The sequence below is a fragment of the Nanorana parkeri genome, unplaced genomic scaffold (genome assembly GCF_000935625.1).
Source record: "Nanorana parkeri isolate BGI_ZX_2015 unplaced genomic scaffold, ASM93562v1 scaffold227, whole genome shotgun sequence".
Lineage (NCBI taxonomy): Eukaryota > Metazoa > Chordata > Amphibia > Anura > Dicroglossidae > Nanorana > Nanorana parkeri.
This window is the reverse complement of record NW_017306495.1, coordinates 1,517,760-1,589,848: the sequence shown is the minus strand read 5'-3', so window position 1 is coordinate 1,589,848 and position 72,089 is coordinate 1,517,760. Positions and strand designations below refer to the sequence as shown.

Genomic DNA, 72,089 nt, shown 5'->3' with positions numbered 1-72,089 from the left:
AAGTGTAAAACTCTACTGGTTTCTTGAATTAAAGCCCAATTGAAGTACCAGAAATAGGTATTCAGTCAGAAATTGTACTAACATTCATTCTCTCAGTTCTACCTTCATGTTCCTGCTACATGTTCCTGCTACATCAAGTTGTACAGGATGTCAATATGACCATCATCTGACAGATGCCAGAGTTGGACCTAATGCTCTCAGTAGAAGAACTGATCAAACCCTCTTATGCTACCGGAAATTTCAGTATAAGGACACTTGTGTCTGACAGGTGTGCCTGTTACTGAACTCTGCCATTATAGAGCACTGCAGTGTGAGGCTATGAACATAACTTTGACTTGGAGAAAGGGGAATTTCTAAGGTATTTCCTGGAATCCTAACTTTCAGGGGTGCAGAATTATAGAAATTTCATTTAGAGATCAAACACGTGTGAGGCATCATTTGTGCATTAATGGATGCTTGCATGGGGGCAAATGGTTTTATGCAGGTAACAATTAAGGAACGAAATTGGTTGTGTAAATTTGCTGACTTATGTTCCAAAAAACATTTGTGGCAATTTAATTTTTTGTGGCAATTTAAGTTGATGGTGGCAGCCTGAAAATAAGCACAGAGTATGTATCAAAAATAGAACAAATGCAGAGGCCTTCAGGTGCTGCTGGAATTGTATTCCTGAGTTTGAGTTGATTTAACTGGAATAGACCTTTTTAAAGAGACTGTCACCTTGCCAGTTTAGAGCAAATTGGCAGCCTCTTGCCCACAATTGCTTGCCACTCTGTTGCTTGGTGAGTCAAACCCTGTGTAGGCTTTATCTGGTGTGGAAGCTTACATGGGGTTGATGGCACAGTCATCCTCATTTGACTGTATTTGGGCCTGGTTATTGGTTTCCTTGATGCTGCAACATTGGAGGAGGTTACATGTTCCCACATACCCAAAGACTGTTTGGGATTGATCCAAAGAAAATGGGAGGATACTGATGTGACTAAGTGGGTTGTAAGGATGGACTCTAGACCATCTAGAGCAGGGGTGGCAAACTCTGGCCCTCCAGCTGTGGTGAAACTACAACTCCCATGATGCATCTGCCTCTGCAAGTCGTGCCCGTGGCTGTGAGAATCTTGCAAAGCCTCAAGGGACTTGTAGTTCCACAACAGCTGGGGGGCCGGAGTTTGCCACCCCTGATCTAGAGCAAAGTGACCATTCCCTTAATGATTTTTGCAATGTATGATGAAAACCCAAACTGTATTATCTTTTGCTGAGGATTTCTATAACTGATCATCTTTATGTACTGTGCCTACAGAACATGCGGGTCCGTACCTTAACGGGCAACAACTATTATACCAGATCTGGTGCCAAGATCGTTGGGAAGGCTCATGAGAAGTTCCTGCTTGTGGATGGCTTGAAGGCTGCCACAGGAAGTTACAGGTGTGGTTTTTGGCACGTGTTCCTCGGCCAGACAATGTTGTGATATCTGTTCCTTTAGAATGTCAAATGTTTAATTCGTAGAAAACATAATGCCCAATTTGCAGCTGTAGAAGAATATCATTCACACAACTTCACTGTCAGAAAAAAAAACAAATATTGATGACTATGTTCAGTATATGGAAATCTATGCTTCTTTACAGCAATTAACTTGCTTTTATCATCTCTCCACAGCTTCACCTGGATGGATGGCAAGCTCAACAGCAGTAATACTGTAGTATTATCGGGACAAATAGTGGAGAAATTTGACCTCCAGTTCCGAATTCTCTATGCTCAGTCCAAACCAGTTAGTACCAAGCTTCTAATGAGCATCCGGAATCGTGCTATTCCCACAGATAAATTGCCTTATGGTCTGCCAGCCGAGAGGAAGCCATTACTGTCAAGCCTCCTACAGCTAGAGATTGCAAAGTTGTCTAGCACACCTAAGAGAGCAGCTGTGGAAACCAAGACAGCATTGGGGAAGGATGTTGGCACTCCTAAGATTAAAGCTTCTGAAGATGACTGGTTGCAGAACTGTGATATAATATCTGGCCTTAAGGAAACTGAAAGTGTGGCCACCCAGACTGAGCCTTCCGACGGCTGGTGGAATCGTAAAGGAACAGATGCAGCCACTCAGACAAACGTGTTCACTTCAACTGCTGGGACTCAAACTGCTGTCATGGCCAGAGTGGCTTCTACCCAAACTGTGTTGTTTTCAAGGTCTGCAACTACCCAGACTACTACCCAGACGAGTCAAGTACAAGAACCTTCAACAGGATTGAGCAGAAGCACATCTCTTTCCTCTACAACAACGGTGTCGTTATCGTCTACATCCTCCTCGTCTTCGTCTTCCTCTGCTTCCACCACTAGCACAGGATCTAATACCTCCATTCGCTCAAGCAGTGGTTTGAATCACTCTAATTATATCATGCAAGATTCCTTCAAGAAACTTGGCAAAGACCGTCAATTACACTATACCTCTATCCGGTCTAAGCTCGATCACATGGTATCCATCCTTTCCAGGAGGAATAGATTTACCAGCTCTTACTTTAACTGTGAGCCACCTGCGTATGGCTTAGCGAGAAGAGATGTAATGCATGGCAGTCTTCTTAATCTCAGAGATGGTGTCCGCTTTGCTCCTCATATGTAGTACAGAGCTGTGGTTTTTCTAAAATATGGTACGCCTTCTCCTTGAAGCTAACAACTAGATCTGTTTTTTTTCAAGTGAGCTAGAACACTATTCTCCTAGAGGTTTTTCCTTGGCTTCCCAACTTTTAAATATTTGTTGTAAATTTTGCACTTTATTTCTGCTGCATTGACTTTACTAAGACTGTACGAAGCCTGTTATTCATGTTCTCAAAAAATGTAACACTATTTTTGTTTTTTCTCTTGTACCTGTAAGATAGCTTTTTAAGAAGTGCATATGTTTCTAGATCTTTCCCAAGTGCCCTTGACTAAATACACATTAATAGCAAAATGAGAATAGCTTTATACACCACAGCTAAGACTGAGAGAGTCAGGTTGTTGCATAACTTTCTAGATAGTTTTCCAGTCTTGCCTGAAGCAATAGCTGGTCGAGGCTTGGTCTTCCAACTGAAGCTAAAGTGATGAGTATACCTTTAACCATGAGACATTCAGTGTCCCTCAAGGTGTTTTAGGAGACATGTTTGAACTTCTTACTAATTCCATTATGCAGTTCTTTTAAAAAAAATTGTTATTTTTCACCTGCTGCCTTTAACCGTTCATGGTGACCATTAACCATCTGCCACATGTTTTTATCCTATGTGTGTGTTTGTTTATATGATTTACTGCAGATGCCTTAAGGTCTTTGTTACTGCATTTTAGTATTGATTTGCTACTTCACTATGTTCAGCACAAAAGCCCATGAGGCTGTACTAGTTTAATCTAATGCTTCCTAAGGAAGTTTGTGAAAGCTCTGTAAGGGCGAGCTACCGTGGGAATGATCACTTTTATGACTTCTTGAATTATTCATAATAGAGGCAACATGTGTGATTTACATCTTTATGATATTTGGGGAATATAAAAGAATGGGCTTGACCGTATTGGAGTGATATCCCAAACCTGGGCTTGACCGTATTGGAGTAATATCCCAAACCTTGGCGTATCTGAAGTTAGACGAACCTTTACATTATCTTTTGGTATGATGTAGTAAGGACCAGGTGGTTCCTGTACACCTCTTAATCTCTGCTAATGAGTACCCAGGTTGGTTTGCCATTAAACTATTAACCAGTTTTCCTGATGAGTATGGCACTTCTTCTCATCTCTTATGACTTGCTATTGATCAGTGATGCTGCCCATGGTAATAGGCCAATCGTGGTACACAGAAGGTGATGTGGACAGGTTCTTGACTAGAGTAGCTGGTTCATATTTGTATATCCCTCATGGATATGAGACTTCCAGTGTGCTGTATGTTAAAGATGAGAAAGTTTATTTTTTTAAGTTAGAAAGGTGTATCAGTGAAGACTTGGAAGGGATAGCCTGGCTGCCGGTTTGCTAAAAAAGTAGCAGATTACTCGATAAAGGAATAGTAACCCAATGTGCCAAGACATGGATATGGTGAGCGGGTACACCTCCCCCCAAAAAAACCTGTCCAGTCTTTCTCCTACAATTGATAGCAAATCAACCTTTTGTAAAACTCTGCACTACTAGACTTGACTTACAATTTCAAAATATTACAATGCTGTGGAAAGTTAGAATGTTGGCAGTCACTATGCTGTGGGTCATCTGTGCCAATGTATGTTATTTTAGCCGTTTTGGTCACTGACCTCCAACAGCTCAATCTTTAGAGAGAGAGAGAGAGATTTCCCTCCATGGCTTTGACCACTTATTAGTAAAGCATTTTAAGGTTGGCCATTAATAGAACATTCATTTTTTACCTGATAATATGAAGATTCAATGAATTAGTGCAAAAATTGGTAATGACCAATAAACCGGCACATACTGGAAATAGCTTTTCTAACAAATCATTCTTGCCAGACAAAACTTTTCTGGATTTCTTTTATAAGTAGCTCTATGTATTCTGTCCTGCTGTTATGTGAATTGAACCTGATCCTTCAGCTAAAGTGCTAATGGCTCATGAAGCACTAAAAGTGTGAGTCACCCTGTGAGACCTTGTAAAGTCTTTTACCACTAGAACAATTCTACGCCAGACTCCACTACCTTACCAACCTCTCTCTGCCAATCCCTCAACTGGCTTCTCTCCTCTGAAGACCTCCCATGCTCACCTCCAGGACTTCTGCAGAGCCTCTTCCATCCTCTGGAACCCCATACCCCAACCTGTCTGGTTATCTCTTCAGGGAAGCCTATCCCACCTCTACTGAGCAACTAAAATGTTACTTTCTGAAACAACTCATCCTTACTCCACTACCATGTTTTATATTGTTTGACCAACACTTTTATATTGCAAGTGCTCTCAAGCAGGGCCCTCCTTAACGTCTTGTCTTGAATGCACTGCAACAGCTGGACCCTGGCATGTATACATTCCCTATTTCCAGCAAGCAAAGTCCCAACACACTACTTACTAAATGTACTATTTCTGTAAGTTTCTCCCTTTTTCCCAAAGAACTGTATTGGGCTTTTATTACATTGTGTTTGTATATACAGTAGATTATAGATTATTTTTGTTTTGCGATGGCCATGAGATTGTTTCCATTAAATGCACTTATCCTTTACATAGACCATGTGAAGGTGCACACAGCCTGGTAGAAACACTGAACTAATGTGACTTATTAGAAACAGACGTGCCACAAAAATAATAAAGGGGGCTAGATTATGCGGAGTGTAATTGTTAAAGGAGAACTATGGGGTTAAGGCTTTTCCCCATAGTTCTCCTTAGGGTAACGGGAGAACACAAACTAACGTCCTCCCATCAGCCTAGGCTCAGTATACCGCGAGCTGCTGCTCGCGGTATGCTAAGATGCCGCAGCTGAAGCGGATCCCGACAATTATGTTTGGATCCGCCCAGCTGTATGACTGACAGCTGGCTCTGCCTATCTAGAGGCAGAGCCAGCTGTACCCGCCCCCTCCCCCGTCCGTTCTGCCAGTCAGCGCTGGAGGAGGGGAGGGGGGAATCCAGCGGTATGTGTTCGCTCACCTCCCGATCCACTAAGCCGACCTGTAACAGTCTCATTGTCACAGGTTGGCTAGAACTATGAGGTGAGTGAAAAGCACTCACCTCATAGTTCTCCTTTTAAAGAAAAAAATTAATTATTCTGTAACTTCAGACTTAAGGTAAACCTGGCCAATTGAAATGGAGCGTGTGCTTTTAAAAAAAAAATGCACAACCGCAGGTTAGCTTCAGTGAAAATGTCTTGTCAAGTCAATCAGCAGATGATAGGAGCTTACGTTGGGCAAAATGTTGAGTTGTTTGGCCCACCCACTGAGCTTTGCAGTTGGTCAGGAAGGCTACCCATCACACTACTTGATTGACCGAGGGCCAAGTTAAACTTTTACAAGAGAAAGTGATATAGATATACAAAAAATCCCAAAAAAAAGTCACCACCTGCATTTAGCTAAGCAAATATATAAAAGCCTTCCTTTGTATAATAGGCCTAGGTGCAGCAATGTTGTGTGCCCAAAAAACTAGGTCAGCTGCCTTCTGAATGACCAGGTTTTTCCATCAATGGATCTTTTCTTCCCCTCCTGGCATGGGCATATTCCAAGGTGACAATTTCCATTATGAAAGAGTGGTTCATGGAGCATGAGCCATCAATTTTGCACATGAAAACCAGCTTAAAATTAACCTTTGTTTTGAAATCCAACAGGTTCATTGTAAGATATCTGGATTTAATTGTTCTGATGTGGAATTTTTAATCCTTTGTTCAGTTCCCACTGCCCATAGAGGCAGGTTTACCTTAGTGCCTGATGGTTACCCTGCCCCTCTTGAGTTAGCAATTATTCTAGGAACAGTTGCTGACTCTTTTAAGAGGAAGGGAAGCCTTGTGCTGTTACTGCTGCCATAACTAATTGCCTGGTCCAGTACAGTCAGTCTTGCCAGTCGTACTGTAATATGTATATAGATTTTTGTTAATGTCCTATTCTAGTTCAATAAGGTAGACATTTTGGGTGATTTTTAATTTTTATTTTTTTTACTTACTGTACAAGCATTGGTGAGCGGTTATTTTTCTGCCAATTGGCACGTTAGGGATTTAGTTCTATGCACCTTTTGGTATGGGTTTTGTTTTAACACTATGTATTGTGTGATTGACTTAAGACAATATGTTGTAAAGTTTGGCTTAATAAAACAAAGTTAGCTGTGTGTACATTTTTCTTTCACAAAGCGAAGGAGACACCCTATAGTTACATTTCATATCTGTAAAAAAAAGCACGTTGACGGTCCAGGGGTGGGCAACTCTGGCCCTCCAGTTGTTTAACTAAAGGCCCCGCAAGAGGGACCGTTACAGGCATGACTCCCAGAGGCAGAGATATGTTGGGATTTGTAGTTAAAGCACAGCTGGAGGGCCAGAGTTGCTCACCCCGATATAAGCCATGGCCGTGGGCAGTTTAAGCCAGGCTGGCAGTTAAATGTGTGTATATGTATGTAATTTTATATATAATAATATATACTGACCCATAAGAAGGATAAACGTCTATCCAAATTGCCATTTGATACGATTGATTTTGATGCGTATAAAGAGTAATATTTACTAATCATGCGCTATAATCAGACCAAATATATAACCGTAAACACATTGGGTACTATCAACGTGGTATAGCTATAAGTAATTAGGTCACAAACCTGGGCACATGTGAAACGAGGAAGTGTTTTTAAGTACAGTGAAAACTATGTACTAAAATAATCAGTGGAAGGGTGGCTAAAGTTGCATGAAAATCTTGACATTTTCTACCAAACAGTCTGGTCCTACCACTCCTGCTTCCTAAAGCTAGCCATACACCTACAGAATATCTGCAGATTTTCTATGGTCAAATGGAAAAAGTGCAACAAATTCCTCCTTTTACGCTAAACTGTGTGCATGGAGGAATCTCCCACTGGGCCAAGCTTCTGTATCTTGCTAGTCGGCTCCGCTGGCTCTCAAAATACTTAACCGAGGGGTAGGCAACCTTGGCTCTCCAGCTGTGCTGAAACTACAAATCCAATGATGCTTCTGCCTCCGGGAGTCATGCCTGTGGCTTGCAATGCCTTATGGGATTTGTAGTTTCAGCACAGCTGGAGAGCCGAGGTTGCCTACCCCTGACCTAAACAATGCCTGCATCCAATCAGATTGTTCAGGTATTTTGACAGCCAGCGAGGCCTACTAGCAAGATACTGAAGTTTGGCCCAGTGGGACATTCCTCCATTCACACAGTTTAGCGTAGATGGAGGAATCTGTTGCACTTTTTCCATCTGACCATAGAAAATCGGCTGATAATCTATGTGTACGGCCAACTTTAGCCTCCCTACTGATCGGTGAGACCGCCCATTACATTAAGGGGCCTCTGGAGAGGCATAGAAGGGAAGGGGGCAAGCTTAAAGGAGAACTATGACATGAGTGATTTCCACTCACCTCATAGTTCTAAGCCGACCTGTGACAATGAGACTGTCACAGGTCGGCTCAGTAGATCGGGAGGTGAGAGAACACATACCGGGTTCCCTCACCTCTCGATCCTGTCACGGATTCCCCGCTCCGATCTGCCAGCGCTGACTGGCGGAACGGACGGGGGAGGGGGCGGGTACAGCTGGCTCTGCCTCTAGATAGGCAGAGCCAGCTGTCACTTACGCAGCTGGGCGGATCCCGTCATCTAAGTCGGGATCCGCTCCAGGTGCGGCGTCTCAGTATACCGCGAGCTGTAGCTCGCGGTATACTGAGCTTAGGGTAACGGGAGGACGCTAGTTTGTGTCCTCCCGTTACCCCAAGGAGAACTATGGGGAAAAACACTGACCCCATAGTTCTCCTTTAACTTCTGGACCACATTCACATTTGTGAATGGGGTTGATCGTATAATTCAAACAAATTCCTCTGTTAGATTCATGGGATCTGCTGCGGGTGGGAGGACGCTGTACAATACAATGACACATGGCACCACCCATAACTATGCCACCCATAATCTGGACACAAACGGTCTGTGCTTAGGTGCAGTCACCTACAGGCAATTGCAGCATGTGTGATTACATGTGAATGGCCTGCAAACAGCCCTGGGTGATGCTTTCTGCCAACAGAAAAGGTTGCCAAGTCTCATGGAGAATTTTGCACGATTCATGCGATCACCCCATTCACAAGGGTGTATGAGGCTGTAATCGAAATTTACATTGAAACATTTCCACTCTTTAATCAGATATCGAAAGTATTCAGTTCGCAATGAATATCACTGTAACGCTTCCTGCGAGCACGATGGCGAGTGTTGGATCTCAGCTGCGGAGGTAAGTGGAAATGGTTCAGTAGGGAGGTTCGCGGTAACACTTTAAGGTAGTGAGTGTAGTCGGAACCCCTTACACATCATACACCATTTATCCTGGGAGCATTGAGTTGTAATCTTGTTGTATAGTCACGCTCCCAATTAAATAGCATTGGGGCCGTGTTGTGAATTGTAGTTCGATTCCTTAGTTGCTTCACTAAGGATCGAACTAATCTGTCTCATAGGTTTTAAGGAATTACTGTCCAGGGTATATGGTGCAACAGTGTTTGAGGAGAGAGCCAGTTAACGTCACTAAGCCCAATATGAGTACATGCAGGTGAAAACAACTATGGATAAGCAGCGATAATGGAGTGTTTTCAGGAAGTAATAGGAGAGCTAGTAATCTGCCCTTAATAAACATGGCCACTGTCAGTACACTGGGGAAGAAAAGAGAAAGAAGGTATGCAAAGCCTACAATGATCTAGAAGTATGTCTTTGTAGATTATCATTACTAAACACTTCTAAAGGTGTCTTTGTTGTTATTTTAAAGATATGGGTAAAGGTCCACTTGTCTGGTCAGTTATCCTTTTCAGCATCCTGGTCATTTTGAATCCTGGGATGTAGGTAGTACCTTACTTTCCTAGTTAAGATCGTGGTTGCGTCTCTCTCCTGCCTCCTATTCTTATGGCCACCCATCACACTGGCAAGACATAAGCAGGACTGGGCAAAGCTCTCAACAATGCTAACAGTCATTATTTGCAAACCAGAACCCTAACAGGGTTATTCACAAAAGTGTGAAGAGTTTGGAGGAGGCAGGAGAAGTGAGCAATCGAGGACAACATAGCTGATCTGGAAAGTGAGCTGAATTGGAGAATTGTTCCAAATCAGCTATTTTGGCCTAGAATGTTCCCTTCTCCAAACCCTTCACCCTTTAATGAATAACCCTGTAAAACGTGGCCATGCAAGTGACACTTAGAGTGATCTAACTTTCCAATCCATTTTTTGTTGAAATTACAAAGCAGAAGTCATAAAATTATAGTTTTCATCGCACAGAGATTAAAATTGCAGTAAAAAATTGGATCACTCATTTAAATTCCTGTAGACTTTCCATCTCTATTCCATTTTATTTCAACCTTTTAAGAAAATGTATTGAAGCTGTTCATTTATTGCCTGTTAGATTTACAACTCTGAATAATGGTGGCTGATTAAGCTCAAAGAGGAAAATTACTCATGGAATGATTACATGTGGCTAGGGATACATGAGTGGCTCTGTGCACTGCCTGTTTGCATTTAGCCCTGGTTCACGCCTAGGAGTTTTTGAGCAGTTCAAAAAGCGCTTTTAAATGCCCAACACAAGAAATCCCATGATTTTCAATGGCCCTGGTTCATACCTGAGCAGGAAAACGCCAAACATCCGAAAAGGTAAATGAGCTTATTTGGGCAGGTTTTGCGCAGATAGACTTCATTGGAAATGCCCAAAAACACGGGGCAGAAGCATGTTGCACATTTTCGTGCACGTTTAAATGCGCGTTCTTTCATTGACTGCAATGTTTTATGAGCTGACAGTCAAAATGCATGTTTCATGTACGCGTGTTAAAATGTGCATTAGAAATGTGCACAACGCGCAAATAACCGCATGCTAACGTGTGTAGAAACGCACAAAAACGGTCCCACCTAGATGTGAATCAGAACTTAGGGACACTCATCTGTCTCTAACTGCACTCCATGTGCAAATACATGCGGACAGAGCTTCTCAGCCTGTCATTAATTTGTATAGGCTGAGCGGCCGCAAGTTAAAGTGACATTAAACCTTCAGATTTTTTAACATAAAACAATACTGTAATGTGCGCCTTACTGTAATCCATGGTTGTTTCCCTTCTCTTTGCTGCTCTTCCTTTTAAATCTGTATCTGTTCTCATGCTCTGCAGAACTTCTGTTTTGCAGCAGACTGCCGTGTCTCTGATATGGCTACATGGTGTCTGTGTGAAGGTTCACAACCTGAGCCAGCACTACAGGAAGAGGCACTCAGCTGCAAAGGGAAGTTCTCCCCAAGCATGAGAAGAGATACGGATTTAAAAGGAAGAGCAGCAAAGAGAAGGGACACAACCATGGATTACAGTAAGGCACACATTACAGTATTGGTTTATGTTAAAAAATCTGAGGGGTTAATGTCACTTTAATGAAACTATCTGGCCACACCCACCACAGAAATACGCTGATCTGGGCGGTGTACAGCCATGGGAATCAGCCCTAAAAGTGCCACTAAACTCGAGTTAAATCTTAAAAATACATTCAAGTGCCTTCACTATTACCAAAAATGTATCTTATTTGTGTATCACTCGGCTGTAGGTCCTCAAATCATCTCTGAATTGGTGCTGACACTGTTCTTCCTTCTGGAGGGTGGCTACTTTTGTTCCCCATGGTCCCTATGTGTGTTAGAAAGTAGCCACCACTCCAAAATCACTCTCCTGATGGACTACAATCTCACTTTTATTTTACTAATGTGTATAGTACATCACTGGAGTGGTGGCTACTTTACAACGCCCACAGGGACCATGGAGAACAAAAGTAGCCACCCTCCAGAGGGAAGGACAGTGTCAGCACCAATTCAGAGATGATTTGAGGATCTACAAATAAGATACATGTTTGTTAATAGTTAAAAGGAGAACTATGGGGTCAGGGCTTTTCCCCATAGTTCTCCTTAGGGTAACGGGAGGACACAAACTAGCGTCCTCCCGTCACCCTAAGCTCAGTATACTGCGAGCTACAGCTCGTGGTATACTGAGACGCCGCAGCTTAAGCGGATCCCGACAAATATGTCTGGATCCGCCCAGCTGTCTGAGTGACAGCTGGCTCTGCCTATCTAGAAGCATAGCCACTGTACCCGGCCCGTCCGTTCCGCCAGTCAGTGCTGGAGGATGGGAGCGGTGAGGGGGGAATCCAGCCCTTCCCCTGTTACGGCAGAGCCGTGACAGGATCGAGAAGTGAGTGAACGCCGGTATGTGTTCGCTCACTTCCCGATCTACTGAGCCGACCTGTGACAGTCTCATCGTCACAGGTTGGCTAGAACTATGAGGTGAGTGAAAAGCACTTACCTCATAGTTCTCCTTTAAGGTACTTGGATATATTTTTAAGATTTAGCTCCTGAGTTTAGTGTCACTTTAAAGTTTGCATTTAACCTTCCCAAACTAAAGCTTTGATAAAGTGTGCTATACACACTACATTTATTCTTGATGTGCTGGTTGCATTGCCGTTTCTAAAGGAGGTTGATGGACTGAACCCTTGGAGCAAAAAGTGTTATTTTGTCTTATTTGTGGCGTGGATAACCTCTGCAAAAAACACAGGAAGCTATTTATGGCCTTGTGATCTTGTCAGCTCCATTGGGTAGATTGCTGCCTTTTATATTATTGTGGAGATCACTAAAGACTAGAGGATGGAAACCCTGAAAAAGAGCCAAAGGAGGTGAGACCCTCTGAAGCATAAAAACCAATCCATAAAAAGGCTGGTCCACCAGGTTAGAGGATGGAACGGACCCGATGAGCCAATCGCCCCCAAAAAAATTAAAAAAGATGTGTACAGAAACCAGCATGTAGTGAATGCTGATGAGTGAAAACTATGCAGGAGGCCGGAGCCATTCAAGGGATTTAGTGGTAGATGGAGGGAGAGATGCACTGGGACTGTTAAAGGGCCCCTTGTATATGAATATCATTACAAAAGCATTCTTTTCCTCCAACAAAAACGAGATTGTAGCATCCTTTAGGTTTGAAAAATGCAATGAGAATGAAAGCATCATGTAAACTTGACATACCTCTTGTATTTAATAATCGCATTGTGACATGGGCGGGTGTGGAAATCAAACACAACTGGATGCTTTGTAGACATTTAACGGTTGTGCCCACCCTTGGATAATTAATGTTTACAGAATTCCTCTTTCAACAAGACAAAGTTCTCTTTGTATAAACCCACCTCTAACTCATCCCCGCATGCTGACAAGCCGAGTCATGAAGTGTTACTCCTAAATGCTCTATGAATATGTAACACCTAACCTAGGGTTGCCACCTTTTCTTCAAGCGAAACCCGAACACTCTAGTGACGCGCGGACATTTTTTCTTGGGAGAACGAGTCGCAGCTTATTCATATGTAAATAGCGCCACCCATTCATATGTAAATGCAATAGTTGAGACTATTTTTAGTGGGGGGCCAGTAGCCGCTATCTTTTTTTTGGTTGCCCCTGTCTGCCTGACATCTCGTGTCCGGGTTTCTGCTGCCATGAAACCCGAACACAGCATTCAAAACCCGAACTGTCCGGGTCAATCCTGGACAGGTGGCAACCCTAACCTAACCTTTCACCACCCAATTACACGACAACACTTTTAAAATTAAAGCCGGTAGACACATTCAGCTATCTCTATTAATGAAAGTCTAACGGGAGAAATATAAAGTTGCCATCCTCCTGAGAATGCTCGTTTTCAGGCTGCAATGCTTTCTGAGTCACTGACCAAAACCCACCATCCAGGAGGAACTCCTCATTTGCTCTATTAGCTTTCAACACTGGAAGATTGGCATTTATAGTCTCCAAGTCAGAACTTGGAGAGATACCCTACCCCAATCCCTGCCTTGCAGTAACCTTTCCTATAACCCCAATAATGACCCACCCATATGCTTTAGCAATCCCACCGCAATAAAAAAGGAGGGGGTCCAAAAATTGTTTGGATGGCCCTGCCCATTCTCTGCCATTCTTGCATAGGCGAGAATAAGGTGTCCTGGTCCCAAAGCCTCCTGGAATATGTAAGGTTTCGGGAGCAGAGACCCATAGCAGACCTGTCCATGCGTCATTGGAGGCTAGCTGCAGAGCCTGTAAGGTTCTGTTCACACTATGGCGTTTTGTTGTGTGTAAATGTGCACGCTGAAATGCACAGCAGAAGAAAATACCATGTGTTCCTATAGCCCCATTCACACCTAAGCATAGAATCATGCATAAAAAAACGCCTGTCGCCGGAAAAACTGCATGGGCTATTATCTGGGCAGTTCAGCGCAATTTGTCCCCATAAACTCGAGAAAAAGCGCAACACAATTATTTTGCGTGTTTTTTATGCGCATTTCTCATCTACATCAATATGTCACAGATCTGCTTACAAATACACACGACAGTGTACACGCAGATATGCGTGCAAAAACGCGCAAAAGCAAATCGTGCGTAATCTGCACTGAAATGCTGTCGCCTTGGTGTGGACGGGGACTGTATACTCACCATTCCTACACCCAGATCCTCTCCTAAAGCCTAATGTCTCTTTCACATGGGCCGATCAGGAGAGGATCTGTCAACAGTTTCTCTGCTGATCAGAGCGGCACAGATTGGATGTAACCGCTGTGACATCCGTGGCCGTATAGTTTTTTTTTCCTCCATCTTGCGATGGAGGAAAAAACTGAAAGTGCCCGACCCCATGCGAGTCTATGGGGAATCTGATGTACACACACGTGTCCGTTTTCAGATTACCTCTGGTCCGGCACAATCCGGACCGGACAGAACCGGAGCTAACCGAGTGCTCAGACTTCCATAGAGGGTCCGATCGGGTAAGGCTGAAAAACTGACAGACGTGTGAAAAGGGGCCTTAAGGTGCCCATACACCTTACGATTATCGGACTAAACTTTTCATCCGATGATCGAACTGTCGTACGATTTTTGTACGACGGCCCCATCCTGCCCCGATTATCGCAAGGTTCAATCAGCGGTAGTTAAAAAAAAAAAACACCTGGACGACTTGCGGTAATTGACCGTAATTATTTTCGTTTGCGCATGCGCAGTGTTAATCGTACGACTTTTGACGGACGGAAACGCCACCAACCATGCGAACATGGTACGATCGACCAGAGTTTTCAAACATGCTTGACCGTCATAAGTCGTACGATTGTACAGTACTATCGGTCGGGCACTACATTCACACGTTACGATTGTCGTATGAAAAGTCGATCGCATACGATTATCGTACGGTGTATGGGCACCTTTACTTGTGCTGGAATCTCTTGCTTCCTCCTCTACATGGTGCTATGTTTTTAGGGCGGTTCACACCATAAAGTCTGCAAGACGGCCGGCTCCCTGCGTTGAGGGGCGTGGCGGTGCATTGAAGTCACAGCCCCACCCACCGTGCAAAAGCCCGCACCCGAAACACAGGCACATTAGTGCCTGCATTCTGGTCCAGTGCGATCTGCAAAAATAGTGATCTCACTGTTGGTGGGGGGCGTGGCTGTGGTGCCATTGACTTCAATGCACCGACATGCCCCTGAACGCAGGGAGCCAGCCGGCTTGCGTTCCAGAGGCCGAACGCTCTGGAACGCAGACTTTGTGGTGTGAACCGGCCCTCAGGGATCAGCATGACGCCCAAACTAGCATTTTCAGAAAGGGCTCAACAATGGCAGCCTGCATATATACCCTTTTTTAACAATTTGTATTTTCAGAGCCATGAATGCGCTAAAAAAAAAATAACCTTCAAAGCCAGAATTCTGCAAAGCTCACAAAGGCCATGGCCTAGGGCGGCAGAGGTGGCACAAAGTTACCCCACACATTGGTTCCTGAGTGTCAGTAACACATGTCTTGTTCTAAATCTGTACTTGAAATATGTTTTCTAATGTTGTCTAATCTGAAGTGTTTAAACTTTTTTTTTTTTTAGTTAAGGTCTTTTCCATGCTACTGATGTCTCCTTGTTTTTTTTCTTGTGGCGCTAGGGGTAAAACCTGAGATATATTTAAGCATTTTAATTAGATCTTTGTTACCAGACAACACGAAACCAATTTAAGACCAATTTTTCTAGCCTTCTGTAAGGACTGGTTCACATTGAGCGTATTGTCGCAGCAGATTCAGCCCGACCAAAAGCTTCACTGAAAAAATCCCATTCATATTGCCACTGTGCACACCTAAGCGTTTTGTCGCAATAAGCAAAACGCCTGTCGCAGCAAAAAGTACATGAGCTTCTTTTTGGCAGATCTCAGCTTGTTTTGGCCCCATATGCTCAATAGAAAATGCTTGAAAGCGCGCATTGCAATTAGTTTTGCACGTTTTTACGCGAGTATGTGCACGTTTTGTCCATTGACTTCAATGTATCACAATCTGCTCATAGGAATGCGTATAATTATTATATGCACACATACGCACGTAGAAACCTGCAACAATGCACGTGACCGTGCAAAAAATGTGCAACTACGCACATAAACGTGTTAAAACGCTAAGGTGTGAATCCAACCTTAGATACCTTGAGGGCCCATTCACATTGTTGTATTACAATGCAAAACAACCCCTGTGTCCAAGCTGTTCCCATCTCTGCGCTGCAGTACAGCTCGTTTTGAAAAATACGACATGTCTGTCTTTACTTCACATTAGTTCGTTAGCAGGGCTATTGAAGTCAATGGCACAAATCAAAATGCATACAACACATCACAGCTGGCTACATGTAATAAAAAACCTTGGTCAATGGCATTGGAAACGCCAATGCACAAAGACAATACATGACAAAACACCCACCTAACGCTATAAAAAGCCCCAACTCTACGCACAGAACTGCTTTAACTTGCAACACGTTTTATCTCAAAAACAGTCCACCATTTTATTGCTTTTGCATCTCTGAAAGGTTGTAGATTGGTATTATGAATAGAGGAGCCCAAACCAGTCCGTCATCATATGTGTCATTCATGAAATAATTAACAATTGTTTCCAGCAGAACTTCGATCTCGTGGCTCTTGGCGAGATGTTTTCCTATATGGGTGATCACAAACAGCCTGGTAGCGCCTTCAATCCAGTGTACAATAATATACTAGGCCATTCAGGGTTATTCTAGTGGATGATAATGGCCACTTCCTATGGAAGTTCTCACTTTGCTTCAGAAAAAATTTCAATTTTTTTGGCAAATCTCTATGTGAATGGCAACCCAACCACAGTATCCCCAATCATATCAAACTGAAATATCATTTTTGCATTTAAAATTTTGCTTTTGAATAAATATTTAAAATCAAACCTCAAACAAGCAGAGCTTTAACAATGTTACACTACAGCTTCTTGCCAGTTTTGAGAATTGCAGCTGCCTGCATAGGGAGCCGCTATCTAATAGAGGGAGACTCCCTGAACATCAGGGAGACTTGAGATCCCTCCAGATCTTTTCATGAGACAGCAATGTGGCCAATTTGTACTGTGAGTAATTTCATCATAATGATAATATTAAAGTGTAAATTAGGAATGGGCGTTCATATTTAGATAACTCTGTCTATGTTTTCACATGTGCAGATGTAGGAACTCTGAAAACTATGCCCTTCAAATTGACATGCTCAAAATTCCAAGTTCACCCTCTGGGAATGATGGTGACATTCTGCTCCAGAATCCTCCTATTTGTGTATTTAGCTCAATGCTTTTCTTGGAAGTATGCATACCATTTAAAGAAAAAATTTCAGGTATCCACAGCATCATCCATAGCAGCCTTTCTAACACTGAGGAACCCTTGAAATGACTTTCAGGTCTCAGGGAACCTCTGACAATACATACTTTGTGCAATTATGGTCCATCAGAGTGGTGGTCAGCACAAAAAATGTCCCTCACATTGGTGCTCAGTGAGAAAAATGTTTCTTATATTGGTGGTCAGTGGGAAGAATGCCCCTTACATTGGTGGTCAGTGGGAAGAATGCCCCTTACATTGGTGGTCAGTGGGAAGAATGCCCCTTACACTGGTGGCTAGTGGGAAGAATGCTCCTTACATTGATGGTCAGTGGGAAGAATGCCACTTACATTGGTGGCTAGTGGGAAGAATGCTTCTTACATTGGTGGCTAGTGAGAAGACTGTTTCTTACACTGGTGGTCAGTGGGAAGAATGCCCCTTACACTGGTGGTCAGTGGGAAGAATGCCCCTTACATTGGTGGTCAGTGGGAAGAATGCCCCTTACATTGGCGGTCAGTGGGAATAATGGTCATTACATTGGTGGTCAGTGGGAAGAATGCTTCTTACATTGGTGGTTATGGAGAAGAATGCTCCTTACATTGTTGGTCAGTGGGAAGATTGCCCCTTACATTGGTGGTCAGTGGGAAGACCATTCATTAGATTGATGGACAGTGGGGGGAATGCTTCTTACATTGGTAATCAATGGGAAGAATGCTCCTTACATTGGTGGTTATGGAGAAGAATGTTCCTTACATTGGTGGTCAGTGGGAAGAACGTCCCTTACATTGGTAGTCAGTGGGTAGAACAACCCCCTCACAGATGGCTAAAAATATTATTGGTGTCATTGGTTTCTTATCTGATAGACAGAAATTGCTTATTGCTCAAGCAGCCCCTAGAAACTTTTGAAGGAGCCCACGAGTTCCACAGTCCCTGATTAAGACAATCTGATCTATAGGTTTACTGCCTGCAGTGAATGCACTTTAATGCTTTGGATGGAATCCTTATGATATTACAGCAGCGGGGCTGATCATGTGACTATAGCAGGCAGACCGTCCCTCTCCTAACTCACTTGCAGAAACTCATTGGAAAGTCATGTTCGCAATTTTACTAAAATCCCTGCAAAGTATGAAACTGAGCACAAGATTTTTTTTTTTTTTCTTTCCCCTCACAAAATTGATGTTTCTATCACAACGGCGCCTGGCAGTTCTGATCCGCAGGGGAGTCGTGCATGGATCCTCTACTGATCAGAGCAGTAGGGAACGGTTCCCTGCTGAAGGGTTTGGATTTGCCCACCCTTCCTGCTTTAGAGCTAGCTCGTTACAAAACCCCCCCAAAAACTCGCTTTGCAGTGGGGCTAGTGGCGTCACAAGGGGGGTGCGGCTCGCACCCGGGTGACACTTGGTGTCACCCCCTCTAAAAAGTCGGGCGCTCGGTCATTGGACCGAGAGCCCAACAGTGTCAGGAGAGTGGAGGGGACCCGGCGGCATACCTCATCCCGCCAGGTGAACGTCCCCTCCTCTCTCTCTGCTGGCGTCCATCACCAAGATGGCCGCCGGCAGGCGTCAATTAGATGGGCGCGCATGCGCAATGACCTCATCGCGCATGTGCAATAATAATTTTTTTCTGGGAGACCCAAATAAAGCACTTTTACTTACCTGATCCCCGCGCCCCCATTGACTACAAGGACGGCACCGGCAGCCGCTTCCCCCTGTCCGTGGTTGAAGGCCCCCTGGAGGCATCACTTAAAATAAGCCACACATTATACGCGAGGACGCTAAAGGACAGCCTACAAGCCAGAACGGAGGGGAAGAGTGCTGAGCACCGACCGCCGGGGGGGCAGGAATCTACTCACCTTCCTTCTAGCCAATGAGCAATTAACTCTTGCAGGCGGGGGGGGGTTTGGGGTAGTCTCTTTTTTTTGTTTTAATGAGACCTAAGACGTACGTTTCGATGCACATTAAAGCAACGCTAATTCATGAAAAAAAAATTGCTGTGGCGTCCTTTGGACACTTGGACACGTCAGGGGGCCGCACTAAGCAAGCATAGGCAACTTTGGTGGTGGAACTACATATGCCATAATGCTCCTGACTCCAGGAGTCATGCCTGTGTCTGTCAGTCTTGCAATGCCTCATGGGGCAGTCAAAGGTGACGAGGATGTCTACCCCATACTAAGCTGGCCACCACTGGTCTAATGGAGCCCTGGATAGCAGTAAAAACCTGACAGGGGTCCTACCTCTTTCACACTCCATCCACACCTTTTAAAAAAAAGTTTTGGCTGGACACACACTTTAATTTACCCTGACATGGTGGTCAGCGGTGGCAGCCATGGTCATTTGTAAGGACATAGCATGCAGATCCTGTCCCCGGAAATCAGTGACAGCTGCCTCCTATGCACGCCCATGCAGATGCAGACATCCCCGATGTGCTGGTGTATCCCCATTCCTCTCCCCACCCCCTGACATCAGCCATCTCCTCCTCTCCTTCCTCCTGGCAGCCCACTGGCCCATCGCTGCCCCCTTCTTCCCCCACCCCCCAGGGCCTGCACACCCATATGCCTCGCAACCTGTCCGCTCTGCTGCTGGGGTCCTGCATCTGCGATCTCTCCAACAAGCCGGAAGGAAACCATGGCGACCGGCCATCAATCTCTTCCACAGCATCCGCGCATGCTCACTTCCTCAGCCGTGCTCCCTCAACAAAGATGGCGGCGCCCGTGGGGCCGATCCGTTTCTGGAAGCCGGGTAGGGAACTGCGGGCTCGGTACAGGGTGGCGGCGCGGTTCTGGAGGGGGGTGGTAGAGGTGCTGTGTCCAGTCTGCTGGGAAATAGCCGTGTAACACTGGGATTTCCATCCTAGGGACGTTGGGCTCAAGCCACCAGGCTATAACGATCGTTATTTTCAGTCGCTATGGTATATGGCCTTTAACCAAGCAGCACATATCTGTATGTTTTCTCAGTGTTGCGGTGTTAATGCAGACCTGTGGCTTGCCGGTGATAATAAACAGTTACAAAGGGGCTAAAGTGGTCTCCATTCCTGGGGCAAATCCGGACCTAGGCTCCAGATAGTGCTGTTTACTTAAAGAGGCCCTGTCAGCAAGTTTAAGATTTGCAGGTCGAACAGGTGGGCAAACTCTGGCCCTCCAACTGTGGTGAGACTACAAATTCCAGCATGCATCTGTCTCTAGGAGTCGTGCCTGTGTTTGTGAGAATGTCTTGCAATGCCACGTGGGATTTGTAGTTCCACAACAGCTGGAGGGCTGGTGTTTCGCTACCCCTGCTGGAAAGCATTGTTGTAGCTGTGACTACCAGGTGTAAAGTATGTAAACATTCATTGGGCCAAGCTGGACTAATGTAGGTATATATGAATATAAACTTGTAGTTCAATCCTCTTCTCTTCTGGGAGTGTCTAACTACTGTCTGTGCTGTCCCAGCTCCTTCACCCCTGCCAAATCTTTTATGTAGCTGCCGAGGGAGGAGTGAAGGGCATAATATAGAGCAGGGCTCAAAATTTCAAGTCCTAAGCTACTAGCCAGACCTTAAAAGTTACTCGCCACCAGTTGCCCCCAACTAACCCCTACCCTGCCCCGGCCTTAACTCCGCCAGGTCAGCGGTGTGACGCAGAGTACAAAGATCAGTAACAGCGCACAGTACAGAATGCAGAGGCCAGTTGTGTGACGCACAGTACACCGGTCAGTAATGTGACGCGCAGTGCAGACGTCAGGGTGTGACGCGCAGTGCAGACGTCAGGGTGTGACGCACAGTACAGAGGTCAGGGTGTGACGCACAGTACAGAGGTCAGCATGTAACACAGTGCAGAAGTCACAAAGAAAGTACAGGGACTTACAGTTGCTTTGGCCTCTTCTTCTTCTGGTGATGGTGGGGGAGCAGCTAGGTTTCCTACACGTCAAGGTGCTCTCTCCTGCGCAGCAGAAGCCGGCCAACTGCAGTTCGGCAGTCTTCCTCTCCCACCAATGGCAGCTGAGGTGGGCGGAGGAAACTGCTGTGGCCGCCGAGGAGCCCAATCGAAGCGGGCACAGATGATGGCAGTCCAGCTTCTTGTTCTCTTTTTCCCACCGCCGCAGTCTTAAAGTCAGAGCAGTCTTAAAGAGGCCTCCCTCCCAGTCCACATCTTTCGGACGTTATTAATCTGAGTTGCACCACTCAGTTTGCCCGTCACTTGCGGTCATATTTATTGGGGCACTAAGATTAATAACATGTTGGATTAGTCTGACCCAGGGGCATACTGGGCCGGGAGGCAGTTTGGCAATTGCCCCTCAAACCTCTCTGTTACCTATGCAAACGCCTCCCACCGCCGCCGTAAGCATTTAATCTCTCGGCCACTCTGCTGCGGGGGGCGTTTGCAAAGGTATCAGAGAGGCCCGGGGGGCAATTGCCTGGTCCGCCCCTGGGTCAGACTAATCCAGCACGTTATGAGTGCTCCACTCAATATGGCCGCAAGAAACTGGCATACTGAGTGGGGCAACTCAGATTAATAACGTTCCAAAGATGTGGACTGAGAGGGGGGGCTCTTTAATAATGCTCTGATCACACCGCTGAGCGATCCCTCTCTCTCCTCCTGACCGCTGCAGCTTCAGAGCGGCTGGGAGGAGAGAGAGGGAGCAATAACAGGTGTGATCAGAGCCGCCTCCCCCGAGTTCCTGCTTCGTGGAGCTGAAGCTGCAGCGGCCGGGAAGAGAGAGAGGGAGCGCAAAGAACTAGTGCCGGCTCTGGATGGGACACCACCGCCTCGGTGATCGCTCGCTTCTGTTCTCTCTTCTCCTTCTCGGCCGCTCTGTAGCTGCAGCAGCCGAGAAGAGAGAAAAGAAGCGAGCGATCGTCATGGCAGTAGTGTCCCATCCCTGGTCCCGGCGGCGGGTGCACCCCCTTGCTGACATTCCACTCGCCCCTCCGAGGTTTTCACTTGCCAATTGCGAGGTGGCGAGCGGAAATTTTGATGCCTGATATAGAGTATCATTTGAGTGACCGCTCTGGGGCTGCCGACATCACATCCAAGAGTTAGAATTCAGACACGTTATTCCTTCAGCAGAGATCATGTGATCAGGTACCTAGGCCAATGTTTCTCAACCTTTATTTTTTAGTCATGGCACACTTTAAAGGTATGCAAAATCTCATCTAAAATGGCAGAGGTTTTAAGGGGGACCCCACACAAGAACACACACACCAAAAGTGTCAGGATCCCCTCTTTCATATCAGCCGCCCCCTTTCCTTCTTTACATCTACATCAGGAGCCCCTCACATCAATCTTCATCCCCACCCCAGTCACAGTCCCACCACCACAACCTTTTGAGGCACCCCTAAGGAAGCCAGAAGGCTCACCAGTCACTGACAGCTCCTAGAGATGTAGGAATCGAAGCACCGCACCAAATAAAATAGTCCAGATGCAGCTTTATGGCATCAGGGTCAAGTAGAGCAGCCAATGCGTTTCTGGGATCCAAAATGCACCCCCTCTCATCAGTGAGCGATATCTTACGAGTCTCACGGGCAGCCATCTTGACGGGTATTTTTTAAAGCACTCTACCTGAGAAATTATTTTACGCGTTTCCTCATGAGGTCGTATTCATGTTCATGTTCTAAGGCTAAGGACCATGTCACATTAGGTGACCACAGGGGTAAATAGGGTAGGAGGAATACCCACCTACTTCCAATGTGTCACTTTCTCCCCAGCTAGATGACTGTGACTATCTTTCAGCAGCATTTTTGCTTTGCTTATCAAACCGATGAGGGAGTCATACATGGAAGTTGGGCCCTGTTGCTGGTGAGCTCTTGCCATCATCAGCATCACTAGTGTTACGAACCAGGGATGGGCAGCTCCGGTCCTCCAGCTGTGCTTTAACTGCAAATTCCATCATGCCTCTGTCTCTGGAAGTCATGCCTGTAACTGTCAGTCTTGAAATGCCTTATGGGACTTGTAGTTCCACAACAGCTGTACCCAAGACCAACACAATGTCTCTCCTTTTTATAGTTGGTGTTCTCTGTTCATCTTGTCCATCTGTTTGACATATGTGTGTGTTGTGTTTACAGGTACAGAGGGCCCTGGTGCCAACCTTACCGAGGAGAGGCAAAGTAATGCTGAAGTGACCTCGGTTATCTATAACCCACATGCCTCCCTTTCCATAGAACAACAGAGACAGAAGCTGCCTATGTTTAAGGTAAAGCAGAATTGTTCATTTTTGGGTCCGAGCACTGTACAAAATGTTAAATCCTCAAAGCCAAACTCTGGGCACTAAATCTTTCATTAAACTATATTCCTCATCCTCAGTAGCCACAGAAGGATATACATCCACTTTGTGTGCACCAAATGCCTTTACCAATCTGGGTATTGCCTTGTAAAGGTAGCAGTGACATCATCACTGTGCTGTACATAACCTATAAAGAGAGCAGAGCTGTGGGAGGGAGCCAGCAGGCCCCATCCACTACTGTACAGGCTGCCTGCAGAACACTACAGGAGGGGGCGGAGACAAGACCAGTCACCCTGCACAAGGAGAGAGAGCAACAGTGACTGGTCTTTATTACAGAAAACTCCAACACAGAGGCAAGCACTGAATTTCTGCAGAGATCTGTAAAATATCCACAAAGCACATTAAGACTCAAATAAGAATACAAATGCTGCTTGTATTTAGAGAAAATATGCCGTGCCAATTTCAGCTGGTTTATCAAGAACCGCACAAAATTGAAATAGTGTGTGGCCAACATAAGTCCCTTTAAACCAGGGGGGGCCAAACTCTGGCCGTTTAGCTGCTGTGGAACTACAAATCTCATGAGGCATTGCAAGATTCTCACAGCCACAAGCATGACTCCCAGAAATAAACACATCATGGGATTTGTAGTTTCACCACAACTGAAGGGCCGCAGCTTGCCCACCCTTGCTATAAAAGAGAACTATGGGGTAAGTGTTTTCCCCCATAGTTCTTTTAAGGGTCACAGGAGGACATAAACTAGCGTCCTCCCGTGACCCAAAGCTCAGGATATCGTGAGATCCACCCAGCTGCGTGAACTGGCTCTGCCTATCTAGAGCAAGCTGTACCTGCCCCCTCCCCTGTCCGTTCCTCCAATCAGCGCTGGAGGATTTGAGCGGGGAAGGGGGGAATCACTTCAGGGAACCGTGACTGACAGTCACCGCTCACTGCAGGGAGATTATCGACAAGTGAGCGACGATATGCGCTGGCTCACTTCCCGATCTATTGAGCCGATGTGTGACAGTTTTATTGTCACATGTCGGCTCGAACTAGGAGCTTGAGTGATTTTAACTCACCTCATAGTTCTCCTTTAAGCAATACAGCACCCTCGGACAAAGACATCAATCCATCACCGCAGCCAGGCTCCGAATGTTAATACTGTATATGTTTACACAGTAGGGTTCCTAAACCTTCATCACCAAAAACGAAATGATTACATTTAGGGAGATTTATTTACATTGATTTGGAAGTTTCCATAGGTTGTTTTTTTTTTTAAACATACAAGGGGGGGGATTGCGAGTGTTGGAACTTGAACGCAATATATTTGCACCAGATTTATGATGCTAGTGTAATGTTGTTGATAAATGAGGTTTAATAGACTCCAGGAAAGAAGACTCGTAACTCCAGGCAAAAAGCTTAACTGTTGCTTCTTGAAGAAGTGGTCATGGGGACTTCTTAAGTCGCGATTGTTTTCTTAGGTGATGCTCCAGTTTCAGACAGCCCCAGAACAAGTGCAAAAAACATGCAACTGAAAAAATAGTGCAAGCTCTGAAGAAAACAGGGGCAAAACATGTGCAGTTGGAAAAGTAGTGTAAGCTCAGGTCAAAACAGGCACATGTTAAAAGACAGATTTGCACATTAAAAAATATGATCCAAGAGGCTAAAACTGTCACAATTGCTTTGATAACTTCCCCCCCCAAGGTATTTTAAATTTTCAGAGCTCAGCAGTTGCTTTACAACTTTTATAATATTTATTTTCTTCTTTACAGCTCAGAAATCACATCCTTTACCTAGTGGAGAATTACCAGACAGTGGTGATCATTGGAGAAACAGGATGCGGCAAAAGTACACAAATCCCCCAGGTACTTGCTTCATCAGATAATGTTCACATAAGAAACCTTTTGATTCCAAATAACCGTTTTAATATTTATAAACAGAACTATACTCTCAAAATAAAACACATTGCTATGTGGTAGAGCTTTTGTCAGAAAAGACTTTGCATATAAAAATAAAATCCTTGCCATTCACTGTCCAGTGCAGAATACACTCCCAGGCCATTTCCGGTGTCTGTAGGATGCCAAGAATGAAGCTGGGTGCTGGGATGAACTTGCATGCAGGAGTTATGTTATCAGTGGCTTAGAAGGGAAGGATGGCCAACCCAAAAGAAGTGTCAAAGAAGATGGCGATGGATGGAGCAGAAAGCTAGGATGGAGCTAGCTCTGATCTGTCAGCACTGGAGGAGTCTGCCATAACATGCAAGTATGTTGTGGTTACTTTACATTGTGACAAGAGCTGCCTTCCCTCAGACATGCTAAAAACTGATCCTTAGCTAAGCTGTGTGAACAGTGTTGCTGGGATGGATAACTAAAAGTAGTAATCATAGTCATAGAAGGGCTGGAATACCCCTTTTCTGAAGAAAATGCTGTTCCAAACACCATTCAGTGCAACTTAAAGGTGAGAAAGGTCTACTTGCATAGGCCTCTGAAAGGCACCATTGGAATCTAGATTGGCTTAATCCAAGGCTGGACAAATCCCGGGATCTACCTGTAGCAAATGTTCCTTAAAAATGACAGCTGGCTCCAAACTTTTGAGGTCTTCTTTAGTTGTCAATGGAGCTGGCTCCTTAAATAAAATCCTGCTGATAGGCTGGCTCCTAAATTCCATATTGATTTGTCCACCATTGGCCTAGGCCATGGGTGGGCAACCTTGGAACTCCAGCTGCAATGAAACTACAAGTCCCATGAGGCATAGCAAGATTCTGACAGTCACAGGCATCACTCCCAGAGGCATGATTGCAAATCCTATCATGCCTCTGCATCTAGGAGTGACTGTCAAGAGTCTTGCAATGCCTCATGGGACTTGTAGATTCACCACAGCTGGAGTGCCGATGTTGCCCACCCCTGGCCTAGGCTTTCGCATGTGGCCAGCACTGGAGCAAGAGGACCATTTTAAAGGGAACTCAATGCTAACAGCTGTGCATTTATATAGATTTTATCTGCCAAAGGTTTTGTGATTGTGTACTGCTAAAACACACTGCACACAGACAAATAAATGAGGCACTTCTGATTAAGCAATTCATCTTCCAGATTCAGCATTTTAGCATTATTCTTACCCTCCTTGCCTCCAATGTATGTGCTGGGCAGTAAATCATTATCATCTGTTCAGTGAAAAGAGAGCTGACCTAAGAAGGAGCAATGCTAAACCAGAATGGAGAAGGTTGATTATCGGGATTATCAGAGGTGTGTGTATAACAAGAACTCGGCTCTTCTCCAGCGATGTGATGTCTCCAAGCTCCCTCGTTGGCGGCGACATCTTCACTAACAGGACTATTCACAAAAGGGTGAAGAGTATGGAGAAGGCAGGAGAAGGGAACAATCTAGGACAACATAGCTGATTTGGAAAAATTCTCCAATTCAGCTCACTTTCCAGTTCAGCTATGTTGTCCTAGATTGTTCACTTCTCCTGCATTCTCCAAACTATTCACCCTTTAGTGAATAGCCCTGTTGGTCTTCTTATGGGTTCGTCATCTTGATTAGCTACATGGAGATGACGCAACTCCTGTGCATGCTTATGGGAATTAATTCATCCTGGCATCCAGCAGATAGTTTACAACGCTGGAGAAAGGGAATTGTAGCTCCCATTCGAAGCTTTTTACACAGGTACTTAGCTTCAGCCTCCTTCCTCCAAGATATTCTTTGTTTAGAATGACTAAAGTAGTATTTTTCCCCCCTCTAATATAGTACCTTGCGGAAGCCGGGTGGACAGCAGAAGGGAAAGTAGTTGGAGTAACACAACCCCGGAGGGTGGCTGCAGTTTCGGTAAGTAAGAAAACTGAAATTTGTTTACATTTGTGTACTTTGCCATTTAACTCGCGTTCTTGAGCACATTAGGTTTGCTTTAAGGAAGAACTCTGGGCAAATAAGATCTTAACCCTTGCAGTGGGGCTACCCCTGCACTGCAAGGGTTAAGTGCTCATTTTTCCTAGGGAGCCAAAATAACAGATACTCACCCACAGCAGTATCTCGGCTGGCTGTTAGACCTGTCCCTTCAGTTTCTATTCTGCTCGGCTCCAGGGGTCTAAGATCCCATGAGGCATCACATCCTATACCGTGTATAGGACATGAGGATGCTAAAGGGACATCACCGGAGCTGGGAGGGAGAAAGGCTGAAGGGAGAGGTCTAAAAGCCAGCCTGGATCGTGGTTTGGATAAGTATAGCTGTTATTTTAACTCCCTGGGCAAAATAAGCACTTAACACTTGCAGTGCGAGGGTAGCCCCCCACTTAAAGGGTTAAGATTTTTTTCCCCAGAGTTCTTCTTTAAGGTTGTGGACTTGTACATGGTAGATGTAGGAACTGAAGCGCCACACCAATTAAAATAGTGCAGATACAACTTTATTCCATTAGGGTCAGTTGACTTTCCAGTACACCCCCCCTTCATCTTAATGAGAGAAATCATGTATGTGGACTACAATCCCTGCAGTACAAACTTTGTATTGAGCTGTGATGGGAGTACCTCAGACAAAAACAAATCAGATCATGGTAAATGAAGGGGACTTTCAGACTTCAACACCATAGCGTAGCTTGCTGACTATTGTTTTTGATTGATTTCAGTTGCTGCTTGCAATTTTATTTGTGTGGCAGCGAGGCTTCAACCAGCTTTTGTCCCCAAGTCCCTTAGAAATGTTGGAAACCGGTAGATGTTCTGTTACCAAAAGAAAACCACCACTCCAGCCAGCTGGTCTTTCTGAATGAATGGAGCTCATCAGCACCCCCCATGTGTGATACAAGAAGCCAGTCATGCTTCAGTGACGTCAGCTGTAGCAAAAAATGTATTGTTCCGACAAAATCTTGAAGAATCTGTCCAGACCCTGCGTACGTTTCACCTGAATAATCCCCACGATGATATCCTGTTTGGGTGAAACTCGGCAGCGTGAGGAAATTCTGGATGGATTCTTTGCAATTTTGTCTACACAATGACGCTTTGGGTACAGCGGATGTCATTGGAGTGCAGTAGGGTCTTCTATTGACAAGAATCCACCTATATCTAAAATTTGTGCTGGATGGACTGTTCCTTTAGGAAGAATGAATATCACCTTAATTTATCCACATTTATGTCAAAGTTGATGCAGGGATGAATGTAAAAGTTGTTTTTGTCCCTGAATGTTCAAGTGTCTTATCTTGTAATAGGTGGCAGGGCGGGTGGCAGAAGAGCGAGGAGCTTTGCTGGGACACGAAGTTGGCTATTGTATACGTTTCGATGACTGTACTGACCCCCAGGCTACACGTATCAAGGTGAGATCACAGTTTACCTATACCTGGTGTGATATGTTAATTGTAGCAGCCTTATAGCTCATAGCTCCTTCCACCACAAAGGCAATTGTTCTTACGGGTGTAAGTGCTCATCAACTCATTGACTCATTTGGTGTGCCCAGCTTTGATCATAGTATCAGCAGTTGCTAGAAGCATAGACTCTTGCCTTCATCATTAAAAACTGCTGTCAGAAAGTTTATGGGCCGATACAAATAAATATAGCCATACATTATATTTTTCATATAGCTTCTTTAATCGGAAGAAAAGCTGGCCATACAGGTAGGCTGAATGAGGAAAAAAAACACTTGATTTCCCCATCCACACTAAACAGTAGCTGCTCTACCAGCCAGGATATTGTATTCTGACAGCAGCGGATGTTGTGCTGCAGTCACTGTCCGGCCTGAGAATTTTTGTACCGTCTTCTTTGACAAAAGTTGATTAAAAAACCTGCTTGTGTCGAATTGAGGGGTGCTGATAGGGCCACACAATGCTCGAATTATAAGCAGCATATGGCCAGCTTGATCATCATTTCCTGGCACACATGGAGCACAGTAACCTATTGTAGCCCACCACCTTTCATTCTGTGGACCGCACTTAACTGTGAAAAGCAGAAACCTGGTTGCTAGAGTTTCTTATTCTTTTCTTTCATGTTCAGCAAACCCCTGTGGAGCTGCTTTTTACTGAGCTGTTGATTTTTTTTTTTTCCCCCCTGCGGTTTTGTTTGTTGAGTTATGTCACCAGCTTTATTGCACTATTTTATTGTCTTTTTTTATAGTTTCTGACAGATGGTATGCTTGTCCGAGAAATGATGTCTGATCCTTTGCTCACCAGATATAGGTAAATATTGTGTATGTTTGGCACATAGCACTGTGGCAATGGGACAGTTTGTGTGCACAAATTGAGGGAAAGGTGAATGTTTGGGAATCGCATTGCTTAATAATCAGTGAAGCATCTTGCATGGAGTCTATAGACATTAGAGGTTGGTCTTTAATTACACAGGCTGACACATACATACATATTCATTTTCTCTCCCTCCTTCCCCCCTCCTTACTGCTTAACAACCTCCATACCGCCATATTGTAGAAAAGGGGAAAGGTGGATGTGTATTTCAGGACCACCATTTCAGAAAACACACATGGGCTGCCAATGCGCCCGTTAATAGCTGTGATCTGAGATGTCATTAGACGGCTCATATCGCATACTAGGGCTGCAGGTAACAATTATTTTCTCTCTTCTCTCTCTCCTTTCTTCTCTCTCCTCTCCCCCCCCTTCCCCAACCAACTAATCGTTGATGAGAATAGTTTCCAACTATTCTCATAATCGATTATTACCGATTTAGTCGATTAGTTGTTGCAGCCCTATCACATACACAATATACACAGATAATCGGAGTGGCTCTGTACCTTGTGATTGCTGTGATGACCAATCACAAATGTAAACACAGTAGTGTTTACATGTGAGAGCCCTCCCCTCTCACACTGGATGAATGAATCATTCATTAGAAGAAGATCACAGGCAGCAGCAGATTCAAGGTATTTGATTGTGGGATAGTTTTTAACCCTCTCCTCTCTTATACATGCCATCTCCATTGCTTTTTGTATATTGACCCCTCACCTCCCTTATTAACTCCCTACCTCATCTTGCACATTAAATCCCTCATCTCCATTATCCCTAAGTGCCTAGCCTGCACAATAATGTACCTAGTGCAAATTTATCAAGCTCCATATTTTAACCCCCTCAATAACCCCTCAATTCCAGCATGTTTTTATCCAGAAAATTGTGGCAAAAAAGGTCAGCTTGGGGTGTCGTCTACTTTCCGAAAACAGGTTATTTTGGAGTTGTTTATACTGTCCTGGCATTTTTATTTTGTTTTATAAAAGAAAGTAAACAGTTTTTGTTGTTATTATTTGCATAGAATCAAATATTTATTGGATATTAAATACCACCAAAAGAAAGCTCTAGTTGTCTTACTGAGTGCTTTCACTTTGCTGCCTGGAATTGCTCTTTACGTTTCTTATGTCTTCTTAACCAGTGGTATTTAGTGAATGGAACAGCACTGCCTCTATTGGGTACAACAAAGCCTAACACAAAGAAGTTACAAAAAATATTGGAAGGTTATTGATTCCCTAGGCATATCCTTATAGCGATCAGGGGTCACTGAGATGAGCAGATCAGGTGCACACGGTGCTGGGGAACAATGGCTGAATTAACCAGGTTGCTGTGGTCTAATTTGTCTTTCTCTTTTACACAATACAGTGTGCTGATGTTAGATGAAGCCCATGAACGCACCCTCTATACAGACATTGCTATTGGCCTCTTGAAAAAGGTGAGCGTCTCAACAACATTACATAGATGTTATCACCTTGCTCTTGCAGAGCAGTGTGACAGTGTCCTCCCTGGCACCCCATACTCGCCTTACCAGCACTCCCTTACCGCTCCTTCCTCCTCCACAGCAGACTCTGAAATGACTGGTGTAGATGAACCGGTAGGAGCGACAATAAACTCATTCCCCTGGTCATCTAACAGTGCTTGGGCTCAACAATTGGCTGCTAGAACCAAGCACTGTCACAGGGGAGGAGGTCACATGTTTCTCCATACCTGAAAGTGCCAGCTGTGGTGGGAAAGTGCTGGTAAGGTTAGTTAGTATTTGGCGGTGCGGGGGTATTGGGTTCTGGTTGCAGAGACACTGTCACTTCTCCCTACATGGGCTAGTTGACAGTGTCTCTTTAACACGTTTATAAATAATGTGGATTTGTTGATAGATTTGTTCTTAACGCTGGTAGTTCATAGCAGATGCTATCATGCTTCTTAGAGCACATGAAATATCTTCAGCAATCCTAATGCTAAAGTGTTCCTTACATCTAAGTGTCCCCCTAACATGTATCCCCCTCCTATCTGTTCACTACACTAAAGTGCTCCCATCAAAGTCCTTGGGATGCACCGATATTTTTTTTCCGGTACTCATCTATACCAAGTACCGATACCGGTGTCGTGCGCCCCGATTATCAGGAAGTCATGATCCGTCGCCCGGCTTCCTGATTGCCTCCGAAGCTGATGTTCTATCGAAAGAACACCGGCTTCACTGCCGAGGCTGCCTGGCTTCCTGACCAATCAGGAAACTGGGCGGCGGGTCATGAGGTGCCGTCTGGCTTACTGATTGGTCAGGAAGCCAGGCTGCCTAGCAACAAGTGAAGCTGGCTTCCTAGCCAGTCAGGAAACCGGGAGGCGGGTCATAACCCACTGCCCGGCTTTCTGATTGGAAAGGAAGCCAGCTCCATGCTCCCTCGGCACTGCCGGTCAGAGGGAGATCTCCCTTTGACCGGAAGTTCCGGTATCAGAGGTAAGTATATTCCTCTATAGCCGGTGCCATTCTGCGTTCATTGCTGTATAATTTTACACTTTTCATTTCACTATATTGTACACCACACTTTTTTTTTCTTTTTTACTTCCACTGCTCCAAGCTTGCTCCTGTGATGGACTGCAATCTCAATACAAACTAGAAGTCCCATCACTGGAGCCATTTTTTAAAATGTATTTTATTTTTTTATCCGATTAACCGATTAATCGAACTTAATAATCGGCTAACTAATCGATTTTGAAAATAATCGTTAGCTGCAGCTCTAGTATCGGAGCATTTGGGCGAGTACTAGTACCGGTGCATCCCTTCTTTACACTTAAGCTGGTCATAAACTAGTCAAATCTTTCCTGTTGATTTGCCTGACATTCCACCAGTGTGTGGCCCCTAGGGACCCCTTCCCATTCAGCAAAAATTTATTTTTGAATCCACTTTTGCAGAAGGAGCCGTTCTGAAAAATCTTAGCTGAATAGGGACTGCAGCCAATCAGCTTTAGTCACTGTTTGGGTATTTTGACAGATGCCCACCCACTGCTGGCAAAATACAATAGCCCGGCAATGGAGATCTGCGCGTGGATGGGGGAATCGAGACTGTATGGCCCACTATATTCCTCCACCCTTAACTCTACACACTTATCTGCTTAACCCCCTCACACACATACACTATTTAACTTGCCCCTTAACACTTACCCCAATCCAAACAATGAACTTCTAAGCCTAATATAATATTACTGACCTAACCACAAAAGTCATTTTTTAAATTGCACATTTTTGCTTTTTTCTCTGTGTCATATAATGGTTGTCTTTTAAATTCAGATTGTCTCAATATTGCCTGTCTGTATAACTGACAATGCAGTTAGTACCATTGCTGAATGAATTCATATCTCATATGGATCATAGAGATTGTATTGTGTATGATGAATTACTGTGGTGTGGCGCTGGTCCCGTAGACTTGCATTGCAATAAGAGGAGCAATAAAGTGCCAAAGGAAAATGTATAGTGACAGTGCAGTCAGCTGTCCCATTGTCATAACAGGTCCAGATCTAAAGTCGCTCTATTGTCTGTCATACAGCAATCAGATGTGTCACCCCAGTTTCCTGTTTCTCACATCTGCAGGTTCAGAAGAAAAGAGGAGACTTGAGGCTGATTGTGGCTTCGGCAACACTTGACGCAGAGGTAACACCTAGGAACTTTGTCTTTTTTTCCTTCCTGGATCTATAGAACGCTCTAAGGCCATCAGAAAGGAGGTTGTGGATGCCTTGGAGTATGGCAAGTGTTTTAAGAAGATTGCCAAATGATTTAAAATCAGTCATTCCACTGCAAGGAAAATAATCTACAAGTGGCATAGATTTCAAACGACTGCTAATTTGTGCAGGACTGGCCTGCCCAGAATATTCAGAACAAGAGCTGACCATTTGATGCTATAAAAAAATCTCCAAGGACCCCAATGTTTAATTTCAGGGTGGGGTCAAAGTGCATGCAACTACAATTGGAAATAAATTGCACCAATTCAGCCTACATGAGATTTGTGTTAATAATAATAATAATTAAAAAAAGCCTTTGCTGTCCAAAAGGAACGTTAGGACAAGATTACAGTTTGCCATTGAACATATAGGCAAAGACCATTCCTTCTGAAACAATGTGCTTAAGACTGATTAATCAAAGATAGTTTTTTTTTTGGTCATAGTAACAGTAGGCATGCTTGCCGCAAACCGAATATAGTATTTCACATACTCATAACAACTGTGAAGCATAGTGGTATAAATAGTATGATTCGGTGTTGCTTTGCCGCTTGAGGGCCTGGAACACTTGCAGTCCTCAAATTAATAATCAATTCTGCAGAATATCAGAATGTGCTTGATGAGAAAGGGAGGCTATCTGGTCAATAGTTGAAGCAAAAATAAGTCTTTCAACATGATAATAATCTGATTCAAATCCACCATACAGTGTCTCACAATGAAGAAAAAGTGGCTTGTGGCCTGCCCTGGTCAAAGCCTTGATTTGATTCCCATTAAAATGTATTGGGGGATTTGGGCAGTTCATGCAAAACACAAACTTCTCACAACTGACGGAATTTTGCATGGAGAAGTGGTCAAAATGTGTCCGTTTCAAACCTGGTGGGCAGTTTTACAGAATGCCTACAATAAGTCATTTCTGCTGAAGGGGCAATAACAGCTTTTGATGCCAAGATTATACTTATTTTTTCCACAGCACATCATTATATTGATATTTTGGTTGAATTACTTGGGAAACCACTTATAACTAGTATTAAATATAGTTGGTGCCACCTTGTAATGTTTGCTAAAGGGGGGAAATGGTTAGTTTTTTCCATTGTCTGCTCTGGATATCTTTGTACTAAGCCTAACTGTAAATATTACCCCTCATACAGAAATTCAAGGCATTCTTCAATCAGAATGACACCAATGATCCCAATAGGGACACGTGTGCCATCCTCACAGTGGAAGGGAGGACGTTCCCTGTGGATGTTTTCTATACACAAAGGTCAGCATCTTTTTTTCCTCCTTCACATAGACTTCTCCATCTGTTTATTGTTATGTTATATGTTTCTCCAATCATCTTCCAGGCCAGCAACCTGAGAGATGATTGACTCCTCCTACTACAGGAAACACAAATTAACAAGAGGCTAAATACCCTGCCACCCTCTCGTCCCTCAGTTGAGATAAAGTAAACTACCTCCACCAGTGCATGATTTTTTTGTTAGCCATCACTTCTGCCAGGAGAATAGGGGAACTACAGGCTATTTCTGTCAAGGAACCCTACTTGGTCATACTGCCAGATAGGATTGTCCTTAGGCCAGATCCTTTGTATCTGCCAAAGGTGTCTTCCCAGTTTCATAGATCCCAAGAGATTGTTCTTCTTCTCTTTTTTTGTGATAAACCTAATAATGCTGGAGAGGAAGCTTTTCATTCCTTAGATGTCAGGAGATGCCTGATCGCCTATTTAGAAAATTCTAGGTCCTTCAGAAAGTCCAGCTGCCTTTTTGCCCTGTATTCAGGAGCCAGGAAGGGGTTGCAGGCATCTAATCCCACCTTGGCCAGGTCGATTAGAGAGGTCATAACTTTTGTGTATCGTGCTGAGGGTCAGGAAGTCCCCTCAACTATTAGGGCTCATTCTACTAGAGCATTAGCCACCTCTTGGGCAGAGAAAGCTGGGGCATCGGTGGACCAGATTTGCAAGGCAGCCGTCTGGTCTCACCAGGATACCTTCGTGAGGCATTACCGTGTGGAGGTGTTGTCGCCGCAGGACCTCACTTTCGGTCCTAAGGTGCTTCAAGCTGTTGTCCCGCCCTAAGGTAGGCTTGCTTTATGTGTGCTTGCTTATCCTCTCAGGTTGCTGGCCTGGAAGATGATTGGAGAAATGTTCCGTTATATACTTACCGATTAGCGGGATTTCTGTGAATCTTCCAGGCCAGCAAGCCTACTTCCCTCCCTGAATTTGGTTTGAGCATGTCTGTTGTTTTATGGATGTGTGCTTAATTTTCCCTCGTGCACTGGTGGAGGTAGATTACTTTATCTCAACTGAGGGTGGGAGGATATTTAACCTCTTGTTAATTTGTGTGTCCTGTAGTAGGAGGAGCCAATCATTTCTCAGGTTGCTGGCCTGGAAGATTCATAGAAATCCCGTTATCGATAAGTATATAACGGAACATTTCGATCTGCTTTCAATGTACATCTTTCTTTTCATCAGCCCTGTTCCAGATTACTTGAAGTCTACAGTACAAACTGTGATGAAGATCCATCAGAGTGACGTGGAAGGAGATATTCTTGCTTTCCTAACTGGCCAGGTATGAAAAGATGATCCACACTTTGTGACTGTCGCTTAACTCGATCTCTGAATAAAAAGCCTCACTGTAAAGTACATGGTTAATACTTTCCTCTCACGCTGTCTGCACCATTGAACATCACTTTAATGAAGAGAACTTGTCGCCTGAAAACTCTAAGGGAACCAGGGCTTAGAGGAGTGTTGATCTCCTTTTTCCTTTTCTCCAGATGACCCCTACGTCACTACAGTGCCTTGTGGTCTGGTTTCTTCAGAGTCTTCAGGCAGCGACTTCCCTTCATTAGGCCAACGTTTGATGGCAAAGGCAGCAGGAGAGCATTTACAATCTTCTTTAAAGGGAGACTGTTAATTCAGAGTTGCCGTTCAGTGACAGAGTCCCTTTAAAGAAGAACTCCAGGATTTGTATTTATTAACCCTTGCCGTGGGGCTACCCCCGCTCAGCAAGGGTTAAATGCTTGCTTGTGTTTAGGTTAAAAAAAAAGCTATACTCGCCAAAAGCTCAGATCAGGGTTCTTCTTAGACTGGTTCTTCCAGCATCTCTCCCCCCTCCTCTGCAGCGGTCTAAGGTCCCGTAAATTATCACATTTATACACAGTGTATAGAGGTAAGGAAAAGTCCAATGCTGCAATGTGGGAGGATACAGGCTGCAGGAAGCGCCGTGACAGCTGGCCGGCTCGGCGCTTGGGGTGGGAATATCTGTTATTTTTGTCCCTAGGCACAAACAAGCACTTAACTTTTGCAGTGTGGGAGTAGCACCACTGAAATGGTTAAGAAACGTTTTCCTGGAGTTCTTCTTTAAAGGGAGTTTATCAGAGGGGGGAAAAAAATACAAAAACTGCTGAAGATAAAAACAAATTGCACCCACCTAGAAATGCCTGCACATATTGGCACCTCCTAGAATTTTCCTGTAGCAGCCTAATCTCAGGTTCGTCTCACACGCGAAGCTGCAGCACTTCCTAAACCTTGCCTATCCCTGGCTACATTCTGCACATTATTTTTGGATGATGACACTGCCTGTTGATGGACAAGGAAAAACAAATGGTATATTATGTGTGTGTGGGAGGGGTTTTTTTTGGTGGTAAAGGGCTTATCAGCAAGTTCCAACACTACCTGGAAGGACATTTAAAGTGGCTGCTGCAGGTGCCGGCTCTTCATATCTGCAACTGCACGCCTGTAAGCATATTACATTTGTTAAAACTCTATGCAATAGCAGGCATCACACAATGACCATCGCCTACGGTAGCCTGAAATATAAAACTTATTTTATTTTGTTAATGAAGGTCCAAATACTTTGACCTCAGTGGTAATAAATAAAAAAAGCCTGAGTTAGGTTCCTCCCACTCTTATTGGCTACTGAGACACACTCATAGCATTTGGGCAGGACCTTGTCCTAAAGTTAGGGGAGTTGAGCTCTTAGCAACCAGGATCAGAGGGATGAGGGAAGATGTTTCCCTGGCTGTTCTAAGGTAAGAATTTTGCTTCGAAACGTCTATCAGGGTCTCTTTAAAGAAGACCTCTGCTTTGTATATTTGCATTTTAAACTGACCACAATGTAATTTCAGAAAATAATAGCCCTTTCTATGAAAAAAGCAAAGTTTATGGGATCCCGGTGCTTATAACATTCATAACGATTTGGACCAATTAAAAAATAAAATGGAATCTATGTGTGACCACTCCTCTTTAACATGTCATAGCTAAGTATGTAATGAGCAGTAATATTAATGACCTCTTTGTGTGTCAGTCTTGATTATGCAGTGATGGGGATCTGTGCAAACTGCTAGTCACACAGGCTTCCTGTGATATTAAAGTGGGATGGGCACAGACAGCAAGTATTTTAGGGTGTGGTTTAGGATAACTGCTAATTTCAGATTAACTGCCTCCCAGCTTCACATACTAAGACAAAATTGCTAAGAGGTCATGATAAGTAATGCCATTGGAGAAGATGTATTTTTTTTTTTTAGACCAAAGCTCTTCTCCAATGCACAGGTGACAATAAATACTGACTTTAAAGTATTCTAAATGATTTTGAGCCTTTTGGGCTAATGTAGACTTGGCAATAAATTCAGGATTTAAATCTTAAAAATGCATTTAAGTACCTTAACTGTATTTTATAGATCCTCAAATCATCTCCAAATTGGTGCTGACATTGTCCTTCCTTCTGGAGGGTGGCTACTTTTGTTCCCCCTTGGTCCCTATGTGTGTTGTAAAGTAGCCACCGCTCCAAGCTCGCTCCTGTGATGGAATACAATCTCATTACAGTTTAGTAAACTAAACGTGAGATTGTGGTGGGCAATTTACATCCAATTACCCCAACTCCGGCAAGGTACGGGAAACCAAACGGAACAGAATTCTGTTTTGGGTCACCTGACCATGACAGATCAGGGGTAATCTGATGTAAGTGGACACATGTTTGCTTACACCCGACTCCCCATCAACCTAACATGGGTCCGGTAAGTTCAGTTTTTTCCTCCCATCGGAGGACAAAACTGGACAGACACAGATGTTGCAACGGTGCATCTGTTCCGGACTGCTCAGATCAACAGGGCATCCTTTCACGGAACTGACAGGTGACCGTGTGAAGGGGGCCTTAAGCTGACAACATAGTGCCTGTTAGTGTTGCCAGCCCCAGTTTCCATAGTGTGTAGGGTCTCCGTCTCTCTGCTCTTCCCCTTAACATTTGACAGCATATCAGCTTGGCATATTTATGGCAATGTTGTTTCTTTCCCTTTTACAGGAAGAGGTGGAAAGCGTGGTCTCCATGCTGGTGGAACAGGCCCGTATCCTTGCTCGTTCAGGGCTGAAGAAGCACCTCCGTGTTCTCCCCATGTACGCAGGACTTCCCACTTCTGAACAGATGAAAGTGTTTGAAAGGGTCTCTCCCAATGTCAGGAAGGTATGCTCACCTTTGTAAAACAGGATTTTAAAGTGTATGAAAAGCCAAACCCTTTTATTTTTATTTTTGGATAGGGTAGGATTAAGGGGCCTGTCACACTATATGCAATGCGTTCCGGTGCGGTTCAAGCCCGAAACGCACTGGATCGCATAGATCAAGCCAGGCTGCGTTCTGGAGTGACGGGGGGCGTGGTGGTGCCATTCATGTCAATGGCACCGCATTGCTATGCCCTGCACCGGAACAGGAGCTACAAGAATGTCCTCCGGTGCAGTGCGATCGGACAAAATGCTGCATGCACTATTTTTTCCGATTGCACTGCGCCGGAACGGAGGGCATTCCTGTACTTCGCGTTTCCGTGCGGGAGATCACACTGCGGGCAGCGGGCGCATCTGCGGATTGACATGAATGGCCACGCCCCCTCCTGCCCCAGAACACGGCCCGGCTTGATCTATGCGATCCAATGCTTTTCGGGCTCAAACTTCGCCGGATCGCACTAGATAAGGTATGACTGAGCCCTAAACCCCAATTGTGTTATTTTTTGCTGTCTGTGTCCTGCTGGGGAAATTGTCGCCCCTTTCTGTCTTGGAGATGCTGCAGGAAGTAAGAAGAAATATCCTCATTGGAAGATTTTGCCTCATCTCTTGCATTCATAACAACTTTAAAATGTAAGATTTCCCCTTTCTGTCCCAAACAAAAAGAAAGGTGAATCCTCCCATCAAGGACACAGACAGCCACTTGTTAGAGGGTCTAACACTTTTCCTCTTTATCCTACCCCTCCCCCTACAGATCCATACCTACTTTAATATGTCTGCCAAGGTCCCTTCAATCCTTTGCTTCCCGGCAGCAAAAATCTTCTTAGTCCCAGTTTTCCTTGCACACTTAATCCCTATTGACTTCTATAGGCATGTCAGCAAATCACCTCCTGTATCAGTTGATGGGCTTATCAGTTGCCTACCTGTAGATGTCTACAGGTAGGCAACTTCTACCTAGAAGATTCACCCCCCCCTCCCATTTGTCCTGGAAATCCAGAGTGTTACAGTAGTCACTGTAAGAAGAACGCTTTACAATTTTTCCAGTGATGGAACTTGTGTTGGTGACAGCTAAGTGGGGGTTTTGCTCTCACTTGCTGTTGTGTCTCTGGGTTGAGGAACTGAAGGGAAATCTGCTCAACTGGACAAAAGTTTCGACTTTAAATCACCTAGCAGCTTTCTATGTCTCCCAGGGGATTCTGATGGTGACAACTCTGGGCTTTTATCCTGAGGCCTGCACACTTCCATTGGCCATTTTAAGGAATCTTGCTCTGTCTTTGAATTTATTTTTTATTATGGATAATGAAAATGGAAAAATACAATCTCCCCAAGGTGGGGGGCACACACACAGACCTCCAAGGAAATCTCACTATTGTCATTTGCCAAGTCATATATGGTCATTTTAATGACCTGGTCATTTTAATTCACTTGTGTCAAAAGACACAACAGGAAGTGAAAGGAAAATCCACACTTAGATCGTTTCGACTGGAACAAGTGTTCCTATTGGAAGATTACAGCTCCGTGCTGCGTGCAGGGCCGTACCAAGCAGCTCCCGGGAAGGACAAGTGCTGCGTGTGATTAGTACGTCCTTCTCTATGGGACTACGTGGCCGTACGCTCACCCGCCCTGCACGTCCGTGCGGGTGAGCGTACTCGTACGCTGACAGGATGGATCCTGTCTGCATCTGAGCGAGGAAACACGTACCCCTAGGGACCTGTACTTCAGGTGAGTGTAGGGGGGCGTACGTCCGCCTAGTCCCATAGAGAAGGACGGGGGCTGCGTACTAATCACACGCAGCACCTGTCCTTCCCGGGAGCTGCTTGGTACGGCCCTGCACGGAGCTGTACGTGCAGGCCGATTACAGTGTGGATGAGGCCTTAGACTAACACAAGTTCTAACTCTTCCCTGCTCTATCCAAAACCCAAAAATGTATGTTTGACTTTAGGTACACTTTAGGACCCTGTTCTTTTCTCATTTTTCTTCTGTATGATTTTCTTCTTCTTTTTTATTGTTTTCCTTCATCGTTCTTAATCATATGACTTTCTCCCTTCAGGTAGTTGTTGCCACTAACATTGCAGAGGCATCCATCACTATAAATGGAATCGCCTTCGTTATAGACTGCGGATTTGTCAAGCTGCGAGCGTATGACCCCAAACGAGCGGTTGAATCTTTGGTCGTGGTTCCTGTGTCACAAGCCTCAGCCAATCAAAGAGCTGGCAGGAGTGGAAGAAACCGATCTGGCCAGTGTTATAGGCTTTATACAGGTGATAAATTATTGCAACATGCTCAGTCATTGAAAAAGCTGCTAACTCTAATAGGGAACTAATGCTGCTTTGTCAAATATGAGAACATCCACTTCATTACCTTTAAGCTGAACTCTGGGATAAGAAAAGATTGTCTATGCAAGAGGCATGTGTATTCTTCTTTGAATCTTGGTGAGCTTTGTGTATTTCTTCCAGATCTGTGCAGTAATCCAGTGTGAGACTTTGCCTTTGTACAGGAGCATCCTGAAATAAAGACCAGTCACTGCTGCTCTTGCTACATCTGCAGGGTGACTGGTCTTGTATCAGTCCCCTCCTGTAGCTTTCTGCAAGGCAGCCTGTAGGGGGTGGAGCTGCTGGGTCTCTCCTGCAGCCCTGCTTACTGCACAGACTATGTACAGTACCGTAGTGAGATCACTGCTCCTTTTACAAGGTAATAACTCGGTCTGCACAGGCATTTGGTGCACACACACAGTGTATTGATATCCTTTGTAGCTATTGAGGAATATATTTGAATGAAAATGTTTGTGCCTAGAGTTCAGCTTTAAGAGATAGCTAATCTTTTTGTACAGTTGTGCTTTTAAAACAACTCCCTTCATTCAAGCATCCCCAGACCCTACACTTGCCTATACTTGTTACTTGAAGATCTTCACACTGCTGGGAGCCCCATAGCCTTCTAATGAAAAGTCTCCGGGATGGGCGACACATGCACAATGGAATCTCTATTTGCATTCCCAAAGAGTGGACAGCCTTTCCATAAACACAAATGGGGATTCTACTGTGCATGTGCAGCCTGGCCAGTTTAATTCTGCTGCATTCTCAATCCACCCAGAAGAAAGATAATTCTTGGCAACAACTGGAAGACTGACCTGAGAATGCTCAAGTCCTAGAAAGGTGTAACCAACCAGCGGAATAATTCTACTGCCCGTATCTGAAATATTTGGTCGCCAATGATTCACAATCGTAGGGTGGTCATGATGTTATAAAGAGTATTTTACGTATTATTATGACTACGTGACAAAAGGGATCTATAATCAGTAAAATCCCAGATCTCGAGTCTTCTGGATATTATATAAGATCTGAATAGACTTATGACTTCTTCCTAATCGTTCTATACATGAGCCTGCATTGGCATTGTGGGAAAGTTATATAGAATATAATGTGTGTGTTACAATGGTTTGGATATTCTTGTCATCCCATTACTCTGATTTCCAGTGATGTTCTTGGCTTACTATACTCCCGCATCCTGTCTGCATGTGTCCCCCCAGGCTACTTTATACAAATATCTTGGGATTCAGCAGGATATAAAATCCCATTCATTGCAGCGCACTTGTTGTATCATGTCCCCACACCCCTCTCACTCCGAGGTGTGTCACTTTACAGCTTTGAAGTAGCGGGTGTAATCATCCGATTTCCCGCCTTCGTGTTTGAATTTTCAAATAATAACACTTGCCGTTCATCCGCTCTGTAATTTGCTGCATGAGGTTACCAGAAGATATTTAAAACCAGGGTATGGTTGGCAGTGCAGACTTCCACACCCATCACACAGAGGGTTACAGAGATCACGTTTATTTACACAACGGGCGCCAAAAGAACTTAACATCGAGTAGAAGAGAGACATCTAACATACTAGTGTGATAATACACAGACCCGAAGTTAACTAGATCGGAAAATTATTCATGTCTTTGGAGTTTATTAGCAGTTTGCTTCCAGAGGAAGGCCAAATAAAAGTCTCTGGGCTTCTGTGACCAACTATGAAGACTGTTTTAAAAATTGTCCAATTCAAGTCCACTCTCATAAATGTTTAGCTTCCAAGATTTCAGTGATCTTCTTCTATTCTGCTCTTCTAGAGATTGTCATGGATGAGCAGATATCTGCTCAAGAATGACCGACATAATCACCTGCTCACTCGGAGCACTTTGATCCTTTCCTCTGCTACATAGTAGTAGTGTCTGTGCTTACTGGTAGAGAACCAGTTAATACTTTCCCCCCACGTGCTATGGTTCCTCTCACCAGCCCCCATGTCACTACTGTGTTCTTTATGACGCTGCCACTGACGGAAGGAACCATAGCCTCCAGTGGCTGATATACTATATGGCACTCATGGATTTGTTGCATGGTGGTGCAGCTTTTACCTCTGCAAAAGATTAAAAAATGGACTCCCAAGGGACAGATAAGTGTTAATTTCTTTAATTCGGCAACAGTGTTGCTTTTGGCCAGGTTCACACACTTTGTGCATTGGTGCACTACGGGGCCAGTTATTCTTAAAGTGACGCTAAACTCGGGAGTTACACCTTCTGACAACTTTTTCAATAAACGATTATAATCGATTATGTCGATTAGTTGTTGCAGCCCTAGCTGCCACTGTCCTTCCTTCTGGAGGATGGCTACTTTTGTTCCCCATGGTGCCTGTGTGTGTTGTAAAGTAGTCACCGCTCCAAGCTCACTCCTGTGATGTACTAAAATCTCAGGTTTAGTTTTCTCATTTGTGTTGAGATTGTAGTCCATCACAGGAACAAGCTTGGAGTGGCTACTTTACAACACACACAGGGACCATGGGGCACAAAAGTAGCCCCCCTCCAGAAGGAAGGACAGTGTCGGCACCAATTCAGAGATAATTTGAGGATATATAGCCGAGTAATACAATAATAACATACATGTTAGTTAATAGGTACTTGAATGTATTTTAAGATTTAACTCCTGAGTTTAGAGTCAATTTAATGGCATACCAAATGCACCTGCATTTCAATGCACTACTGCAGGTTGTGATGCACTTCATTAACTCACCAAAAAAGGTGCATGCACTGTGTTTTGTAGTCAACCCAGTCATATGAATAAGAACATGCCAAACTGATCAAATAGAGTCCACAAAATGTTTAATAATTACATTGATAAAACAGCCAAAGCGTTTCGGGGAAAGATGCAACTCCCTTCCTCTCTGCTAAAAACTGAAGGTATGACTTGGTATCAGCATCTTGCAATCACCTGTGCAGCATCACTGAGGCTGGGAGAGGGGGATGCAACACGCGGGGCCAATAAGATGCAAAAGTGTTGACCAGGAATATACTGATAGGTGGATATAGTATGACAGAGCAAAGAGATTTCTTCACCTGTCTCCTGCTGTTCCTCCACTGTCCAATCAGGTGACGGTGGAGGGTGGATAACCTTCTGCAGTTTGATTGTAACAGAGAACGTGGTGTAATCCGCCTTGCTGTGCTGCATGGTTGGGCTGTGTTAATCTGTAAAGTGTATGTATTTCATCGTTGTATTTAACTGCTTGGAGTCTGGCTTCAACTGTTTTTTTTTTGTCTATTCTTTTTACACTTTCTGGATTTACTGGTTTAATTTACGTTTTTTATGCCCCTCACAGAGGAGGATTTCCAAAAGCTTCCTCCTGCCACAATTCCAGAAATGCAAAGAAGTAACCTGTCTCCTGTGATCTTGCAGCTGAAAGCACTCGGCATAGACAATGTCCTGCGCTTCCATTTCTTATCGGTGAGTCACGGGTGCTATTGATGTTGATGCATCTTAATAGAGGAGAGTCGGGATATGGAGAGTTTGTCATTAGCTGTCTGAAATCTGACAATTTAAGTCTTTGTGTTCTGTGCAGTTGAACTGAAACAATGCAATAAGCAAGTTATTTGGAGTTAAGCACAAACATTGTTTCAGTTCAACTGCACAGAACACAAAGGCTGTAACACAATGGTGCTACAGGGGTGTAACCACATGTTAACGCCTCTGCACACTGCTATACATTTTTGGATACTTCAAGTAAGCCTTTGCATAAAAACAGGGATTCTTGATTCACACACGTTGACAAAGTCACTCACCCTGAGCATGTATTGGAAAGTGGATCTCTAGCGCTTCACAGAAATGTTTCCGTTCCATTACATGGTACATGTCAGTGACCAGACTTCGCTCTATAGCTTATTGCACTATTTTTATTTGATTACATACATTGCTTCCATCCTTCTCCAACCAACTGGCCCCCAATGTAAAGGAGTCCATTTGCCACTGACCACCAATGTAAAGAAGCCCTTCTCTCAGTGGCCACCAGTGTAAAGGAGTCCTTCTCTTCTCTCAGTGACCACCAGTGTAAAAGAGTCCTTCTCTCACTGCCCACCAGTGTAAAGGAGTCCTTCTCTCACTGACCACCAGTGTAAAGGTGTCCTTCTCTCACTGCCCACCAGTGTAAAGGAGTCCTTCTCTCACTGACCACCAGTGTAAAGGAGTCCTTCTCTCACTGACCTCCAGTGTAAAGGAGTCCTTCTCTCACTGACCACCAGTGTAAAGGTGTCCTTCTCTCACTGCCCACCAGTGTAAAGGAGTCCTTCTCTCACTGACCACCAGTGTAAAGGAGTCCTTCTCTCACTGACCTCCAGTGTAAAGGAGTCCTTCTCTCACTGACCACCAGTGTAAAGGTGTCCTTCTCTCACTGCCCACCAGTGTAAAGGAGTCCTTCTCTCACTGACCACCAGTGTAAAGGAGTCCTTTTTCCACTTAGCACCAATGTAAGGGAGCACCGTTCTCATTGGTTTCCAATATAAGGGATAACTACACTGACTACAATTTTATCTGTCTGCTTCTTTTTTTCTGGCCCTTACTATTATTTCTTTCATTTCATAGTCACTACTAGAAACTAAAAAATAAAATAAAAATCTTTTCTAGGTGTCACATACACTAGGTACATCCCATTTCTTATTGTTTTTATTTATTATTATATCCCCGACTTGATGATCTTGAGGCAATGAATTGGAGATATAATAATTTTTAGCATGGGTTTCCAAGGAACTGGAAATTATTTCAAGGGTTCCTCCCATGGTTAAAAAGGTTAAAGGCTAAGTTCACCTTTTTAGATATTTCATGTTACACAAATATTTAGGGTGTAACATGAAGCATTGTCACATACACAACCCCCAAAACCACCTCCCCTTACCTGAATCGCAGGGTCAGGGTATTGTTTGAATTTAGTGCTGCTGTGCCTGGCTCCACCCACCGCTTTATCCAGGTCTGGGATCACTCATAGTGAATGACTACATGTCCCATTTGCCTCTGCGGGAGAGGGACTATGCAAAGCAATCCCTCCTTTTTCAGTGCCTCACACCGCTCTGTAGTTCAGCTGCATGTCCTCCAGCTCCACCTCCATACAGGCCCGAGACTGGGAAAAAACATTGAAAGAGTCTGTGCATTGTACCATCAATGGACTGATTGATTGCTGATGCAATGCTCTGCAGGCTTCAATGCAAAAAATGAGTACTTGCACATTGATCATTAGATCAGTGTTGCTGCATATACTACTTTTTTCTAAATACTGCAGATGGCAAATGCCTATATAGGAAATATTAGAGATTAATTTGTACCACCAGATGTCACTGCAGATCATGGTAACTGGCTCTTCTCAAAATATCTGGATGGTGCAACCATGCCTACGTGTACTTAAGATGCCCATACACTATGTGAATATTGGTCTGTTCTTGATGAACCAAACAGAGTTCGCACAGTGGGTGTCCCTGTTGGCACCCTTCCTCCTGGAATTCCTTGATCAGAAGATCGAAGGAGCTGGTTGAAAAATCTTTTGGCGGAGCTTCAGAGTTTTGAATGATCCTCCTGGAATGTGCAGTCACCTCGCTCTGTGTGTCAGCTGTTCCTAAGGCAGAACTAAAGTCCACCTGTACTTAGATCTGCTTCAAGCTCCCCCTCCACTGTTGACATGTTATCCCCGGCTTTTTTCAGGGTTTATGGTCTTTAAGCAGGATGATTGGCATCTGCTAGGTGCCAGATCATTCATCCTGGCACCTAGAAGATGCCGGGATTATTCACTGAGCTGCCACAGCCGCTTTGAGAAAAAGAAGAGGGGTTTTTGCCACTGATGGGGAACCCTCATATCTTAAACTCTTCATTCATTTAAAAGGCTTTTTCTTTTAGCTATTATAACTCTGATAAGTACTTTATACATTATATAAAGTTTGTGGGACAGTTTGTGCTGAATCCCATGTTTTAAATGTTGTCTTTATCTTTTTTTTTTTTTTGCACAGCCACCGCCTGCACAGTCAATGGTTCAAGCTCTGGAGCTGCTGTATGCATTAGGAGGTACAAATTTCAATGTCTTTTATCAGATGCCTTAGAATTTGTCCATCCTAAGCTGCAATATGAATTGTACAAGAGAGTAAATAAGTATTCTTATATATACAACTGTTTCATGAATGGAGAATAATTGCGACTTTGTTGTGTATAAATACATTTTATTAGATCTCCGGGGGTACAACCAAATAAGCAGTTGAAATTCATTGATGGGAATTTTTTTTTCTTGCTAAAGATATTTTTTATTTTGTTCACCCATTCTTGTAATTTCTGCACCTCTTACTACACAGACAGAAAGATCATTATATTACTTCTTGATTCAGCTTAACTGCTTGCTAAATTATATCTCAGCTAATTACTCAGGCAATAATGGGGAGTAGACTGGAGGTAACATAAAACTACATTGGAAAAGAAGGGAATGTATGTTACTTGTCTTGCTGTGCCATATGGCAGAGGTGTGTAAACCACAAGACCGGTTGAACAAAATTACAAATCATTTTTCCTTGTGCACTTTAAAGCTATCTAGCTGTTTGCTTGGAGCTCCACTTTAAAGATTTATTCAAGTTGTATTTTGAAGAGACTATCATGGGGGGGAAAAAAACAAAAAACTATTGCATGTGTAAAGTGCAGGTACATAGAGGTGCCTGTGCGTACCTGTTATATGTTCCCGAGTTCTACTGTGACAGCCAAATGCTGCAGCATTCTGACAGCCAATGGTCCCAAGTCTTGCTTGCCACACAATTCTGTTGGCCTATCTCTATGATGGGCAGCCTTATTGGCCAGCAGAAATGTGCAGGAGGCAGGAAGGGGCAGTTTTAGGAAGTGCTGAAGCTTTGCCTGGCATCCAGCCATATTAGGAAGGCTTAGGAAGCTGCTGCAGGTAGGTTTAGTTTCCTCTATTTTATACCTGCTGCAGTTTTGAGTATCTACCCCATTACAGAGCATTTTAAAGGATTCCAGTTTAATTAAACTTGAAAGGTATTTTGTTTGATGAATATTTCACATATATTAATGTTTTAGAAATACATGATTTGCATAATATAATTTTATTATATTAAAAATAAAGGATCCTTTCAAAATAGAAATATTAGAGCTGCCACTTCTGTCCTTTTTGTAAGGTTTAGGTTCCAGGGCCATGATCCTGATCCTTCCTTCCTTATTGGGGAGTCACTGACCTGGAACAAGCATGTCCATATTGGGTTTTCCAACACTTCATCGGCTGCATGTTTTGGGCCAGTGACTCTAAGTAGCAAAACAAAGATAAGGAATTCAGCCCTTCAAAAACAAGTCACCAATCTCAGCCTCCATATTTCTACTCTGACAGGTTCCCTTTATGTCAGGTTATTCTCTTTTTGTGTAGTTATATGTAACGTTTTAGGTACTGCAATCAAAACTGATATTAGTTTTGCATGGTTTCTGGCAAGTTGATTAACATGCTGGAACTTTATAGCCAAAAGTTTGTGGACCCTTGATCATCACACCTATATGAGCTTGTCGGACATCCTGTTACAAAATTATGGCCATCATTAAGGCGTTAGTTCCTCGTTTGCAGCTATAACCACCCCCACACTTCTTAGCTTTCCATAAGATTTTGGAATCTTACGGAATCTGTTTCAGCATTTCTGCTGGAACAGAGAAGGGTCTTCACCAAACTATTGCCGCTAGGTTGGAACATACAGTTATCTAAAATGTCATTTGTATGCCGTAGCTTCAATAGAATTCTTCTTTGGAAACACCTGAACTCAGTAATTTGGAGGGGTGATAACATACTTTGACCATATTGGTATGTGTGATGGTCAGGTGTCCATGAGCTTTTGGCCACATAGTGTATCTTAGGGACTTCTGTGTTGCAAAGTCCGCAACCAGCCAAAGGTCTTTGCTTCCCCTACTGCAGCCATTAAAAAAACAATTGTTTCAATCTTCCCTAATGCATTCTCTATAATGTAGATGAACCAGCGCTTATTATTGTTATAATGAATAGAACCTCCTTTTGCAATTTGTCTCTCAGGTCTGGATAAGCATTGCCGACTGACAGAACCACTCGGTGTGCGAATGGCAGAGTTCCCTCTTAATCCTATGTTTGCCAAGATGCTCTTGGAATCAGGTACATTTTCAATCAACATTTACAGCTGCTTGGAGGCAATATCAATTTTTTTCTAACAGCAAAAATAATATGAGTATATCCATATTACTTACTGGAAAACATCGACTAATGAGTATAGTTGGAAGACCTGTTGTTATTAACTGTGAACAAAGATAAATAATAGGGATGCACCGATACCGGTTTGTCAGTATAAAGTACCGATACTTTACTTTCGGTACTTGTTAATACTAAGTACCGATACCGGTGCTTCCGCTGGCATGGAGCCAACATTCCTGACAATCTGATTGCCCGAGTAGCTTACACCATGTTGTCTGGCCAGCTTGATTGAGCTTGGCCTGGGAAACTGGCTTCCCAGCCAATCGGCATCGAGCCGGCAGTGCCGTAAGGGAACATGGAGCCGAGTCATGACCCCCCCTCCCAGCTTCCTGATTGGCCGGGAAGCTGTCTTGATGCTGATTGGCCGGGAAGCCAGCTTCCCAGCCAATCAGCAAGGAGCCGGCTTCCTGGCCAATCAGCATCGAACCGGGAGGCCGGTCATTACTCGCTGCCCAGCTTCCTGATCGCACGGGAAGCTGGCTCCATGTTCCCCTACGGCACTGCCGGTTAGAGTAAATTTTTCCTCTAACCGGAAGTTCTGGTATCATGGAAAGGTATTGGAGCATTTGGGTGAGTATGAGTACTCCACAAATACTCGGTATTCGTACCGATACTAGTATCGGTGCATCCCTAATAAATAATCTGTATCTTTTTTCTTTTGGTTACCTCCCTGCCAATTGCTTGTTAGCCTTGCTGCTGTAATCTTGTCGTGTTGCCCACGCTTACTCAGTGGCCTCCCAGTGACCTCCCAGAGCCTCACTCCAACCATACGGATGCAGCCAATTAAAGTCTATGGAAACAAGATTTTTGATGCAAGGCTGTAAACATGGTAGAGATGTGTAGACTAGCGACTGAAAGCAGAGTAGATTAGCTACTTAAATAACTGCTTACTGTTAACATTGTGAGACAACCAGTAAAACACAATTATTGCACTGCAAAGCAGGAATTAGCACCTAAATATATAATGAGCAAACATGGCTGCCTCCATGTAGATATATAATTACAAACTATACATAGAAACAAGGTGTTTGTTAATTGATAACATTTACATAAAGATGATGCCTTTTTTATTTTGGAAAAGAAAATTAAAGGAATATATATGTCAATCTTCTTTTTTAAGGCAATTTTGGATGCTCAGCTGAAATTCTGAGTATTGCAGCTATGATGCAAATTCAGAACGTCTTTGTCCTCCCTCCAAACCAGAAATCGCAAGCGGTGAGTATATGCTTTTGGTCAGTAGGTCATGAGATTTTATAATTGGAAATCCAATTGTCAGAAAGTTCAGAACATCAGAAATTAATCAAGTTAACTGTTAGTGCTGTTATTTTGTATTCTTTATAACTTTATATGTAGACCAGCGTGATTTTTTCCCCCAGTGCCTGCAAATTGTAGATTTTACCCAATCTTGTGTTGGCAGGAAAAGAGGGACAGTATGGGCAGGTCAGTTATTAGAAGATGTGAATAGCATGGCACAGTTTAAAGCTGGACCTCTATCCAAAGCTTTCATTTCTAGTGGAGTGAGGAAAGGTTTGTTCTAATCCAGACCTAATTTTATAATGAGATTTCCCCCCATTTTTCAAACATTAGATTCTGACACTGGGATCCCAGTGTTGGTATCTTTTGGCACTGAAGGGTTAGTGTGAGGGTTACAGGGTGAGCTATTCTGAGGGTTTGGGAAGGCTTAGGGCAGGGGTAGCCAAACTCCGGCCCTCCAGCTGTGATGAAACTACAAATCCCATAATGCATCTCTCTCCGAGAGTCATGTCTGTGGCTGTGAGAATCTTGCAATGCCTCATGGGATTTGTAGTTCCACCACAGCTGGAGGGCCGGCGTTTGGCTACCGCTTAGGGTAATGGGGAGGGTTAGGGTTATTGGGAGGATTACTGTTGGTGTTACTTGGAAGGTTACTTTGAGGATTACTTGGAAGGTAAGTGTGAGGATTAAAGGAAGGCTTAGTGTTCGGGTTACTGGGAGGGCTAGTGTTAGGGTTACTGGAAGGGTTAGTGTGAGGGTTGCAGAAGGAGTTATTGTTTGGATTACTGGAAAGGTTAATGTTCAGGTTACATGGAGGGTGATGTCAGATGGTTGTAGGCACTGCTCTCAATGTAGGGATCTATGTGCAGTGAAAGCAAATATATTGATTGGCCTATTCTATCAGACAAGCTTCCTGGTCCCCCTCTCTGCTGTACTTTTTCAGCTCATTCCATCTGCTAGGGGTTGGTGACATCAAAACTATCTTATATTAACTCCTAGTTGATTCTCAATAGTAATATATAGGACCACTCACTCCAAAGAGGGGAAGCAAGAAGTTCAGGCCAGAGCTTAAAAATGGTCATCGTAAGACCAGATAGAGGGGGCGATCTCCACACTAGTACACATCAGTAATGTATAGAAAGGAATTCACAATGGAAATGGCGTGGTATTTCAAAATGCTGGAAAGGACAGGAACAAGATTTGCTTTTTAGTATCTCGAAAAAACAGATATTTAGACACTTTGAAAGAAGCTTCTATTTCTGGTATTTAATATTAGAACCTCTGTTTTACAAGCTTTTCACCATCTATGTTTACAGATAAGAGAGCAACGGAAGTTTGCTGTAGAAGAAGGAGATCATCTGACCATGTTAAATGTGTATGAGGCCTTTATCAAGGTAGGAACTGGCTTTGCATTGTGCCATATCTCCATAACATCTTGCGGTGTACCTAGTGCCCAGACCACAGGTATATTGGGGAATATTCAGTATCCAGATTACCTGTATAATGGTGCTTGAACATATCTTGGGTGCTGCAATTCCCAACATATAATATTACTTTTTTTGTTGTTTTGAGCACTGATTTGCCACTTCCTGCTCCTCACCATGTTCCTATTGGTCTGCTAATATCCCGGTTGGTCTTACAGGTCAGTAGAAACACATGTTCTGGGACAGGCCAACTTGACAAATTGCCAACACTACCAGGAAGTGTCAGAACTTGTTTGTTGTACAGTATATGTCTGAATGTTTGTAGCACCTGACCATCACACCCATTTAAACATGTTGGACAGCCCATTCCAAAAGCATGGGCATTAAAACCGAGTTGGCCAACAAGACTTTGGAGTGTGTTTCTAGTAATTTGTGCCCATTTAGCCAAAAGAGCATTTGTGAGCTCAGGTATTGATGGGTTGGATGAGAAGACCTGGCTTGCAATTGGCACTCTAGTTTGTCCTCAAGGTGTTCAGTAGGGTTAAGGTCAGAGTTCTTTTGAGGCCACTCAAGTTCCTACATAGCAAGCTCATCACACCATATCTTAAGAGCTGACTTTGTGCACAGGGGCACAGTCATGCTGGAACAGAAAAGGGCCTTCCCAAACTGTGATTACAAGGTTGGAAGCACCCAATTGTCTATAGTATCTGTGTATACAGTAGCATTAAAGATGACCTTTAACTGGAAACACCTGAACTCAATCATTTGGAGGGACATCCACATACTCTTCCCCATATAGTGAAGCACTCTGAGATTCGGGGCATCTAGGGTGCTGAAGATTACATGTAAATCTATCCATTGTAGTTAGTAACTTGTTCAGTATACTTTAATAGCTAGCTGCTGGATACAGCCATTGGTGTGTACGTTGCTATAAGAAGGCAGAAGCATTAATACCCCTATATCTAAACATACTTTAAAATAGTGCATCATTGTGTAGTTACTTTTTGAAGCTCATTGTTTCTTAATGTACTCATATGTACAAGTAATCATGAAGATTGATGTCCTTTTATCAACTATATTTTTTTAGATCTTTTTCTGTGCAGTGGGTTGACGTATATCCAAAGTCAGTAAGGGGCCACTGTGCAAAGTGTGATCACAGGAAGGTAGTTTACCTTGTTGCGGTATTCTGTCATACTGGTTTATTACTTTATTTTAATTCTGTGATATATGTTTTGTTTTTTTTCAGTTTAACAAGAGCTCACAGTGGTGTCAGCAACACTTCCTGAACTACAAGGGGCTTATGAGAGCAGTCACAGTGCGGGAGCAGCTGAAGAAAATGCTCAGCAAGTTCAGAGTACCCAAAAATTCCAGTGAAGGTGAGACAGAGATGGGGCTGTGAGCTTCACCACAGGTGACAGTGACGCAGGAAGTAAACTACATTTTGTGTACCTGCCTAAGGTGTTTCGTTAGCATTTTGGTTGTTGGTGCCCAGAGCTCGGTGCCAGGTTGATCTTGGTGCCCTCCGACCTTAAGCTGGCTCCTAGGCTGGCTGTAATGTGCAACCACCCAACTCACCCAAGCCTTCAAACTTAACCTAAACCCTAAATTAAAGCTAAAGTTTAACCTCGTAGCTGAAATATAGAAGACATAGAGCGCCTCCATCGTGTAAAATCGTTTTAATGAACAAGGATAAAAAACAGTTAGATTTGTACTCACAAAAGGAGCTGAAAAACAGGCATGAACAGATCACATAAGGCAGACTTAGCCTGCCTGCTGTCAGTCCTTCTTTGGTTTACGCGTTTCCGAGGCCACGCCTCCATCAGAACCAATGCTATTGCGTTCTATATTTCAGCTACGCGGTTTCCCTAACCAGCGAGAGCAGCCCTGGAAGTGTTATACACTGAAGATTTTTATCTCTACCCTTATCACTGACTCGTGTTGCTGGCGCTTTTGTGCTTACTTGTAAAGTTTAACCTGCTTATATTGTGCCTGCCCAGGTTAACTCTCTCCCTTTTCAATCTGCTAATAACATTTTTTAAATAAAACCTTCCTGTTTTCATTACATACCTTATTTTAAACCGAATGTTATCATTGGGTCTCTGTGCATTGCAGGCAGGTCATGGCTGGTGGGGATCGGCAGGGTCCTGTACATAGCTACCTAAACACCTCACTCTGCACCCTGCCTCAGATCATTGCTCAAGAGCCCTCAGCCCTGATGCAAGCAATAGGCTCGTTCTTTGGAGGATTTATGCAAATATCAAAAAGCTTTGATGGGTGTGGGTCAGTCTTGAAAAGTGGGAATTTTTAAGAAGACTGCATTTGCAATGTGTGGTCTGCCATTGCACACCTTGTTCTAACTATACTAGTTGGCTGGCTGGCTGGATTACTGTTGTTTCATTAGTCACTGGCTCGGGACAAATCGCGCAGATTAGGATTTGAACTTCACTTGTTCCAAGTGTCTGAGGATGTGTTGAGGACCATCATAGAGAGAGAGACTTGTATATCATATGTATAAAAGTTAAAGAGAGAGATTTTTGAATGCAACTAATCGATTATTGAAGTAATCGTACGCTGCAGCCCTAAGCATGAAACTTAGTCGTGTCCTGACATATTCAAACATAGATTGGCACCTACTGCTTGCACATTACACCCGCCAGGTGTATCCTAAAATGCTGATGTGGGTGCATGTTGCAGCTATTTGCCTCTTCTGTTCTCTCTCTCAAAGGATGCTCAAGAATAAGCATCACTGATGTTATTTAAAACATGCAAGTCCATTGTTCAGTGAATCTGCTGCCTACGTTTACCAGCCGTTAGGGTTCTGCCTGATGGAAGCTGTGGAGGGATTCCTGTGTAGAGCTACATCGGATCCTTTTGCCTTCTACCTTTTCAGGTCTTACATAATTGGATAATGCACGTTAAAATTCCCCTTTCTCTTTAGGTGATCCGGATCCCATATTAAGATGTATAGTGTCTGGATTTTTTGCCAATGCTGCCAAGCTTCATTCCACAGGTGCCTACAGGTAACTGAATACATTGAATAATATATACAATCTGATTGTTCAACCTTCTTTATATTTACCAATACCTTTTTATAGTGTGAGGGACTAACCTGACTTTGTATAAACTGAATGGAATTTATAACCAGGCGCTCACGGTACACAGCTGTAAATAAATCAGAGGAGACTGTAGAGATAGTAATTGTGTTGGCAGCTTTAGTTTTTAATGGCGAGTTGCATAAATATAAGAAGACAAAGCAACCTGTTGTCCATAAAAACAGACCCAGATTGTACCTGATTGGAGTCAGATATTGTATCATTTTTTAGAGGGAACTAAACCACAAACACCTTGTAGGGCCCCAACGAGCTCTTGCCATAGTGTGCAAGTTTGCTTAGCATATGTCCGCAGTATGGCACTCTTACATTTAGGAGCCCTCCTAATGCCGCGATGCCTGTGCTTCCCCTCCTTTCCTCTGGTGCTTCTGTTTTCTTCTGGGTTTGGAGTCCTCATGCATCTTGATTGGACTCACAAGAGTCCATGTATACATACAGCTTGTAGATTGAAATATGGTTTTGGTTCTGACGAAGATGGTTTAACCATTGAAATGCGTTAACCCTTACCTATCCATTGCCTTTGATGATGCTCTGATGTCCAGTCGGCTTAGTGGCATATGACTTTCATTGTGTGCATGAATCTACAAGCTGTGTATATACATGGACTCTTGTGAGTATAAAATTTGCTTTTATATCAATTTGTAATAAAAAGCGGTATCACACGAAGAGAGGGCGCTGTTCTTGTTTCCTTTTTGCATATTCTCTGAGGTATCTCAACCTACAATTGAACAGCAGCCCCTCTGGTGAAATTATCCGGAATTTGGTATCTTGGGTCCCTTGGGGAGTGAGGAATTTCTGCCAAGGCGCTGAACAGTTTGGATTATACACCATTTTGATTGGACTGGATGAAGTAACTCTAGCACATGCATGGAAATTGCTTTGTCACGGCACAAAACCATACCAAGACTATAGTGAAAATTGCAGACAGAGAGTCTTTTCTCTAATAAAAATCCTACCTGTCCGCATTTTTTTATAAACTTATTTTAGATATGCTTAAAGCCTATCTGCTGGTAAAGATTAAAAGATCCCCTTACAGCCTGGCTTTCCCCACATTGCAAGGGCTAATTACTCGTTTAGGTCTAGGGTACCTGAAAAAAAAGCAGTTTTAATTAACCTTATCCCTTGGAAGTTGGTTCTTTTCTCACCTCCCCTACGCTCTGGCTTGTGATTTGTCCCTCTTGGCTATGGGCCCTGCATTATACTTTGCGATGTCAGTGGGCCTCCGACTGCTAGAGTGTAGAGGGGGAAGAGGCTGAGGGTACAGGGAGGGAGTGGGAATCAAGTAAGTAACAGTAATTTGTCCACGTACCCTAGACATAAATGAGCATTTAACCCTTGCAGTGCAGGGGCAGCCCCACTGCAGGGGGAATTTTTTTTTTTTTTATTGTTCTTGTAGATAGGCTTTAACTATTGTTACTGCGGTTTCTCAACTTTAAGCTGTATTGTAAAATGTCCAACAACTTTTCCCCCCGGTAGAATGAAAACATAAGTGCTCATTTTGTCTAGGTGGCTTAAATAAAGCAGTTTTACTCGCCTGATCCTCTGTCCTCAGTCAGCACTCACCTTTCTTCCCCTCGACCCTGGCTATGGAATGTCCCTTGGTGTCCTCATTTCTAATAAAAGTCAATGGACCCGCATAATGTCAGCGGTTGTTTGACTACCGGAGCCCAGGAGAGAAGAGGCTGCAAGGACCGGCCTAACAGCCTGTAGGGCTAATAAGGTGAGTAATGCAGCTTTCTTTTGAGCCCCCTATACAAAACAAGCACTTATCTCTTGCAGTGCGGTGGGTAGCCCTACTGCAAGGGTAAGTTGTTTTTTTTTTTTTTAGTTTTTCCAGAGTTGTTTAATTACTGGAATAATCCTTGAGATAAATGTGTGATAATCGGTACACATTACCATGCATAGTGCTTCCACAGTTATGTTTTTTGCTGGTCTGTGTTTCAGTTGGTCATCGTACATCTTTTTTTTTTCCCTAAGGACAGTTCGAGATGGCCATGAGTTACATATACACCCGTCTTCAGTACTACATGCAGAGAAGCCTCCAAACTGGTGAGTGAGTTGTATCATTCGTTTATGTCTACCTATGTATCATCCATCTTATGTTTCACTGGGAAATCCAAACCTAATACCACATAAAAGAAACATGGGCTGGACCTGGCTGGTGAACTGTAGATGGCTGACCCACTTACTCTAAGTAGATGGACTACTAGAGTGACATGTTCCTGCACACATGACTGGTATACATGTGTACATTACTAGTATCAGAGGAATGTGCTATCTCTAGACAGGTGGAATGTAAGAATAATGGTGTCTTCTAAGGAATACTCCATTAAATAGACCTTTATTTTAAATATAGAGCAGTTTAGATTTTTTTTGGATGAAATTGAAAAACTGACTTTTATTTATTTTACTGATGGTCTGTGCCAGGAAAGATATGCACCTAGAGAAAGTTGATGCTCACGTTCTTCTTCTTTCTTACAGGGTGCTGTTTAGTGAAGTCATCCAAACCAGCAAGTACTACATGCGGGATGTGACAGCTGTTGAATCTGCATGGCTGTTGGAGCTGGCACCACACTTTTACCAGCATGGAACGGTACGTGCGAACACACCCAATTTTTTACTTGTGTGTGATCTTACCCAATACTACCCCAAAGTAAAATGTTGCTTAGAAATTAACAGAAAGATTAAATATTTTACATCTCATGCCATGATCCTATAAACAGTTTTCGTAAAATTGTAGAAATCAGCCACCCTGCATCATAGCGGCCCGTAACGTGACGTACCCGTACCCTGCCATTGTCCCCCCCCAGCCCGTACCCTGCCATTGTCCCCCCCAGCCCGTACCCTGACATGGCATCCTCCTTCCAGCCCGTACCCTGACATGGCATCCTCCTTCCAGCCCGTACCCTGCCATGGCATCCCCCCAGCCCGTACCCTGCCATTGTCCCGCCAGCCTGTAGCCTGACATGACATCCTCCCTCCAGTCTGTTCCGTGGACGCCATGACAGGAAGTGATGGAAATTTTTACCAATGAGGACATAAACAAAAATACATTTTTAGTACAGTGAGGAAAGTTAGCAATGTCTGATATTGTTTTTAATTTGTTTTACTGTGCCTTCCTATCCCGGTGACAACTACACCCAGCATTGTTTGTATGGGTGTCGAAGGAACATAAAGTGAGAGAAAAACTCCTCAAAGGAATAACAATCAAAAATAAAAACTAACAGAAGTGTTAAGTCAATTCAACTCGTAAAACATGTTTAGAGAGGCTTTAAACTGAACGTCAGGGGTTTCCAAACTTTGTCCCTCCGGCTGTTGTGGAACTACAAGTCCTATAAGTCATTGCAAGACTCTGACAGCCACAGGCATGACTCCCAGAGACAGATGAATAATGGGTTTAGTAATTTCAGCACAGCTGGAGCTGCTTTACATCAATACATTAAATCCTAGCCATAACCATGGTTGTGAGCGTTTACAATTTTAAAATTCAGACCAGCAGACCACTGCATTCTGGAATAGCTGCATACTACAAGACCAATAAAGTCAGCTTTGGTGCACTGTATGGCTTATATACCTCATTGTCCTCTTCTTTTGACAGCATCTATCTCGATCTTCCAAACGGGCCAAGATGGACAATTTATGAGCCTCACCACATTTGTATGTAATCTCTTGGAGAGTGAATCCACCCAAAACCTCACCGACATTTCTACGTCTGACCTCAACAACCACAGAGATTCACCTGCTTCTCTCTGGTGAGGACCACGTTCTGGAACCTCTTGATGTCCAGCGGGATGGCTTCACAGCCTGGCGTTTGGCATTAACACGTTTGAACCTGGGATCCCGTCTGTCTGTGCCACACCGCACAAGTCTTACTTAGGCACATCGTACACTGGTATATATGTGTATAAGAAAGCCTTTTTTATTTTTTTAAGTTGTAAATGATGGACGCGAATGAACAGAAATGGTAATCGGATGCCATGCCTTTTTCACCTGAGTGCTGTATTTGAGCCTTTGCGGCACCAAATAACTAGCCCTGTTACATATGTATCATGCACATACTCTAACCCTTAATCTGATCTGCTGTAAGTGCCTCATTTCAAGCAGGTTCATATGTAGATGGCTTAAGCCCTGTTCTGCTCTGCCAGGTTCCCATTGATATTACACGGAAGTCAACTTTCTATTCCACTGGTGACACGGAGCTGAAAAACGCTTAGAAGATTAACACAGATCTGCGTGGCTGTCCCTTATCCTAAACCATTTTTGCCTGTAAATATCTGTACATGTTCATAATAAACCACAGAGTACCTCACATATGCTGTTGTCTTCCTCTCTTTCCAGGTGTACCATGTGCTGCCCTTAGGGCTGCTTTTAATTCACAGGAGTATACAGAAATCTTGGTATTAACTAGGGATGCACCAATACTGGTATTTTGGTATCTAGTACAAGCACCGATATTTTTTTTCTGGTACTCGCCGATACCAAATACCGAGTACCCGGAAGTCCCATTCAATAAGCCAGGCGGCGTGTAGTGACTCGCCACCTGGCTTCCTGATTAGCCAGGAAGTCGGGTGGTGTGTAAAGACTCGCCACCTGGCTTCCTGATTAGCCAGGAAGCCGGGCGGTGTGTAAAGACTCGCCACCCTGCTTCCCAATTACCAGGGAAGCCGTCCCTATGCTTCTCGTCACAAATGACGAGAGAGCATGGAGCCAGCTTCCCGACCTCTCTGGCATTCTGTACATAATTATACTGAAGTCTCCTATACAACTGAGGTCCTGCTTGTGTAACTGGCTCACTGTTCCCAAATGTCTGCACTGAGATGCAAGCCACATTTTAGGCACCTGATAAAACGGTGCCACCTTCTGAGAGAACCTTCAGGCCCCTTTCATAAAGGCGCTCCGATTGGGTCCACCTGTCAGTTTTTCAGGCGGACCCGATTGGATGCCCAATGCTAGTCTATGGGGAGCCGGGTCTAAATGGACGGGCGTCCATTTAGGTTAGCACTTCTGCCTTGCAGTACTGGGGTCCCCAGTTCAAAGACACTATAACATTACAGGAGGACCTGGATAAAATAGGGGAGTGGGCATTAATGTGGCAGATGAGGTTTAATGTCGATAAATGCAAAGTAATGCACTTTGGAATTAAAAATAAACAAATGGGTTATACAATTATGGGTATGCCGCTGGGGAAGTCAGAAATGGAGAAGGATTTGGGGGTCATTGTAGACCACAAACTGAAAGGTAGTTTGCAGTGCCAGGCTGCTGTAAACAAAGCTAGCAGGGTCTTGTCCTGTATTAAAAAGGGGATGTATTGCAGGGACAAGTCTATAATTTTGCCACTTTATAGATCATTGGTTCGACCTCATCTGGAGTACGCGGTCCAGTTCTGGTCACCAGTACTAAGAAAAGATGTCCTTGAGTTGGAAAAAGTCCAGCGAAGGGCAACCAAACTAATTAGGGGTATGGAGGACCAGAGCTACGAGACGAGGCTACTAAATTTAAACATGTTCACATTAGAGGTGAGGAGATTAAGGGGGGATATGATTTCCATGTACAAAATGTTTAATGGTGGTAGCAACATTAGCGATAAACTGTTTAAAATTAACTCCGTTACAAAAACTAGAGGCCATCACCTAAAATTGGTGGAAAAAAAATTCCAGCACAAGGGGCGAAGGGGGTTCTTCACAGTAAGATCAGTTAGGGTCTGGAACTCACTGCCACAGGCGGTGATTTCAGCAAATAATGTGGAATTGTTCAAGAAACTTTTGGACGATTTCTTAAGGGACCGTAATATACAGGGGTACAGGTACTCCTAGAATGAGATCCTAATAGGTTGGACTTGATGGACTAATGTCTTTATTCAACCTCAAATACTATGTAACTATGTAATCCAGGTTTGGCAAGGTCACTATCTGGATGGAGTTTGCATGTTCTCACTGTGCTTGGGTGGGCTCCTCTGGGTACTCTGGTTTCCTCCCACACTTCAAGGACATGCTGGTAGGTTAATTGGCTCCTGTCTAAATGAGCCCTAATACAGGTGCGTATGAGAAAGGTACGCTGCTTTTCACAGACACGTATTTCTTTAAAATTTTGCCAAAGGACTTAGTCATCATGTTTCCAAACAGCTCCAATTCTCAGTTCTTGCACTGGACAGGAAGTTCAGGAAAGCTAGCTTGGGGGAAGCAGGACAGGGTAGCAGAGAGGAGGGTAATGGTCTGCCTTGCTGTACTCCGTGTTTGTGAAGACGCACACAGCTTACTAGCACACACAAGGGTGGCTACATGGATATCAGGACCAGTGCTCAGGGGATCAGCTGATTCTGCAGGATACTAAAACTTTGAGTCTAGGTTCACACCTGCACTACACCGCACGACACCCGGGGCGCGCGTCCCGGTTGTCGTCTGGTCCTGCACAATGCAGGCAGCGATTGCCGCGTGGCCCCATTGGTTTCACTGGGGTGACATCCGCGCGGCAATCGCAGAAAAAAGGAAGTACCTTCTATTTGTGATACACGATGCGAGGCTGTTCGGAAGCACGGGCGGAATGATGGCGGGAAACCGCGCAATCCACACGCCGTGACTGGGGTGCCATTAGAAAATAATGGCACCCACAGCGTGATCGGTTCACACGTTGGCGACTCCTGACTGCGCAGCAATCGCGCACGAGTCCGCGTGGATTGCCGCGCGGTCAGGAGTCGCCAAAGTGAGGTGTGAACCTAGCCTCAAACATCAAAGGAGCAGCATCCATCGTAAGTGATGTCATCAGCATTAAAAACCCTTTTGATTTTAATATCACTTTAAGTTGTTCAATATTCTGTCTAAATCAAAACATTTTTCCTTGTTTTTTTGTCTGCGTATGAAACCTGCTAAAGTAACATGCAAAAACTGTTGTTGTTTTTGCCTGCATCCTACAAACACCTCTAGTGTAGCGGCAGGAAGTATGTCAGCAAATGTATTACAATGAGCCCAAACAAATGCCTAGGCGTGATTAGACCGAGGACGACGTGTGTGATTACAGGGCTGTTCATTTTCGGAACTTACCGTATTATTCCGTCTATAAGACACCCACATGTATAGGACGCCCCCCACTTTTCTTACCCAAAATTCAGAAATCATTATTTTCCATGCTCTTTTGCATAACTGATTACATCCAATTTAAATTTTGCAGAGTAAGACAGTCGCTTACTGGTACCGGTATTTACCAGTATTTTTTTTGTTTTCTGAAATTTTTATGGGTTCCCTGTTGCATCTGGGCCCTGGCTACACGCTCTCCGCAGCATCAGCTGACGTCGGGTACATAAGGCTCATGATTGGAGGAAACCTGTTAGCTTGTCTCTGCAATCAGAAGTTTCACTCGTGAGGCTAGTTTGCAGAGGTATCGGCAGTTTCGCAACTGCGGTACTCCCCCCGTGTATGAGACGCCCCTCCAGTTTTCGGTAAATATTTTTAAGAAAAAGTATAGTCTTATACATGGAAAAATACAGTACTCAAAAGTAGTTCTAAATACAACACTTTGGTTTTTTTTCTGTCTGCTGTGTTGTTGCCCTGGAGGTGGCCGTTCACACTGATCATTCATCCTGTTTTATAATAAAAATGCAGCTGGAATGATAATGAGGGCTTCTTCATAAATGTTGTTAGCCCGTGGCACAAGGGGCACATGCCTTAGGTTCTGGGGCTCTGAAGTGCCCCAGGTCCTGAATATACACCATTGCTGTTGGCGGTGGTATAGTGCTTGATGACCAACTGTGCCTTACAGGGCATAATGGTAATCATCCCCAGTGTACTAAGACGGAACCCAGGAAGTGAGAGTGATCTACGCCCAATACCATGATAGAGTTGTATGAACAGGGTCAGCATTTGGATGGGAAGATAATGGGCAGCAAGTGGCTCGAGCTTCATGCCATTCGCAAAGGATGTCAGCGTGCTGATGGTAGCACTGAGGTGGGTATGATAGAATGGGGGTATGCTCCGTGTATTGGACTGTATGGTGGAGTGTTCTAAGTGTATTGGGGTGTATAGTGGGGTGTGCTGATTATATGAGGGGGGCATGGCGAGACATGCTGCGTGTATATGGATGTATGTATGCATATGGATGTATTGAGGTACATGGTGCAACGTACAGTGTTTTGTGTGCATGGTGCGGCATACTAAGTATATTAGGGTACATGTTGGAGCTTGGTGATCATATTGGACTTCTTGTGACTGCATTGTGCAGGCTGAGTGTATAGGGGTGAGTGGTGGGGCATTCTAACTGTATGCTGGGGGCAGGTGCTGAGTATACAGTGGTGGGGGGTGTTTATTGTACTAGGATATATGGTAGGTTATGCTGAGTGTATGGTGGGGCTTGATGAGTGTTAAGGGGTATATGGAGGCGGTATACAGAGTGTATTGGGTACACAGTAGACTGTGCTGAGTATATAGGAGTACATAAAGGCACGTGGTGATTGTATAGGGGTGAGCTGTGAGGCATGTTTAGTGTATTGGGGTGCATGTTGCAGTGTACTTTTATGGGAGGGCAGGGCTTATAAAGTGTATTAGTGTATATGGCAGGGCATGCTAAGTGTATTGGGGTACAGCAAGGATTGTGCTGCGTGTATGCTTGATGAGATGTGCTGATTGTATAGGGGTGACTGGTGAGGTGTATTAGGGTTCATGTTGCAAAGTATGTGTATGGGAGCACATGGCAATACTCGAAGTCTATTGAGGTATATGGTAGGGCATGCTTAGTGTATTGGAGTGCACAGGAATGCATGATGAGATGTGCTGATTGTATGAGGGGGGACTGGTGAGGTGTGCTTAGTGTATTGGGGTGCATGTTGTGGTGTTTTATGTGCATTTGGGCACATGATAGGGCATGCTGAGTGTAAAGGGGTGTATAAAGGTGCTTGGTGGGATGGGCTGAGTGTATTGGGGTATATGGTAGAGCATGCTGTGTATTGAGGTACACAGTGCGGGTGTGATAGGTGTATAGTGTTCTGGGTGCATGGTGTTTTGGAGTACGTAAAGGAGTGTGCTCGGGCTATGGGGGTGCATGGTAGGGGTATCCAGCCCCTACACTGTGTAGACTGCCCCATTTTGTACCTACAACACATCACATACTGCACACAATCTGACTAAACAATGTCCTACTGTTATATTCCTCACACCGGCATTGTTTATAGATCTGATGTTATGTAATGATAATATTATGATCATTCTGTGGTGCTCTCTGGGAACTGAAGACACTTGTATGTTTGTTCACAACTGCAAAGAGGTATTAGTGCCCATTCACACTGAGCGATAAATCCCGCGATATCGCACATTTTTTCCGCGCAATATTGCGAGAAGTCGCCGGCCAATGTTATTCAATGGAGCTGTTCTAATATACAGCTCCATGTCGCCCGTTGCTGTCGCTTCAGCAGGACCCTTTTTCCCCGCAGATGTCGCGCAATTTTTCTATTTTTGAATGCAACCCGTAGGTCGCGCGATCGTCGCCCGAACAGTCGCGCTATCCCGCCGCGCGGAAATCCGCTCGAGGTGAGTGTTGCTCAGTGTGAATGGGGCCTTTGTCCAGTTTGCTGACAGCTCATGGACTATTCAGTCTAGTCAGATTCTGACTGGTCTGGGCAGTGGTCAAGCTCACCACACACGTTACAATGGACTGTACAATCTCCTTCACATCTACCAACAACTATGTAGTACAAGGGCCTCCCTGGTTATATACACATTGATTGGTAGGTTCAGGTAGGCCCACATATTACATAGTTTTGGTAGACTGTGGTGAGCTTTAGAAAGAAGCATCCAGAAGGTCTCAGGGAACTGTGCAAGGAAAAAAAGAAAGTGAGGGGAGAGACGCTGAATGCTGCGAGCTCGTGTCACACAGAGAGAGAGAGAGCGCCATAATCCACGGGGGGTAGTGAAGAGACGCCATTTTAGAGGTGACTGAAGATTAGTGTCCTGTGTGCTGTACTTGTCTGTACATCGAGAGCCATACTAAGTGTATTGAGGGCCCTCAGTAATAGAAAAGGCCTTATAGTCAGAGAAGGCCAAAAGGTTACCTGTGCAATCTTATGAGAGGGACGCATGACTGAAGCTTCCTAGAATAAAGACATTTATTTATTGCAAAGTATTCTCCTTCCTGTTACCTTCTTCCATTACAGTATATGGTTGGGGGCAGGGTCGTCCCTATAATGAGGGAGCCTGAGGCGCTTGCCTCAGGCGGCATCTCTTTGGGGTCACATAGGGCCACAATGTACCAGGTTGCTAAGAGCTCATAGGAAATTTTGACGCTCTGGCCAGTTTCATGGCCAGCTCCTGACAAACAGTGACATCAGTGGGAATTCCAGAGAGGGCCGGAGTCAGACCCGAGGTAACTTGGCAGCACCAACCCCCCTTCTCCGTCCAAACATCTCCCACACCTCAGGCAGTGATAAATCTAGGGATTCCCCTGGTTGGGGGTTTATACACACACACCTCTTATATAGCTGATGGGGGTAGAAAACGAAAGAGGACGGTGTACAGTGGTACCTCGGTTCACGAACGCTTCAGTTCGTGAACAGGTAGTTTGTCAAAATTTTGCTTCCGTTCCAAACTCCGCATCGGGTGACACAACCGTGCCATCTTCGTTCTCCTTTAAGTTCGTGAACCGAGGTACCACTGTATATGGCAGGAGGGGGCTAGGCCAGGTTCGGTCACTGCAAACCCCTAAAAACAGACTTATTTATATTTAGGATAATATAGCAATATAATCAGGAAAAAGGGAAAAGTTGGAACTTTGATGGTATTGTACAACATGTAAACAGTATAAATAAAGAGAGAGATTGTTTTCATTTTGGAATATGCCCAATGTGCCATCAGGGAAGAAAAAAAATAGATTGATGGAAAAACACTGGTCATTCAGTATATTCAGGCAGTGGCGTCACTAGGGGGGTGCGGCACGCACCTGGTTGACACCATTGGAGGGGTGACACCAAAATGGTCATTTTGGTGTCACCCTCTCTGAAAAGTCGGGCACTCGGTCATGAACCGAGAGCGTGACAGTTACGCGAGAGGAGGGGCCCGGCAGCATACCTTATCCCGCTGGGTGAATATCTCCTCCTCTCTCTTTCATGGAACACCGGCATCCATCACCAAGATGGCCGCCGGCAGGTAACAGCGCGTGGCGTCATCAAGCGCATGTGTAATGGCGTCACTGTGGGGCAGTCACCCGGTACCCACTCGGGGTGACACCCTGCCTCGGGACGCCCTCTGCATTCAGGTAGGCAGCTGACCTCATTTTTTGGGGACATAACGTTGTTTAAACTAGACCTGACGAACTGAAGCAACCCAGATCATGATACGGCCCGAAATCTACGTTGTGACTTTTTTTTTGGCCAGACAGTGTAGATAGTTATTGTATAATACCAGGAAAGTCCCAAGTATTTTCCCTTTTTTCCCTTGTGTATACTGAATGTAGGCATGTAGGTACAAAGATAAAAGCTTGCCAAATATAGAGATCTTTGATCTCCTCTGCTGTATACTGTAGCAATGCTATTTGGAAGATTTTCATTTAGACTAATTCCAGCTTTCTACCACAAGGTGGCGCTGTAACATTATATCACGGTGTCTGTGTTTTAGTAAGCTACTCTACCAGACTTCCCAAAATACAAAATAAGGGCAACTTGCTTGGTCTTTTTTATAAAATTGTTTCTGCTCTTATTTATCTTTCTTTGGTTCTGCTTTTAAAAGATCTGGATGTAAACTGCTATGTAAATTGTCAGCACTATGTAAATACCTGCAATAGACAAATAAATAAATATTAGTGGATTACATTAGGGCCCATTCACACCAGATGCTTTGGGCTGCACTGGGCAACCTTGCCGAGCGCAGTCTTAATGCATAGACAAGGTAGCTTGCCTTGATTACTATTGAGTCAATTCATACCATCACGATGCATTCAGCACTTTTTCTCACTGTGGGGTGTTGTGACGCACTACACCACATCACAACACACTGGCGTGAACAGAACTAAATGAAATGTTACTTTGTAACATTTCAATAAAGTTTGAACCGGAAAAAAGGTAAACTGTGCAATGCACTGAAATCAGCACATTGGGGGGAAATTATGAAAACTGGAGCAGTCAAAATCTGGAGCAGCTGTGCACGGCATCCAATCAGCTTCTCTCTTTCATTTTCCACTCTTAAATGAAGAGAGAAGCTGATTGGTTGCCATGGGCAACTGCTCCAGATTCTGTCTGCTCCAGTTTTGATTGTGTGCAATGCACTGAAATCAGCACATTGCACTACTTCCTACTGTAGCTGTATTGCAGGCTACTAGTGTGAACAGACCATTTAATTTGTTGTGTAAACTTATTATGTTCAACATTTCTGCTTACATGTTTTTGTTACTTTTGTTTATCATTTTCAACCCTATTACAAAATGTGATCATCTGGTGGAAGCCTTACTTAACCCTTTCACCTCTTGACTGTAAAGTGAAATCTATCTGTAACATTAAACCTGTCACAATATATAGTAGTAAAAATTATTATTTTTTTAATAAAAGCTGTGCTTTTTATCATTTACGTGCAGTACTAGAGCTCAGGGCAAGTTGTACTTAGACTGAAGAGGTGCAGTTTAGTAGAATGATACTATCGGTCTGCTGCAGATATATGTCAGCCTTTTGTCAGTCCCTTCTACCCCAGCGATCACTGGTACTGTACCTTTGTAGACAATCACAAGGTGAGTGGCAAAGGGGGCTGATCTGTGTGAGACAACATGTGTACACAGTGCTTAGAACAACATTTCTCAACATCTTTACACAGATAACTATGGAATGATTTTCAAGTCTCAAGAGATCAAGTTGTTAGCAATAAGTTGTAGATTTAATAGGCAGATCCCCCCACAGACACACACAAACTGCTCCAGGTTACTAAATTGTAATAATAATGATCAAACAGTAATAATTCTAATAATGGCTAGAAAGGAAACAGTGCAAATTGTTGTGCCACCTTTACATTAATGGTCAGCGGAGGAGTCACCTTGATGGGCAGTGGAAAAGGGCACCCTTCCATTGGTTGTTAGTGAAAACATTTTGTTTTTTCAGATCATAATAAGTTCTAGGTCCTGGAGACCAGAGGCTTTGTACAGCTATGGGAGGGATAAAGCTTCCATACCTTGAGTATGAGTATGTCCCCCTTACCTTGTTCCAGGTCAGCTTAACAACCTGTCCTTTGATATTTTGCAGAGATCAGTAATGGCAGCCCCCATATATATTATACGGTAAGGACATACACCGCTATTCACAAGTATTACTTGTATTGTCTCCTACATATTCTATTGTAGATTTACTTGTGCATATAGCAGTTGACTAGTCTGTGTGACCCAAATTCCTTTAAGCTTACATTAATGTATTCTCCTGTAGAATTGATTGTTACAGTCAAGAAATAATTGTTATCTCTATGCTTGTGTGCAGTCTGGGTCCTGGGGATACAGATTGGCTCAGTCTACTTCCCCCACTATGCTCCAGTGTCGGGATTAGTTTATTGTGTTTGCATCTACCGCTATGTTTTATCCAAACCTATATCATTCATCTTTTATGGACGCAGAACATATCCCTGTAGTATTCCGGAACGTACTGAGAGTTATTTTCCCAGCTTGTCATGCCAGGCTTCTATTCTAAAACTAGAGCAAAGAAAAGTGACACAACTGCCCATAGCGACCATTAAGATTCTATTGCTTATTTTTCCAGGGCTGATCAGTCTTTTATAGTGCAGCAAAGTTCCTTACCAGAAACCAGCAGATTCACCGGGTTTCCTAGCAGAAATAGGGTTGATCAGCTCTGAGCTCTAGGGCCTAAATGCAGCTTGATGAAGGTGGATCTTTGCCAGGCCTGAGAAGAAGCTGTCTATGCAAGAACTTAGGCCAAGATGACTCTGCCAGCTCTAGTCTGAAGAGCAACATGTACAGCAGACGCATGTAAAACATTTGCAAAACATTTAACATGTTTTAAGCAATGACCTTAAAGTGAATCAGTACATTGCCCTGCTTTAGCTCCAGTGTTGAAGAGAGTGTTGAATACAGATTTTAATGGGAGGAGTGGCTTTAGCTTTATAAAGGCTTTCATTGGGCTATGCCTTAGCAAGGGTGCATGGTCCTTGTGGTAGCATTGGACACTCCTCTTATAAGAATAGAATACCTCCTACATAACTATCTAGATTTTGCTGGTACTGGTCAGTAAAATCCTTTAGCAGTCAATTCTAATGCTACACCTTAGCTACAACAAAGAATTTGTACTTTGGTAAAGTCTGTACTAAATGGCAAAAAGATATTTCTGTTTACAATGGGAGGAGGGCTGAACAGTTCTGCCCTAGAGCAACATATTTACCCTCCTGCATGGATTGCTATCTTTAGGGATCCAGATGCTGTACTTAGTCCTATGTACAAGGTCCTCTAAAACCAATTCTGGCTTTACTTTGAGTTTTCAGTTCTAACTGGACTTTGTGTTTTCCCATAAAGAAGTTTGGTAAGGTTGTACACTCTTAATATAGTATCCTAGGGCTTCTGTGTTCCATATACCACAATATCAACTTGACATTATTACACATACATGGGCCTGTTTAAAGGGTATTGCACATTCATTGAGAAAGTAGAGATTTTGGAACATGCTGAGCTGTTCTGGTCTTCCTGATAGGAACTGCTTCTGATCTGCTGGTTGTTCTGCCTCAGTGTTTTCTAGCACAACATAACCCAATTCATGTACAGTAGGTATTAGCTCAGCAGCCATGATTCTTCAGCAGCAATTTGTATGTAATTAACAAATGTGTCATTGGTTTCTCTTCTCAAGGTAACAGCAGGGTAATTCCACCCACACGTATGTAATTGTTGGGGAAACCTATGTCTGTGGCTGCACCCCTATAGTGGTGATCACACAGGATGTATTGGAACACATATGCTTGAAACATTGTTTTTTTTACTGTTTAACAGTCTTTCACTGTATATTTTATGGCAATGAAAACAGATTGAAACTGCAAAAGTTCAGTGAATTGTGAAAAAGATATGAACAATACCTTCACCTAAGACATGCCCACCTTAATCCTAACGATAAACCATCACCCAATTGAGACCTTAAAGGCTTAAAGACTTAACTTATTCCACCATGAGTATAGCCTCATTAACAGAGAGAATGGGGTAAACGACATGCATGTGTAGTGAATGCATGCCTTGCTGGGGCTAAAGGCTATGTAATGCCCAGTGGAGATCGCTAGAGCAGGGCTAAAGGTAAGCATTTCATGGAAGGAGACTAAGAGGGCTTTTACAAGATAACGCTTCTAAAAGTGAAGTTGACCTCTAGCACTTATCATTCCCCAAAACTTAATTCATAAGTGTTTCCTTAACCTCCCTATATCAGTAATTCTAATACTAATTAGCCCCTTTTTCTCCATACACATGTAATCCTCCTGAGCTTGGAACCCTGTGCATATAAATCACATATGGGCAGTCTTAATGACAGTGTACACTGGCAGTGTATATTTGGCTGTGGAATAGATTTTTTTTCTTTTACAGTTAACGTGGCCTACGTGCCCCAGCAGCACCACACTCTGATTCATTTCAGTTTGAAAAAAAAGGCTAGCTTTAGCAGCGAGACATGCTTTTTCATGAAATGGTAATAAATCCACTTCGACCAACAGATAGAAATTGGCCAATGGGTCGCTGTAGTTGTCCGTGTTCTCACTGATGCAAAACTGTCCTGCCACTGGCCAATGTCTATTAAGCACTTATTAAGAATTCAGAGACCACAGATGCAACGACAGTGTAAAAGATGGCCAGCAGCAAGACAATTTTAAATAGCGAAGCTAGACCCAAATTTACTAGAGACAAAGAGCACAGACTGGGGCTTCACTACAAGAATTATGATACTGCATCAGTATAAAATTGGTCAGCAGGAGGACAGTTTTGGGTGTATGCCAATTTTTTCTAGGGGGGAAGGAGGGTTGCAGTAAATGTGAGTGATATAGTGTGAGGTGGTTTAGGTGCACACTGTTGTTCCATTTAGTCATTTGTTCTTTCCAAAAATGCAGCGGCATGCTGTGATCAAATGGCAGCTTAAAGAACAGATGGTCAGTAACAGGCGCTTTGAGCACCCCAAACATAAAAAAAGACCTATTAACATACAATAATAATTTTAAAAAATCACAAAATAAATGGCTGACCTAAATTACCACCTGCTTTTTTTAAATGGGTAGCTTGGCATCAAAAAAACAAAATAAAGGCCCTATCAACATAAAATAAAAACAAATAGGAGACAGAGGAGGAGACAGGCAGAAGGGACCATTCTAAGAGCAAACTGCCTACAAGAATCGGCTGAGTATAACTTTTTTGGATAGCCCCACTGCAAGGGTTAAGAATTGTTTTCCCGGGAGTTCTTCTTTAAACTCACCCTGTTGCAAATGTTTCTTCACTCACAACTGCTTGGTTATGTTTCAGCAGATGGAAAGGGCTGAGCTACCGTAGCGTTGAACACTTGTGATTTAGACTTTTTTTCCTTTTTTTTTTCTGTTAACTCACATCATTGCTCATATCTCGACCCACAGGCCAAGATCAGTAAATTTACAGGTGCGATTAACAATAAAATGCTAGATTATCAGGGGACAGTAAGCAGCGGTTAAAAGAAGGTTTTGGAACAGGAGATAAACGCTGATCCATGTGGCCGTTTATCAGTAAGAGCATTAAAGAACAGAGAGGCACTTAAAGCAGGAGATATAGGGGACCCCAGTGCTGTATCGATCTTACGCAGAGCTGTTCAAGGCCAGAACTACTTATAAAGAAAGAGAGAGGGCACTGAATTATCACTACAGTTAAACCGGAGAGAGAGGAGGGGGATGATAAGCTGCAGAGGCATGATTGGCGTAAGAAATCATGTCATCTTTCTCACTCTGTTTGACATTTCACACCCCGTAATTTGCAACATGATTACAGAAACATGGAAATGATGATATATCTATC

At 43.8% G+C, this 72,089-nt stretch overlaps 2 protein-coding genes across 4 annotated transcripts in view; both read left to right on the top strand.

Annotated features, from left to right (window-relative positions):
• The window catches only part of FAM83D (family with sequence similarity 83 member D), a 32,593-nt gene extending 29,991 nt beyond the window's left edge, over positions 1-2,602 (top strand). Inside the window, exons 4-5 of the mRNA XM_018556182.1 lie at positions 1,292-1,416; positions 1,648-2,602. Coding sequence (XP_018411684.1) covers positions 1,292-1,416; positions 1,648-2,602 — 1,080 coding nt within the window. The remainder of the gene's footprint in view (positions 1-1,291; positions 1,417-1,647) is intronic.
• Positions 2,603-19,750: 17,148 nt separating this feature from the next.
• Positions 19,751-59,444, top strand: DHX35 (DEAH-box helicase 35). 3 transcript variants are annotated; one of them, XM_018556193.1, is made up of 22 exons: positions 19,751-19,960; positions 23,261-23,388; positions 25,185-25,277; positions 27,156-27,233; positions 28,604-28,708; positions 29,502-29,563; positions 30,983-31,052; positions 33,197-33,256; positions 34,470-34,582; positions 35,789-35,885; positions 38,616-38,774; positions 40,857-41,067; positions 44,435-44,559; positions 47,100-47,154; positions 49,154-49,249; positions 50,466-50,560; positions 51,916-51,993; positions 53,270-53,399; positions 54,962-55,043; positions 57,111-57,182; positions 57,615-57,726; positions 58,732-59,444. In XM_018556193.1, exons 1-22 carry the CDS (start codon positions 19,774-19,776, stop codon positions 58,774-58,776), a joined length of 2,253 nt encoding a protein of 750 aa, XP_018411695.1. In that variant the 5' UTR covers positions 19,751-19,773; the 3' UTR covers positions 58,777-59,444. The 3 variants fall into 3 exon arrangements, 2 of the variants coding, with proteins under 2 accessions (XP_018411695.1, XP_018411696.1); XR_001941225.1 differs by lacking the exon at positions 58,732-59,444 and having other exon boundaries at positions 57,116-57,182; positions 57,615-57,702; XM_018556194.1 differs by lacking the exon at positions 25,185-25,277.
• The last annotated feature ends 12,645 nt before the right edge of the window (positions 59,445-72,089 follow it).

Excerpts from the sequence above, each read along its gene's own strand:
- DHX35 (XM_018556193.1), top strand. The coding sequence starts at position 19,774 with ATGCCTCGCAACCTGTCCGCTCTGCTGCTGGGGTCCTGCATCTGCGAT. Across the intron at positions 47,155-49,153 it reads GCTGCTGTATGCATTAGGAG|GTCTGGATAAGCATTGCCGA; the intron begins GTACAAATTTCA and ends TTTGTCTCTCAG. Across the intron at positions 49,250-50,465 it reads CAAGATGCTCTTGGAATCAG|GCAATTTTGGATGCTCAGCT; the intron begins GTACATTTTCAA and ends TTCTTTTTTAAG.